This window comes from Hevea brasiliensis, chromosome 9 (assembly GCF_030052815.1).
Source record: "Hevea brasiliensis isolate MT/VB/25A 57/8 chromosome 9, ASM3005281v1, whole genome shotgun sequence".
Classification (NCBI taxonomy): domain Eukaryota; kingdom Viridiplantae; phylum Streptophyta; class Magnoliopsida; order Malpighiales; family Euphorbiaceae; genus Hevea; species Hevea brasiliensis.
In genome coordinates, this window is record NC_079501.1 from 28,976,733 (window position 1) to 29,048,821 (window position 72,089).

General features: G+C 32.0%; 5 protein-coding genes and 1 long non-coding RNA gene across 8 annotated transcripts; 4 read left to right on the top strand and 2 right to left on the bottom strand.

Annotated features, from left to right (window-relative positions):
* The first annotated feature begins 2,053 nt into the window (after positions 1 to 2,053).
* Positions 2,054 to 30,378, top strand: LOC110654774 (uncharacterized). 2 transcript variants are annotated; one of them, XM_058153649.1, is made up of 15 exons: positions 2,054 to 2,507; positions 3,632 to 4,037; positions 4,154 to 4,276; positions 22,836 to 23,406; positions 23,907 to 23,947; positions 24,035 to 24,103; positions 24,186 to 24,286; positions 24,438 to 24,516; positions 24,638 to 24,736; positions 24,822 to 24,890; positions 25,072 to 25,121; positions 25,469 to 25,550; positions 25,672 to 25,766; positions 25,873 to 26,212; positions 30,364 to 30,378. In XM_058153649.1, exons 1-14 carry the CDS (start codon positions 2,197 to 2,199, stop codon positions 25,967 to 25,969), a joined length of 2,193 nt encoding a protein of 730 aa, XP_058009632.1. In that variant the 5' UTR covers positions 2,054 to 2,196; the 3' UTR covers positions 25,970 to 26,212; positions 30,364 to 30,378. The 2 variants fall into 2 exon arrangements, with proteins under 2 accessions (XP_058009632.1, XP_058009631.1); XM_058153648.1 differs by having other exon boundaries at positions 2,056 to 2,507; positions 25,672 to 25,970; positions 26,079 to 26,212.
* LOC131183240 (uncharacterized) lies at positions 8,213 to 10,147 on the bottom strand. The gene is made up of 3 exons (XR_009151364.1): positions 9,717 to 10,147; positions 8,918 to 8,974; positions 8,213 to 8,342 (listed from the first exon to the last, which is right to left on the bottom strand). It is a non-coding gene; the product is annotated as an uncharacterized LOC131183240 (long non-coding RNA).
* Positions 27,354 to 31,933, top strand: LOC110654748 (protein IQ-DOMAIN 22). Its single transcript, XM_021810854.2, has 5 exons — positions 27,354 to 27,409; positions 28,162 to 28,747; positions 30,364 to 30,567; positions 31,032 to 31,109; positions 31,193 to 31,933. Exons 1-5 carry the CDS (start codon positions 27,354 to 27,356, stop codon positions 31,931 to 31,933), a joined length of 1,665 nt encoding a protein of 554 aa, XP_021666546.2.
* A 2,555-nt stretch (positions 31,934 to 34,488) lies between these two features.
* Positions 34,489 to 37,930, bottom strand: LOC110654773 (RHOMBOID-like protein 2). 2 transcript variants are annotated; one of them, XM_021810870.2, is made up of 5 exons: positions 37,025 to 37,930; positions 35,870 to 36,033; positions 35,270 to 35,433; positions 34,915 to 35,165; positions 34,489 to 34,777 (listed from the first exon to the last, which is right to left on the bottom strand). In XM_021810870.2, exons 1-5 carry the CDS (start codon positions 37,294 to 37,296, stop codon positions 34,666 to 34,668), a joined length of 963 nt encoding a protein of 320 aa, XP_021666562.2. In that variant the 5' UTR covers positions 37,297 to 37,930; the 3' UTR covers positions 34,489 to 34,665. The 2 variants fall into 2 exon arrangements, with proteins under 2 accessions (XP_021666562.2, XP_058009633.1); XM_058153650.1 differs by lacking the exon at positions 34,489 to 34,777 and having other exon boundaries at positions 34,921 to 35,113.
* A 12,716-nt stretch (positions 37,931 to 50,646) lies between these two features.
* LOC110664504 (60S ribosomal protein L24) lies at positions 50,647 to 52,404 on the top strand. Its single transcript, XM_021824223.2, has 5 exons — positions 50,647 to 50,806; positions 51,409 to 51,484; positions 51,610 to 51,711; positions 51,789 to 51,937; positions 52,060 to 52,404. The coding sequence occupies exons 1-5, from the start codon at positions 50,796 to 50,798 to the stop codon at positions 52,214 to 52,216; spliced, it is 495 nt and encodes a 164-aa protein (XP_021679915.1). The 5' UTR covers positions 50,647 to 50,795; the 3' UTR covers positions 52,217 to 52,404.
* Positions 52,405 to 68,271: 15,867 nt separating this feature from the next.
* LOC110648487 (pentatricopeptide repeat-containing protein At4g18840) lies at positions 68,272 to 70,237 on the top strand. The gene has a single exon (XM_021802737.2). It carries the CDS (start codon positions 68,327 to 68,329, stop codon positions 70,079 to 70,081), a length of 1,755 nt encoding a protein of 584 aa, XP_021658429.2. The 5' UTR covers positions 68,272 to 68,326; the 3' UTR covers positions 70,082 to 70,237.
* Positions 70,238 to 72,089: the final 1,852 nt, after the last annotated feature.

Here is a 72,089-nt window from a genome sequence, read left to right on the forward strand (position 1 = left end):
TTTAATTATAAATTAATTTTTTATTTATATAATTTTTATTTATTTGTCTATATATAATATGTTATATGAGACATTTAATATATATCAAGTACTCTCCTCTCACCAAATTCACTTAAATGCTCTCAATTTTTTTTATTTATATTATTTATTTTTTTTTCAAAAATTAATACTTATCATTTCTCAAAATTTATTTATTTAAATATATTTAATTAATATTTATTTAATTATTAATTTTTTTTAAAATTTCTTATTTAATATTTCTTAAGCTTTTGAATATTTTATTTCAGTATAATTATATCTCGAATGTAATTATAACTAATATTTTGATTATCCATATTTTATTATCATTAATTATGAATAAAATTATTTTAAATTTTAATTAAATATCTATATTTTTATGCATTAATTATCTTTCAACTATATTTTTATATAGAAGTAAAATTTTAAAAATAAATTGCTAACATGATTACATAAAAAATTTAACTACAAATAAAAATTATTAAAAATAATTAAAGTTACAATATTAAAATTATAAAATTTATACTTTAAAAAATAATATATATTTTTAATATATATTATATTAATAGAAAATGACGACATTTTAAAATTTTAATTTTTATGAAATGTATTTATTTTATATTATAAATTTATGTAAAGTGATAACTATTTTTGTCAAAAAATTATTTTATGAAAAATATATTAGATTAATAAGAAAAATTTACACTTAGATATAATATTTTTTAAAAATAATAAAAAAAAATTATATTTAGATATAATATTTTTAAAAAATAATATAATAGAATGTTATTTTTAATTAATAATAATGTTATATATTTTCATTATTATTAAAACAAAATAATTTAATTTATTATTAGTAATTTAATTTTTTTATTATATTAATAATAAAAAAATATTATATTTATATATTTTTAAAATAATATTATTTTCTCATTAATTTAATATATTTTCTATAATTTATAAAAAAATAAATATCGATTTACATAGATTATCAGATAAAATATAAAAGTTTATGAAATTTAAATTAGTTTTTGAATAAAGTACTTTTATTATATTTTCAACAAAATAATTATGAAAACTACTATATATATATATATATATATATATATATAAAGAATTAAATAGATGTTTTAATTAATTACATCATAAATTATTCAAAATTTATTATTATAATAAGTAAAAATTTATTCAAAGTGAAATTTTAATTTAAAAATAATTTAATATTAATAATTTTTCTTATTTAAAATATAATTAAAAAATTAAATTAAAAAATAAATTAATTATAAATTAATTATACATATAATAAATATTATGCTAATGTCATAATATGGACGAGGAAGAATTATTTTGAATATATTCAATAATTTTTTCTATTGAAATAGGGGTTGGTGGGCATGGAGGAAACGCAAACACAACTATAGGATAAGGCGCAGAGGATAAAATCAATTGATTTTAACAAAGGCATGTTTACAAGTTGGAAAAACGATTGAAAGCAAAGTTGAGTGCAAGCAACCTAACCCTATCTCAATCTCTATCCCTAGTCCTATTTTTGGCTTTTCAAGCCCATCGCCCGCAATTGCGTTGGCATTTTCGACATTTCATTTTGTAATTCAGCTTACGATTACCGATCAATTGCGAATTGCCAATGTTTATGAAAATTTATTTAATTCAACAATGTAATGGTCAATTATTAATAATTAGTACCTAAAGAGCCAAATATTAATAATTAAAATTGTTAATTTTTTAAAAATTTAAATTAATATAAATAATAAATTATCAGTAAATATTTAATATGAATGATTTGCTATTCTTATTCTATAAGTGAAATTAATCAACATAAAGTGGCCCAAACCATGTGACAGTTTAGCATCAACATCACGCAGGAGCAAGGCCAGGCGGTGCCCTGGGAGAGGAATAATATAATAGTGGCTTAACCAAACAAAGACCTGCGTTCTCTTTCCCCATTCGCTTCTCTGCATTCCCACTGCTTGCATCTGTCCACACCCGATAGCTCCCTCTTGCCGGCAAATAATACGTGGCAAACACGTTTTTGTCCGAAGATTCCAATATAAAATAAACCCATAATGAACCAAATATGGCGACCACCTTCGTAATAAACTATTCTCTTACCCAAACACCACCACCACCACCATTTTATGCGCATCTCCGTCCACTCAAATGGCGGGAGACCAGTCAGGGTCCAGTCTCTACAGAGTCTTGGCGGATCGGTGTCTGAGTCTGGAGGCCAGTCATGCAGAGTTGGAGGAGGAACTGAGCGAGATGGTGGAGCAGAAGAAGAAAAAGAAGATGATAAGAAATGATAATAGTGAGATGATAGTGATGCCAGATTCTGATGAGGTGACGTCAGATTCCGGTTGGGGATGTATTCCAGGGTACTTTACAGCTGGGGGTCCTTACAAGAGGGTGCTAGAATCCATTGGACATGCTGTTCATGTATGCAGCGCTGCCTCTGGAGAGATCATATATTGGTAAGTAATTATGCATCTCTAGCTACTTCTTATTTCATTGATTAGTTTGTTTCTTTGTGGTTTCTTGATTGGCCAAGCTTGATTTATACTAGTTTGAGTTGATTTTCTTTCCTTTCTTACATATATAAGTTGAAATGTTACGATGGCTGTAAGGGACGGAATTTTATATAAAGAGATCATAGCCATATTGGTTTTCTTTCACGGTTGATTTCTAAAATGAATAATTTGAAACGAACAGTCGTTCGTGTTCATTTATAATGCTAGTACTTACAATTTTTTACTTTTTTTTTACAGAAATTTAAATTCACTTCCATTTTAGATACATATATGTATGTTGCCGCTTATAAAAATAAAAAAAAGAATTCAACAGTGTTTGGTGAACTGTTGAGATGTGCTTTTATGAGATAAACCGATAATTGAACTTTTATTATACACATGCTTTTGTGAGAGGAAATGTTAAGTGTATACAGAGGAGGATAGCTACCACATGTATGTGGCTATTGGCTGTGGTACGGATGAATATTCTGAAATATGATTTGGCTACTACTCTACTGGCCTCATCAATCTTTAGATGATTGAAAAAGTTTTGGAAGGTTTGGTAATTTCCTATCCACTTACGGTGATTGTTCGAAGATGTTTGATGGAAGGTCACATTGAAGGTTTCTTGCAATGTCTTGTTTCCGTTTTGTTCTTGGGTTATTGAAGAAATGCTAACATAAAAAATGTGCATATCTCTGTTGGAGGGTGTGTACGAATATTGCATCCTTCAGCATTTGCAATAGGTTGAATTTTATTAATTGATGCTCAAATAGCAAATTGAACCATCGCATCCAAATAGCATAATTGGTAGCCACATATCTTCTCTAACTAATAAGGTGGTCTTCTGTTCAAATCCTTACTGCTCCCCAAGTAAAATTTAGAAAAGCACACACATAGGCACAGAGGAAACAGTTCTACTTTACTTGGTAATCCTATGATTTTGATGGTGCATGACTACTAGTTGACACAAGTCAATGTTAGTTTGATGATGATATTGCCAATTTATTAGCTTATTATGTACACTTTCTTTAGCTTTGTGATTCTCAGATATATTTACTCTTAGCTGAAGTATAATTTTCAATCAGGAATCATTCTGCTGAACATCTTTATGGATGGAAGGACTATGAAGTCCTTGGACGGAGTGTTGCTGAACTCCTTGTAGATGAAGAATACTATGCACCTCTCAACAAAATTGTAGGAAGATTGAGTTTTGGGCAATCCTGGTCAGGTCAGTTTCCTTTTAAGAAGAAGAATGGAGATATATTTATGGCAATCGTCACAAAGAGCCCATTGTATGAGGATGGTAAGCTTGCTGGTATTATCACTGTTTCAAGTGATGCAGCAACATTCAATAGTACTGCAAATTCAGAGAACCTGAGAACACATCAAGATCGTGCTAGAGTACCAAGGATAAATTTAAAAAAGATTCAGTGGCGTCCTCGCCCACTAATTGCTCCGGTGCCACAAATTGCATCGTCAGTTTCCAATCTGGTGCTTATGTATTACATTATTCAAGATTTTTTCCTACTTTTTCCCTTGCTTTTTGTTTTTCTATTTATTTTAATATTCTAAGAGCTTCTGTGAACTTGGATTGTTTAATCAATCAGGCCTCAAGACTTAAGCTGCAGAAACGTGATGATGACACATGTGATGGTCATGAGAATTTCAGGGACAAAGAACATGATGCTACAAAAGCCAAGGGTGTTAAGTCAGCCTTACCTGGTGCACTAGTACGTTTCAATTCCTTATTTTCAATTTGCCTAATTTAATTTATAATAATTATAATTCACCTTCGTTTCTTAAATGATTCATCATCTACTTACCATAACAATACTGTAATGATAACAACTGTGTTTTAATATTAAATTAATTGAAATGGATTATATAAATACTTTTCGCCATCCAACCTATTTAAAATCAATTTCACATCAATATCAAAATATTGTAAATCTTTCGATACTGCATCCCTTCACATCATTTTTGGTCTCGCCTTTTTCTTCTCACTCATTTCATCGCCAACATGATACACTTTTGTTCTAAAGCATTCTTAATATACATTAGATATGACTAAAACATGTTAATCGGCCCTTTTTCATTTTATCCCCAATATGTGCTACTTGTGCTTTTTAATGTATGTGGGTCATTGCTAATCTTATCCATTATCGAAATACCAAATATTTATCTTAACATTCATATTTCTATCACACTCATCTTATGTATATATCACATAGCACACCTGTTGCAATCCTCCATTTTTTCAAAATCTTGTTTTGATTGTGTAATTTACATCCTAATTTATTACTCCATTCTTATGGATGATAGAACCTAAATACTTAAATTGATTACATTTTGACACTAAAACTCCATCTAATTGAAACTTCCCTCCATTTCTGAAAAAAAAATGCACCATAACTAGCCTTAGGGTGCTAGGTTAACAATTTTAAATTTTATAACCCTAGGTTTCATGCAATATGTATAAACACTTTATACTATTGCAAAACACATAGTTTTGGTCATAAACAATTGCTAACAAGTCTAATTAGCCATTAGGAAATAAAACCCCTAAATTCCTACAAGTTAGGGTTTAGGGAAATTCTTACCCCAACAGGAGCAGAATCAAATTCTAACCACCTAATTCGGAGAGTGAAAACTATCAAGTGCTAGCCCTCTAGCTTGTCCACACAAGCTCGTTGATCAAAGCTTCCTTGGATCAAGCAAAATCCCTCTTAGGATCTCCAATTGCTTCGGCAAAAATAGGAAGGAGATGAGGAGAAGAATTTCTTGATCTTATATATGTGGAAGTGGAGAGAAACATTTTTTCTATGATTAATTCAAGTATATTAACACTTAATACCGATTAATTAGTATTCTAAATACTAATTAATTAATTAATTAATTAACCATTAATTTATTAGAAATTTTCCTCCTGTATTTGACTATCAGAACTCGATCTCACGAGCTAGACCAACACTAGGACCTGGGCTGGCAGAAAGCCTCTGAGGTCCGCAGTAAGCCTTACTATTTTCCAAATCCATAATCAGGGCCAAAATCTGAGGCCCAATATGTAAATAAAATCAAAATAAAATATTATACTTTTATTCAGGCCAAATCAACCTGATAACCATCAGATACTTAAGTTAGGGAAGCCTAGCTCAACTCTGATACCACCATTTACAAACAATTTGAATATCATAGAAATTTTGCATTTATTAAAAACACCAAAACTTAAATTTACATAGCACCTAACAAGATTATTACTACTGTTAACACATATGGAGTTCTAGGTTACAATTTTGAAAAATAATAATACAGATAAATAACTGCTAATAAACCAGCGAGGAAGGAAACAGGTTATTTTGAAAAAGAACTCCTATAGTCTGAAAAAATAGGGCGAACAAGAGTAAGCGTTTGACTCATAGAGTAAGATATTAATTTTACATATAATTTTTATAACTATCTAAGTCTAGTGCATCCCTAAGAATGAAATGCAACATCTTCACACAATTCAAATAAGTCAAGTCATAATCACACCAAAGGCAATCTGGAGTAATTACACACCCGTGTGTCAAATTCATACTCATACATATATATGAGAGCTTATTCCCTATACAGCTCTCTTAGTTCTAACCTTTGCCAGCGAGATCAACTCAAAGCCGGACTTTCTCTTAGTATCCAAATGCGAGGGCCAACAAGATCAACTCAAGCCGTGCCTACCCCGACTTATCCATAATAAGGATCGGGTCCTAGGAAGTTAATCTTCAACCGCGACTACCTATCCTGCTCATATCCATATACATACAACATGCACACCAACTCATACACGTGGCTCCAGATCGCCATAAAGCATCAACCAAAGTAATATCATCAAATACGAATACAATACAAGGCATGTCTAGCTAATAACTATATACATATATCTATAAGTAATGCATGAACATGTCTTGAATATATAATAATATTGAAATTATAAGTAAAATCAATATCTACTCACAAATTTGATCGACTGATTGCAGCTGGTCTGGCTGGAAGAAAAAGATGGCCGGCACCAACCACCTATACATATATATTGACCTCTATGAAAAAAAAACTAACAAAATTAAATAATTGATTTAAATCATAAAATCAAAATAATTTCTAAGATCTTGTCGAAATTTTAGCAGAGTTTTCTCTATACCTAAGACTTACCCAACCTATAAAGTAGTTCAAATAACACTTCTAATGTCACAAATCTCAAGCCCTCACATATTAGCAACATCACATGGCCCCTCTTAGGCCCTCCAAACCAGACCAAACTCACACAATCATAAAATTTGATTATAAGGCTTAAAACTGAAATTTTTCAAAAACCATCCAAACTAGGTTTAAAAATTTTATAAACTCACCCTACGGTCCTTAACAATATTATAAGGCTATTGCAAAGGGAATCACAATTTTTTGATGACCCACAAATATTTTATGAATTTTATTCTAAACCCGATATTAGACAAAAATTGAGCAACTTGGAATTCAGATTTACCTATGCCAAATCTGATACCTAGAACGTGTCTGAAACATTTGAAAATACTAGAATTGACTATAATATTAGCCACATTCTGAGACGGGCCGCCGGGCAGCCGGATCTGACCGAAAACTTGGCCTCGGGCGCCCGTAAGCTATCATCGATCCGATCATACCTAAATTAAGCTAAAAAATTATTAATAATTATCATAAAATTATTTTTAATTTTTGGGAATTGAAAAAAAGTCTAAAAATCTTACCAAGCGATCTAGACAGTTTGATGATCTCCTTTTTCAAACAGTGTCTGATCGGAGTGGGGCTGGTCTCATTTCGAAGATTTTATCACTCTGAGTCCATTGGAGGTCTCGGATTTCTGATCCAATGGTCGGATCACCAGAAATCTGAACGGAAAGCTTGAAAATGACCCATTTTCTCTCTCCTCGATTCTCTCTCCTTCGGCCACCATTGGAGCTGCTGCTGGTCAAAAAATGGAGCCCATGGGTTTCAATGTATCTGTTAGGTTATCTTCACCTTTGTACTACTCAGAATTGGTCTATCGACTACCCTGATTAGCACTTCCATTACCATTCGAATTTCTCTCTTGTTACATCTGAAACCAACTATCCAAATTTTTATTTCTATATTTTCTTTTATCTGCTGATATTCTATAATTTATTTTCGTCGACTTGCAGTCATTGTCCTTTTCTCTGCTTAACTCCAAACCATCCTCTAATACCTCAAGGAGGGAATCTACAGGATCTCCTTTTTCCCTTACTACTTCAAAGCTTTGCATCTATCATGATCTGATCTCTTATGATCCTTACATCGAAAATTGTACTCTTCCTAAAGGGGTATGTCACGACCCAACCTATGGGCTGGACCGGCACTAGGACCTGGGCCAGCCTAAAGCCCCCGAGGCCCGTAGTAAGCCTAACTATCCCTCAAATCCATAACCAGGCCCATAATTTAGGCCCAATATTCATATAAAATAATCTAAATCAGACTGTTATAATTTCATTTCAGGCCGACTTAGCTCAAAAATTTTCAGAAAACTAAAATTAGGGGAGCCCAGCTCAACCCTGTTACCTCATTTACAAACTGTTTAAATACCATACAAATTTTCATTTATAAATCTCAAAATTTTAAATTAACACAATTTCTAACAAGGCCCACACTATTACTAACACATGTGGAGTTCTAGATTTTAAATTTAGAAAAGATAGAAAAACAATTAAATAATCGACGTTAAACCTGCGAGGAAGAAAACAGGTTGCTCTGTAAAATAACTCCTCCTTTGGCCTGCAAAAAATATTGAACAGGAGTGAGCGTTCGACTCAGAGAGAAAAATATCAATTTTAACCATAATCTCTATAACTATCTAAAGCTAATGCACCCTGTGGAGTGAAATGCAGCATCAACAATAAATTCACATCATAACAGCATAAAGGTAATTTGGAGCACTCACACACCCAATAATATCAATCATAATATATGGGAGCTGATCCCCTATACAGCTCTCTTAAATCCAACCTGGTGCCAGCGAAGAACTCAAGCCGGACTTTCACTTAATAAACCAAATTGGGGTCCCAACGAAGAACTCAAGCAGCGACTACCCCGAAGGACCGGGTCCCAACGAAGATCTCAAGCCGTGTCTACTCGTCCTATCCATAGTCCACACCACATCACACGCACGCCAACGCACGCACACTGCTCCAAATTACCACAACAACATCCATGGCACTTTAACAGTTATGAATGCAACATAAAACGTGCCTAGAGTTTAACTACATAGATACATACATATAAGTGATGCATGGACATGCTTGAACATATAATAATAGTCAAATTACAATTAAAATTAATATTTTACTCACAGTACACCGATGACTATTGTGGCTGCTGGATGCAGAAAAATAGCTGACATCGATCACCTAATAATTAAATTATAAATTTGTTAGTATTAAGTTAAGATAAAACTCTAAAGAGGCAATAGACAGCCTAATTCATGCCGAAAATCCGGCAGAGTTTCCCCTATACCTGGGACCTACCCAACCTGCAAAAAGGCTCAAATAACACTTCTAAATTCTCAATTTCCACAATCACATCTCATCAATATCACATGGCCCTCCTGGGCCCTCCAAATTAGACAATACTCAAAATCTTAAAAATTACGTTTTAGTCCCTATAATTGATATTTTTCAAAAATCCCCTCAAACAAGCTTTAAAAATTCTAAAATTTTGTTCCGCGGTCCTTAATAATATTATAAGGCTATTGCAAAATGAATTGAAATTTTCTAATCACCCATGAATATTTTATTCAAGAATTTTACTCGATTCCATAAGTTTCTAACCTCTAACGTATTCTTAATTCAACCCAATTAAATATTCACATATTTAAACCTCCATCCTCAAGCTTCAACCAATTATATAAAATTTAATTGTCTTAATTTCAAATAATCTTATATGCCCATATGCTAAAAATCTAACTAAAATCCATCTATATTTTTCAAAAATATTCTACAATCACTCAAAAATTCCACAAACACCATAAAATATCTCCAAATAATTTTACTTTCATCATATATTTTTCTTAGAATTTTTCTCCAATTTTTCCTGTTTAAGAAACACTGTATTTATGCTCCACAGACCGAGAAATAATAGAAATTGTCTTACCCGAAGTTTATCTGTGTCTCAAAAATTTCAAAAATTTACGAGGAAGCCTCTGGAAGTTGAATTATCTCCATAGCCCACCGGAGCCATCGCCGGATCCACCGCGCACGGTGGCCGGCCGCCGGCGACATTTGCCAGATCTGATCATACCACCATGTTCCTCTCCTCTTCCTCAGTCCATAGGTGGTCTCGGATCGTCGATCCAACGGTCGGATCGTCGTAGATCTGACGAAAAAGCTTGAAAAACTCGAAACTTCTCTCCTCCATATCTCACTCATCCGACCTCCATTTGCTGCAAAATTGGTATCAAAAGAAAGCTCTCGGAACAAGCTTTCCAACGCCACCTAAATCGCCTCGATCGGATGTCGGATGAAGCCGGAATCGCGCCGGAAAGCCGCTGCCCACTGTGCACGCATTTTCTCTCTCTCCTCCCTCTCTTGCCGCCATTTCTGGTGGCTCTTGCCATCGCCGGAAGGTCGCCGGCCAGGTGGGGAGCTGCTCGGGAGGTCGCCGGCCGGTCACCGAAAAAAGAAAGAAGAAGAAGAGAGGGAAGTAGAGGGAGAGAAGAGAAAATGGGGGGGGGGGGGGAGGGGGGGTTTCCTCCTCCTGATTTTTGAACCATTTTTTTTTTTTTTAAATGTTGGCAGTGACAGTGGAAACCCACTGTCACACGCCAACAGTCAAATCAAAATTTTTTTTTTCTTAGTTGTTACATTCTTCCCCCCTTAAGAAAAATTCGTCCTCGAATTTTCGAATAAACAAGTGATAAGGAAAAGAAGATTATTAGAACAAGTGCAATCATTACTCCTCTAGCTATGCAGAGATTGGTAAAAAATTTATTTTTCAAACTCTTCGTATATTATATATGATATTTTACCGCTCTCTAATTCTACTATAGTATCCTATTTGTCATCATCTCTTTCTAGAGATGCTCTTATCTCTTGGCTATTCACTGACCATTCTTCTGACATCTCAGGTATTCATTATAACTCTATTACTCTCGACTTGATCTCTGATAACTTTAATTAACTTTGGCGCTTACCTCACTTTTATTATGCCCTAACGTGTCTCTTAGTGACTTCAGTCCTCATCCCTTTGTTTCAATAATCTCTGTTTCCCCAAAACATGACTTATGTTCCTTATCTTAAGGCATCCTATGAGTAGCTTTCCTGTAGCACCTAATTTAGGCATCTTGTTTGAAATCTTCACTCTTCTTATGACCTTAGTGGTCAATACCTATAAATCTCCTCACTCCCATGATACTTCAAATTTTTAATCTCTTTTGTGTCATTACTAAGGTACTTAGACCAACCTCTATCCATCTTATGTAACTAGTCAGGTAGAGTCTCCTCCAAGGGCCAAGTGTATCATTTATCAACATTGGAAAGTAAATTGGGTCTCTCCTTCTAGGTAACAAAAGTGTTCATATTCCCTGACAACTCAATCCATGCGACTTTATCAATTCTCACTCCTCCTCTGGAATGAGAATATCTAGACTTTTTCCTAAAGCTTTTTAGTATGTGGCCTACTTCTGACATATTGGCACTTAGATCGAGGCTCTCCTACTCCTTTAATCTATCATCTCATAATATCTTGTTTTAAACATCTCTTAGTGTGTTCCTAGCATACCTATTCCTTCTTATCCTCATCATTATAACTGGCTCTATCGAGCTTTCTTCCTATCCTTTACATCTTATCCACTTCCCTTTTTTTTATTTCTTATATTATTGATATCTTTTCAACCTGCTGTACTTATTCCTTAATTTTAGTCCTATCTCACCCTTACACCTTTTCCTTCAAAGATTTCTATCCCATCATCAACTTTAACTTTATTTTTATTTCTTAGTCTTATCTTGATTACTAGTTCCATTACTTCGAGAATTCTAACCTTACGACTTACTCCTATCAGCACATTCTTCACCTTATGTAACACTTATAATTACCCATAGAAATTTCTTTTTGTATCTCCTTTTTCCCAACTTACCTATCAGAACATTATCATTCCCTACCAGCCCTAGTAGGAAATTACTCATCCTGCATGGATAGGAGCCCCCGAAACTATAAGTTCCATCTGAACTAACACAGCTGTGGGAAATGTGTGCCATGCCTTAATTCTAGACAAAATACTTCATGTGTTCATTCTCATATCAGGAAATTGTGTATGGATCGGTGCCTACCAAACTCTTAAATAACTAGGTTTCCTTGACTCAGTTTCTGTTCCTTATATAACCCTCTAGAACCAATAGCACAAACTAAACTTGAAAAGAAAGAAAAATATCCTCTTATACTCAACTACTCACGATTGTCCATATAATAACATTTAACCTATGTTTCTTAGTCTTTCTCTTCAAATTTCATCATCTCCTAGCACAATTGTGCTCTACCTATAAGGTATCATCTGCATGAACCCTTTACCGCACCATTGTCCTTCCTGACATAATATTTTATAATTTATTAACTTTACGTATACTCGACCTATGATTCATATCTATCATCGTTTATATTGTGCCCTTAACTTTTGTTGATTCCTGAAAGATTTCTCTTACTAATAGATTCTTCTAACACTAATTCCACCCTTAGCTATGGTCATTAATTTAATCCTTGAACTTTCTAGTGATTTATAACCACCCATACTTGTCACTTCTCATTCTACCCCTACTGTTGTCCTGTCGTTATTGCTTCACTGCAAAGTGATTCTGTTGGTCACATTAAAAATGTTTGCCTATCATTCATAACGAACCTCTAACTACCTTCTCACTATCTCAAAGGTCTAACCTAAAGCCTATGTGTCATTGTCTATCATTCTTTTCCTCTCATAATACCTATTTGATCCCTTAGATTGACTTTTATTCAACTTACTACTTACTAAATCTTTTGTCTCTGCCTAATTAGATAATCCGCAATACCACTGCACACCTTCTAGGTTTTGCTTATTATTATTGTATTCCTCGCCTAATCTTTTTGATACTGTTAACAAATTAAAAGAATCTTGCTCCATTGCTATCCACTTCACTTTAGAAATAGAGAATAGATAGAGTATGATCCAATCATGAAACTCCAAGCTCTATAATTTAGCTCCTGGCACTACCTCAACTACATCATGCTATGAGTATCACATTACTAGATTCCACACCTCCATCACTATTCTCACTAATATGGTCCCATTTTGGGTTCTCCATCCTTGTCATTCACTTTGTCAATAATAACACTTAGCCTACCTTATATCTTAACTTTGTTCCTTTTATTATGCGCCCTTCAGGTTGTCCTTCCATTTATTTCCTTTGTCTTACCCAAAATAGAACTTAATTATTCTATCCCTGCTTCCATTCTTCTTCCTAACATGACAGCTATACCTGCTAACAATATCTTTCAGAGTCTCTACCACGTTATCACATATCTGTGCTATTCAGATTTGGTCCTTTGACCACTCTAGCTAGTACTTCTACTGGCATTTAGATTATATTGCATCTGGCACCAATTGTCCAAGCCTTCATTCTGCACTTTCTCTATCCATTGGCCTTCTACAATTTATCTTCGCTAATTTATTACTCTTAACACTATTATAATTAGATTATACTATTGTTTTGAAAAATATGAAGTTAGAAAGGAATTCAGGAAATTGCAATCACACCTTTATCGTATGATTTCTATTCTTATCCTTTAGCTTACATAATACCCTTACTACCTTGAGAACTGATTCTGCAATAAATTTATTTATTTGTTATTATTATTATTATTATTATTATTATTATTATTATTATTATTATTATTTTCCATGTTTACTCAATTAGCCAAAACTTAAGATTCCAGGCACCCAAACCTGTCATCCAATTCAAAGGATTTACATCCATCGTGATCTGATTATATATGATTTCTATAATGGAACTTGTATCCTCCGTAGGATACCCGAGCCAACTACTCTCTACCACACTCTACAGTCCCATCTGGGACACTATTCCATAAGTCATCGTTATCAATAATAACCTTCAATCCCTTCTGAAAAGATAGGACTATACCCTAACTTACTGCAACAAAGGTACTACATTTACCACCTTGCCCAAACCATGTCAAATTAATGACTCTCCTATCATATCATAGCTCTGTGAATCATCAATTCATAGTTTTGACCTTCCCTAGGTAGTAAGGTTATACTTTACACCTTGCTAATACTCACAAGATATTCTATTCTCACTAAGCTCTAAGCAAAACGTCTGTCGTTTTGCAAAAATCATCCAAAATTCCATACCGAAGACTAGATGGTCTCACTCTATAGGTGTCACATTTACTTTGCAACTAGTCCGAAACCTCTGGTCTGATGGCAACTCTTACTGTAACTCTAGCTCATGCTAGGGTAACTGAGTCACTGACTCTAGTTATCACCCCACTTTGACCTTTCAATATTCTAACTCTAGACCCCTAACTAGGAGTTCCCAACTCCTCTGCAGATATAGAACTCTGTTCTAGCATAACTGTACCAAAATAGAAGCCATCCGTAAACACCCTCATTATGGAGCACCACGGGGATGCACGTAGCTCTAGACAATAATCTCATGTCGGTACTGTAATCTGCAGCTTACAGAGCAGACATCGAGAACATTGTATAGTTATTACGATACGTCCTGACAGACTAGGTCTCCCAATTTCTTATCTCTCTTGAATCTTATATTATCAAAAACTTATTCTGACTAGGTCATCTACTGATGATTGCCAGTAGTGGTATCCTCATCCTTATCTAGGCCAACTGTACTTTCAAGACTCACTTTTATGTACTCGTGCCTTGCACGAAATGGGCACACCATTTAAACCCATACTGACAAAAATATAGTATTTATTGGAGTACATATCCTCATGATAGATCTCAACATGTCTGCTAACTCTATTTCACCTTTTTATGTACTCCACGAAAATCAAGACACTAACTGAGGCACTTTTATAGTTCCCGAGGTATAACGCAGAATCTAGAAACAAGGAATTACAGAAAAAGACGAAACAGAATCCTATACTCCGCATGTAACATCCTAACAAGACTCCTTTTACACTCCTAATTATATTATTTCCCATGAATCTAGAGCCTAAGCTCTGATACCAACTTTGTCACGACCCAACCTATGGGCCGGACCTGCACTAGGACCTGGGCCAGCCTAAAGCCCCCGAGGCCCGTAGTAAGCCTAACTATCCCTCAAATCCATAACCAGGCCCATAATTTAGGCCCAATATGCATATAAAATAATCTAAATCAGACTGTTATAATTTCATTTCAGGCCAACTTAGCCCAGAAATTTTCAGAAAACTAAAATTAGGGGAGCCCAGCTCAACCCTGTTACCTCATTTACAAACTGTTTAAATACCATACAAATCTTCATTTATAAATCTCAAAATTTTAAATTAACACAATTTCTAACAAGGCCCACACTATTACTAACACATGCGGAGTTCTAGATTTTAAATTTAGAAAAGATAGTAAAACAATTAAATAATCGATGTTAAACCTGCAAGAAAGAAAACAGGTTGCTCTGTAAAATAACTCCTTTGGCCTGGAAAAAATATTGAACAGGAGTGAGCCTTCGACTCAGAGAGTAAAATATCAATTTTAACCATAATCTCTATAACTATCTAAAGCTAATGCACCCTGTGGAGTGAAATGCAGCATCAGCAATAAATTCACATCATAACAGCAAAAAGGTAATTTGGAGCACTCACACACCCAGTAATATCAATCATAATATATGAGAGCTAATCCCCTATACAGCTCTCTTAAATCCAACCTGGTGCCAGCGAAGAACTCAAGCCGTGACTACCCCGAAGGACCGGGTCCCAGCGAAGATCTCAAGCCGTGTCTACCCGTCCTATCCATAGTCCACACCACATCACACGCACGCCAACGCACGCACACTGCTCCAAATTACCACAACAACATCCATGGCACTTTAACAGTTATGAATTCAACATAAAACGTGCCTAGAGTTTAACTACATAGATACATACATATAAGTGATGCATGGACATGCTTGAATATATAATAATAGTCAAATTACAATTAAAATTAATATTTTACTCATAGTATACCGATGACTATTGTGGCTGTTGGATGCAGGAAAATAGCTGACCTCGATCACCTAATAATTAAATTATAAATTTATTAGTATTAAGTTAAGATAAAACTCTAAAGAGGCAATAGACAGCCTAATTCATGTCGAAAATCCGGCAGAGTTTCCCCTATACCTGGGACCTACCCAACCTGCAAAAAGGCTCAAATTACACTTCTAAATTCTCAATTTCCACAATCACATCTAATCAATATCACATGGCCCCTCCTGGGCCCTCCAAATCAGACAATACTCAAAATCTTAAAAATTACGTTTTAGTCCCTATAATTGATATTTTTCAAAAATCCCCTCAAACAAGTTCTAAAAATTCTAAAATTTTGTCCCGCGGTCCTTAATAATATTATAAGGCTATTGCAAAATGAATTGAAATTTTCTAATCACCCATGAATATTTTATTCAAGAATTTTACTCGATTCCATAAGTTTCCAATCTCTAACATATTCTTAATTCAACCCAATTAAATATTCATATATTTAAACCTCCATCCTCAAGCTTCAACCAATTATATAAAATTTAATTGTCTTAATTTCAAATAATCTTATATGCCCATATGCTAAAAATCTAACTAAAATCCATCTATATTTTTTAAAAATATTCTACAATCACTCAAAAATTCCACAAATACCATAGAATATCTCCAAATAATTTTACTTTCATCATATATTTTTCTTAAAATTTTTCTCCAATTTTTCCTGTTTAAGAAACACTGTATTTATGCTCCACAGACCAAGAAATAATAGAAATTGTCTTACCCGAAGTTTATCTGTGTCTCAAAAATTCCAAAAATTTACGAGGAAGCCTCTGGAAGTTGAATCATCTCCATAGCCCACCGGAGCCACCGCCGGAACCACAGCGCACGGTGGCCGACCGCTGGTCGCCGGTGACATTTGTCGGATCTGATCATACCACCATGTTCCTCTCCTCTTCCTCAGTCCATAGGTGGTCTTGGATCGTTGATCCAATGGTCGGATCGTCATAGATCTGACGAAAAAGCTTGAAAAATCCGAAACTTCTCTCCTCCATATCTCACTCATCCGACCTCCATTTGCTGCAAAATTGGTATCAAAAGAAAGCTCTCAGAACAAGCTTTCCAACACCACCTAAATCGCCTCGATCGGACGTCAGATGAAGCTGGAATCGCGCCGGAAAGCCGCTGCCCACTGTGCGCGCATTTTCTCTCTCTCCTCCCTCTTGCCGCAGTTTCTGGTGGCTCTTACCGTCGCCGGAGGGTCGCCGGCCAGGTGGGGAGCTGCTTGGGAGGTCGCCGGCCAGTCACCGGAAAAAGAAAGAAGAAGAAGAGAGGGAAGGAGAGGGAGATAAGAGAAAATGGGGGGGGGGGGGTTTCCTCCTCCCGATTTTTGAACCTTTTTTTTTTTTTAAAATGTTGGCAGTGACGGTGGAAACCCACTGTCACACGCCAACAGTCAAATCAATTTTTTTTTCTTGGTTGTTACAGGGTACATGAGCCACTATTTTCTATCACACTGTAGTCCTATTTAGGACATCATTCCACAGATCATTATATTAGTGGTACTCTTCTGTCTCTCCTGAGAGGATATTACCATTACTATACAAAGCTATGTACTCTCTTTTTATATTGTAAACTTTCCTAGAATGCCACTTCACAGGCTATGAATATTATTCATAACCTCCAATCTCCTTTAGGGAGTAGAGCCATACTTACGCTCCACTGTCACACGAAGGAGATGCTATCTTCATTAAATGATAGGCAATACGTCCACCATAATGCCGACACAGCTAATGATCTCATACCGGAGACCAAATGATCCCACCAAGTAGGTGTCATCTTTACACTGTAACCATACTAAAAACCTCTAGTATTGTGCCGCTTATGCTCTAACTCTGCGCTCAAAGTAGGATAACTGAGTCACTAACTCTAGTTATCACCCAACTGTGACCTTTGATGTTCAATCTCTAGGGGTTTAAAACAAGGAGTTTTCCTAACTCCTCTATAGAAATAGAACTCTGTCTTGATATAACTGTACCAAAATAAAGGTTGTTTACAAACACTCTAATCATGGTGCATCACGAGGGAAGCACGTAGCTCTACCCAATAATCCTATGTTGGTACTGTAATCTGCAACTTACAGTACAAACATCGAGAACATTGTATAGTTACTACGGTACATCCGAACAGACTAGTTTCTCAACCCCTTATCTCTCTCCAATCCACTGATATCGTAAACTTACTCTAACTGGACTATCCACTAAGGACTGCCAACAGTGGTATCCTCACTCCCATTTAGGGCAGCTATATTGTCATAACTCACCTTTATGTCCTCGTGCCTTGCACTAGATAGGCATACCATTTAGCCCCACTATGATAGAAACACAATATTTCTTTGGAATATGTATCTTCATAGCAGACCTCAACATACCTGCTAACTTTATTTCACATCTCTACATATTTCATGAAAACCAAGGCACTAATTGAAGCACTCTTATATTACCTGAGAAATAACGCAGAATCTAGAATAAAAAAATTATAGAATAAGACAAAACAGGATCCTATACTCTGTATGCGACCTCCTAAAAGACTCCTTTCACATTCTCAACTATTCTCTTTCCCAAGAATCTAGAGCCTAAGCTCTGATACCATTATTGTCCTGCCCTAAATTATGGGCTAGATCGGTACTAGGACTTGGATCAGCATAATGCTCCCAAAGCCTGTAATAAGCCTAACTATTCATTAGCTCAACCTTGAAGCCCATATACAAGCCCAATTTCAAGAAATTAACTGGACAGAGCCTGATCATATCCAAGACCATCCAACGGGGAGTTTTTGGCTCACCCAACCTGTGATCACAATATACATATATATGGGGAGCTCAACTCTCCCTCACAAACATCAATAACTCAATATAAGATCAAATGGGAGTCCAACTCCCTCATCCAACATGGTCATCCATCCACTCATTCCACATACATAAAGTAATAAGTTTATAATCCTAAAATAATTAATCTTATAATCCCAAGCTAAGTAAAATGATTTTACACATGAAGAGATCTAGAATTCAAATTTAACAATACAAAATATGAAAATAACAGCTAGTAGACCTGCGAGGTAGGAAGTAAGTTAAATACAAGAATAAGCTCTCTTGTAATCTATAAAATTAGGTGAACAAGAGTGAGCGTTCGACTCATAGAGTAAGATATTAATTTTACTTACAATTTCTATAACTATCTATGTCTAGTACATCATAAGATTGAAATGCATCGTCTTCACATATTTCAAACAAATTAAGTCACAATCATATCAAAGGCAATATGGAGTACTCATACACCCGTGTGTCACATCCATACTCACACATATATATATATATATATATGGGAGTTGATCCCCTATACAGCTCTTTTAGTTTCCAACCTTTGCCAGCGAGATCAATTCAAAGCTGGACTTTCTCTTAATATCCAAATGCGGGAGCCAGTGAGATCAACTCAAAGCCGTGCCTACCCTGACTTATCCATAACAATGATCGGGTCTCAGTGAGTTAAACTCCAGCCACGTTTACCCATTCTACCCCTATCCATATACACACCACATACACACCCACTCACCCACACAGCTCCAGATTGTCATAAAATAACAATCACAATAATATCATCAAGAACAAATGTAATATAAAGCATGCCTAATATTTACTACATACATATATGTACAAGTGATGCATGAACATACTTTGAATATAATAATATTGAAATTATAAATAAAATTAATATCTACTCACAACTTAACCAAAGGTCACTGCGGCGGCTGGGCGGAGGAGGAAGGCTGGCCCGGCTCATCTAAACATTATATCAAAAATTTTATCAATATTTATTCAAACAAAACTTCAAAAATTCAAAGGATAAATCCTAAGTTTTGTCAAAAATCCGACAGAGTTTCCCCTATACCTAGGATCTACTCAACTTGCAACATGATCCAATTAACACTTCTAATACACAAATCCCACATCCATATGTCATCATCATTATATGGCCTCTCCTGGGCCCTCCAAGATAGTCAATACTCACAATTTTGAAAAAATTATATTTTAGTCCCTATAACTTTAATTTTATCATAAATCATACAAACGAGCTCTAAAATTTTGTCCCGCAGTCCTTAACAATATTATGAAGCTAATACAAAAGGATTTATAATTTTCTAGCTACCAACGAATATTTTATAGATTTTTATTCTAAATTTGACACTAGGTAATTGAAGAATCTTAGGGTTCGGGCTTACCTATGCCAATTCTGACGGTTGAAACACGTTTGGGGCATCTGAAAATGATGAGATAGACTATAACTTTGACTCGAATTGAAAGTTGTTCTAGCAACCTGTCTGTCCAGTCCGAAAATGCAGACCCGAGCAACGATCGAATTTCTGTGAAATGAAAGTACCTACGCGAAGCCCATAACACCAGAGGTTTGAATAAAATTGTTATAAAATTAAATAAGCTCATTTGGAGCTCGAAAAAATACTGCCAAGTTCGAGGGATCCATTGAAATTTTGGTGTTAGACAAGTTTGAAATTTATATGGTTGCGAAGCTCTTGTCTAGTTGAGCACGCCGGTATTCTTGGAATTTTCGTGTGGTTTCCGGTTTGGGAGAAATTTAACCCAAAAATCAAAATGGGCTCAAATTTTCTGGACAAAAATTGGACAATCCATTCGATGAAAATTTGTATTCTTAGTATCAATGGAAAGCTCTCAAGATGTAGATGAGTTTTGGAATAAGACCCCATTCGATTGATGGCGGGATCAGTCGAATTTTGGTCAAAAAGTTGAAAAGGCGTGCGCGCGTAAGGGAGGTTTCAAGCTCAATTTTTTGGCTATTGGAGTGGTGGCTTGCAGCGGGGAGAGCTGTTGGAGGTGCGCCGGTGAGCTAGGGAGGGAGGGGCGATGGTTGGTCAACGAGGAGAGGAGAGAGAAAATGAGAGAGGGAGAGGGAATGTCCGGCGCACACGAGGAGGAAGAAAGAAGAAGGAAAATGGGCTGGTTCAATTCAATCGGTCTGATCCGATTAGGTTTGATTCAATCGATTCAATTTAAGATACCTGAAGTTAAATTTTTACTTTGCCCTGGGATAAAAAATGAGGCCCAAAAATTCTGAAAAAATTTCAAAAAACTCAAAATAAATTTTGGCGTCCAAATATATTTTTATTTTTGCCATGTGGTCTTTAAATTAATTTTTATAAATCAATGAAATTTATTAGTTTAAGAAAATCGAACCTGATATTTAAAATTTAGAAAAATTCCAAATAATTCCCATAATTTTAATACAATAAAATATTAATATTTACATATAAAATAATTAATTAAAAATTAGATGTTACAACATGAGACTCACCTTTCCATCACATTAGTAACTTATACTAATCCATGGACACAAACTATAGTGAAAATCAATCTGGATAAATCATACCCAATGAGATATCCTTGATTGTGAATTGAATTTATAATATTTATGCTAGAATGTTCTGTTACTCATATTCTTAACAACTTAAGAATATAACATCTAGGGTGGCAATTCAAGTTGATGGGTCATGTTCATGTCGTGTCGACATGAAACACGAATACGATTAAGGTCGACACGAACACGATACGATTAATAAATTGTGTCAAAAATTTAAACACGAACATGACCCTTCTATTATACGGGTTACACGACATGACACAAATAATATTAAATTGTATTATTTGTATTTAACACGACACGACCCATTTAATACAAAATAACCCATTTAACAAGCTACATAAGTGGATTCATGGGTCATAGTGAGTCAAATGGGTTAGTGGGTCACGGGTCAACACGTGACACAAATATTAAATCGTGTCATAAACGTGTCAAGTCAGGTTAGAGGGTTAATTTGTGACACGACACGATTATAACCGTGTCATAAATGGGTCAACAAGAATTCAACACGAACACAAATAAGCCTAACCCAAACTCTATATTTTCGTGTCATGTTCGTATCGTGTTCGCAGATCGTGTTCAAAATTGCCACCCCTAAGAATATCTAACAAGATATTAAAAGATTTTTTCAATTAAATTCAATCCATTCAAATTTAAAAGAAACAAATAATTGCCATTAAATGGAAATAAATATTTACACGATACAATACAATGATATGCTCTAGGGCATACTATTAATAATTTCTTCTATAAGAGGTAAACTCATAATGTATATATTCTGTTTTACTTCCATTTAGCCTAAAACCCTTGCTCTCACTCTCAAGATTCTTTCTCCTACTTTTGTTTAACTACTTCACTAGTTTCATCCATTAAGATAATATCGTCCGTAAATAATATGTACAATAATATGTATTAGACATTCCTAATGTAAACCCACTGTTATGGTGAATTCATTCATATCCCTTCCCTTCCCATTGTTTCTACACTTGTAACGGCACCTAATAGCTAATACATGTCCTTATTAATGACATTTATATATTTGATATGGACTTCCTTTTTCTCTAGCACTCACCCACTAAAAAAGTTCCGTTGATACTCTATCATATGTCTTTTTTAAATAAATTCATAAATTTTCTTAACAAAAAGATAAGCTGTTTTTTAAATCTATTAGGCATGATACTTTAATAGTGCCGTTAAATCTGCATTCAATCAGTCTTTTCCACATTCTGATTAAAATCATGTTTTTGCCATATAATTTTGTATACAATCATGAAGTAGGTAATTTTAAGATAATTCGTATGTAGTTGACAATGAGTTGATACATATAAGGTTGAACATAAATTTGGGGAGGCTGATTATGAGCCTACATGCACATACAATTTATTGATTGACAGTCACACACACTATCTAGATAAATTAAAATCACATTTAAATCATTTTCTTTACTAAAAAAGAAAGAGTTGAAATGTCTATGCTATTTGGTTTGCAACAATTGCAATTGGATGGCTTTACTATATATTTCACTGCAGTCCGCACACGTTGCCTCAATATTCATAATAAGCAAGTTTTCTGAACTATTTGGTTGAAATGGTTATAGGCAGCTACGGTGTTATCAAAGCTGCACATTGGAGGAATTGGTAGCACTGGAAAAGAAGATGTCATTGGTCAACAAAATGGCATGAGTGTAACTGCAGATAGCTATAAATCAACAAAAGAAACTAATAATCCTAGAGCTTCAGAGCCATCAAGTTCTCACCACTGCACCACTGATACTGGGTGTGAGGGACGAATTCCACACAAAAGAAATTCGTTACATGCAGATTCGAAAGTCAATTCAAGCAGAAACCCCAAAGCCTCTGAAGAGAGTTGTCAAGCCTATTTAATAGAGTGCAATCAATGTCTTGGGTTAGCTAAACCAGGAGATCAATTGCCCAGATTAGGTTGCCAAGAGGATGAGAATGAGTTGGAGCCTGAAACAGCAAACTTGGAAACTGCAGAGACAGAAGACAAAGCACAAGGACAGCCAGATGGGACTCGATTTCCAAGTGCAGGGGAGAGCTCTGGCAGAGTAGGAAGTTCACCAAGCAGAGGGGATAAAGAGTCAAATTCTGTGGTAGATTGTGAGATTCAATGGGAAGACCTACAGCTGGGGGAGGAGATTGGGCAAGGTAAATGTCAATTAAGAGTTCCAAACTAATGGTAATGTGCTCGTGGCCCACTGTACGAAAATAGGCACTGAATATTTTTAAACTTTCACAGGCATAAGCTGTCTGTATCATGCTTAAAAATGTCATGTTTATAAATGCATATAATAGTGAGGAAATAAAATATAGATAAGATGAAATTTGGCAATCCTATATGAGATGGCATGAAAAATTCTAATTTTTCTACCAGATTCAGAATGCATATACAAATGATAGTGAGAACATATTTGATCTTTTTTAGAAAAATTTTCTCAGTTTGCGGATGCAGAGGTTTTGCTAATATAATCGAAAGTGCTAAAACATGCTGGCTGGTCTAATTTGCATCATTCGTGTAATATAATTTATTAATATATGATGATTGCAGAATACCATAGCATTCTAGTTCTAGCAAGAAGATCACATGTAAAATTTTTAGAAGTAGGGAGTGAATTCTTCTAATTTTTTTCTTCCTTTTTGTCCTATAGGTTCATATGCTGTTGTCTATCGTGGAATTTGGAATGGATCGGTAAATTGCTAACTTGACTAATTCTATGAAGTTCTTATTCCGATTTTTGAAGTAGTGTTGACCCATATTTGTTTGTGTGTTCATCAGGACGTTGCAGTTAAGCTTTACTTTGGCAATCAATACAAAGAAGAAACTTTGCTAGATTACCAAAAAGAGGTGCTTAAGACTCACCGCTTTTAGTTTTTTATAATTCTTGTTTGAAGATGTGGCACCTGATTGCAGAATCTCATTTTTATAGATTGATATAATGAAGAGACTTAGACATCCGAATGTGTTGCTATTCATGGGAGCAGTATATTCACAAGAACGACTTGCTATTGTAACAGAATTCTTGCCCAGGTAATGACGGCATTGTCATCTGATGACTAAATAGTAGTGAAGGACACCAAGACATTTGATGTCAGGTTCAATTGTATGGCAACTGTTTCTTGTTACTTGATGCTACTTGCTTTGGGATCAAATTTGTCATTGATTCTATTTCTAATGGTAGGGGGAGCCTTTTCAAAGCACTTCACAAAAACAATCAGGCATTGGACATTAGACGACGTCTTAGGATGGCCCTTGATGTTGTATGTTCTCTGTATTTCCCTCGATCTTTCCAAGAGTGTTTTTGTTGTTTAAAGCACAATGGCGGATTGTCGAGTTAGTTGATTGCCAAACAAAGACTCACACTTTCTAGTTTTACTGCAGGCTAGAGGTATGAATTATTTGCATCACAGAAATCCACCAATAGTTCATAGAGACCTGAAATCTTCAAATCTTCTAGTTGATAAAAACTGGACTGTCAAGGTAAAATATGACAATCAATCCCTTCAAATCGTTCAAGCAATATAGTATTTAGCTGTTGCTTAGAAAGTCATCTAATATCTCTCAGGTTGGAGACTTTGGCCTGTCAAGGTGGAAGAATGCAACCTTCATAACCGCAAAATCTGGAAGAGGAACTGTAAACATTTTCCTTCTTCCTTCCTACATAAATGAAGAAATTTCTTTAGTTGTCTAGTTATATATCTCTCCAATATAACATGCTCTGGTGTTGTAAGATTTTGCTGTATTTGTTTGCCTATACACTAGTTGCGGGATTGCTTGCTATTACTAAAACCCTTTCTCTTGTTTTCTTCATGCAGCCTCAGTGGATGGCCCCTGAAGTCCTCCGAAACGAACCATCAAATGAAAAGTAATTGCAGGATACTGAACTTTGTTATCACTTAAGCACTTTATTCTATTATGGAGTTTAGTTAAATGGAAAGATGTATTGCTTCATGATCCAAATTGTATAAAAAAAACAAGGCCTATCCTCTCTTTACTTAACCATCGATCTTATAAAAATTTCAGCATCCTTAGCTCATGGAAGATTGTTGAACTAGAGCTATCATCTCCATGGTCTATAGTTCTAAAATCAATACATCTTCATTAGGTCTCATTCAATAGCCCAAAGCAAAGAAAGTCCCTTCTGTCTCTATCTTTCTTCATTGTATTTTCACCAATTCTGTTGTGATTGTGACATTCCTTGCATCTTAATAGGTCTGATGTGTTTAGCTACGGGGTCATCCTGTGGGAACTAATGACTGTATCCATTCCATGGGTCAATCTGAACGCCATGCAGGTCTATCTTCCTTTAACTTATCTCTAGTACATATGCACACACATGTTATGGATGGATCTAATTTGCCTCTTCAATAAATTCTTGTAAAGTTTCACTAAAGTGAGTTTCTTCCATTTAACAGGTAGTTGGAGTTGTAGGCTTCATGGACAGAAGATTGGAATTACCAGAAGGCATAGATCCCAAGTTAGCATCCATTGTTCGTGACTGTTGGCAAAGGTGCTTCTAAATTACACGATTTCTTATTTTTCTTGTTAGTTTTTTTGAAATGGGAAACCTATGAATTGATAGAAACTAAATGTTTTATTTTGATTAAAACAAGCAGCGATCCAGAACAACGTCCATCATTTGAAGACATAATTCATCGGATGACAAGCATAGTACAAAGAGTTGCTCCATCTCCTGTTCAGAAGGCTTTATAGAGTTGGAATTGCAATCTACCTCTTAGATATAAAGAGAAAAATACAAGTAAAAAATATCTGGATATAGATTTGCGAAAGTAACGGTTGTTCTAAATTTCTTTTTTGACAGAAAAGGGAAAGTAGCAGCAAAATGAGATTGGCTGCTAACAGCAGGTAGCTGCTCCATTCTCATCACAATGGAATTTTACTCCTGGGATTTGAAGATATGTGGTTGTCATCCCATTTCATGCAAGGCAGAATCAGGTATAAGTTAGGAAACTGGTATTTATGTGATTACATAATCTATCTAGGCATTCCAACACCAATTCACCAGGTGATTTGCAAAATTTTCTATGAAAATTATGACCATTATTTAAGACAACAAGATCTTATACATCAGTGTGTGTACTAGAAAAATTGCTTTAATGTGCATCGTCAATATGCACTTAGCAACTTTGATTACTAGTCCAATAGCTTATGTTTAGGGAAATGGAGTTTAGCAACTGTGCTAGTGACTTCCCTATTGCTTTGCCTAAACGAACAATTACTAAATGTTACTTTAGACATACCTTTGATTGATGGTAAGTTCTAAATATGGGTATGCCATTATCTTCTTATCTTTACAACTTTAGCATTAAACAATCATTATGTTTTTGATATTTTGAAAAGCCTATATATGGTTAGCTTAGTTCTTTTGTTGATAGGATGAAGTGTAGCTTTGGCAGATAATAAACCCGTGAACAAATTTAATACAGATTATAATTAATAAAGAAGAGATTATTAAATTATTTTATAATTTTTAATTATAAACATAATAATATATTTAATTCTTGATTATATTTATATTTAGTAAAAAAAACTATATAATTAAAAGGTATATTATATATTGTATATTAACATCTAATTTTAAAATTTAAATATTAATTTAGGTATAATTTTTATATAAATTTATTAAAAAATTAAAATTTAAATAAAAAATGAATTAAATTTAAATTAAAATATTGAAAATAAATTAAATTATGAATTAAAATATTAAAAAAATTAAATTTTTACACGTACCGAACTTGTATTCCACCTCCGTCCTCCACAAATGGAATTTTCTTTCAGCAATCTCCCAAGTCCCTGCACCATTCAACCAATCTTTGATTCTGTACGGTACTTACAAGCAGCAGATTATTTTGACCAATCCACACCCGTGACCCAAAAAAGCACTCTTTTTACTATTATTATTATTATTAATTATTATTTTTCTCATTTTATACATGGTTTAAGTAAGTTGACCAGGTCTCTTCCACATACTCTCGTCAACCTTCATGAAATGGCAGAAATCTGACGGTAGAGGGTAGCTTAGCCTACATTGCATGTCTAGTTTAGATTAGAATGAGTTGACACAACATGACAGGCTATGGAATTTGTAGAACTGGAAGATTTCTGGGAGATCCCTAGATACGTTATCAGAAGGTGGGTTACCAATATTTTTCAGTGTTGAACTGGGATTCTCTTGTTTCGTTTGGTTGGGGCATTTCCCGGCCCGTGAACCCCCAAAACATAATCATTTCAGTTCGTCTCCATTTGGTTTCTAGGAAGAAGCTATCATCAGGGGAAAACTTACTCCACCATAATTGCTTTGCTGCAAATCTTTCCGTATCCGCTGGATTAACCCATTTTGTTTGTTCTCTTTGTTAATCTTTCATTCATAAAATATATATATATATATATATATATATATATATATATATATATATATTTATTCATTTTTGTACGTTATATTTTATAAATATCAAAAAAATATAATTACAGTTTTATAAAAAAATTTTACCTATAAATATAAAATAATTTAATAGAATTATTTAAATTTAAATACTTCTATATACAATCTAAAAATATTATTAAAATATATAAATATAAAATTTGATGTTAAATAATTAAACTTAATTAACTGAAATTATTTATGTATATTATAAATTTATATTTAATTAATTTCAATATTTTTATCATATTTAAAATTTTTAATAATTAAATAATTGAATTGTCAACTCGTCAATACTATCTTTCCGCTAGGTCAACAGGTCAATCCCCTCCACGAGTCAATGAATACCAGCGACTGAAGTAAACGCGCTACATAGCGAATGGGTAATATTCCAAAGAACACATACTCTATTAAATTTTCACCTTCACAGTCTGGACCGTATAGTTTCCTTATTTATATGCAGAACGCTCTTTTCTCACTCACCGACTCACGGTTCCCACTACGCACCTTCACGTTCCCTTATTCCTGTCACTCTTTTATCCCTCTCTCCTCTGTGCGAATGCATCCTATCTCAAACGCCTCCAAGCCCCTGCAGTTTCACTATTGCTGACCCAAGCCAAATGGGTAAAGCCTCCAAGTGGTTCCGGGCCGTTCTCGGCCTTAAAAAACCCGTCACGCCTTCGTCAGAACGGCAGCAGCAAACCACGGGTCGTTTGAAGGAGAAACGGAGATGGAGCTTTGTGAAATCATACAGCGAGAAAGATCACCAGCAGCACGGAGTTTTGGATGGCCAGGAGGGTTCCGTAACAGTTCAGAGTTCGTCGGCGTACGAGGAGGAACCTAACAGGCACGCTATCGCAGTAGCAGCTGCCACGGCTGCAGTTGCGGAAGCTGCCGTCGCAGCGGCTCATGCGGCTGCAGAGGTTGTGAGATTGACAAGTAGCGGAAGGTGCGCTAACAATCCACCAGTAACGTACGTTAGTGGGAGCCATGCGTGGCGTGAGGATTGGGCTGCCGTTAAGATACAAGCGGCATTCCGTGGCTACTTGGTTAGTTCCTTGTCTATACCATTGGCTATATTCTTTATTCCACTATATATTTTTTTAACTGGCGATTTCGATTTCGTTTAATTTGCTGGATTACCACTCTGCTAGTGCGACACATTGTTTAAGCTTGGATATGGCTGAAGCAATGGCACGTGCCTCTTTGTCTTCTTGTTCTTCTTTTAAAACGCTGAAGTTACAGCTCCATTTTATCATTTCTTGAATAGAAATTGACGTGGGGTTCGTTCTTTCTTATGTCATTTGGTTCCTGCAAGATTCGAGGATATTTTCTCGAATCTATGACTGTTCCTCCGAAACCATCTTACAAACGGTGTCGTATTTGCCTTTTGTACTCTGTCCATGTGCAAACGCTATTCTCTTTTTCCATTTGTGTCATCTCTGAGTTGTTCAATGTGACGTTTTGCTCAAAACGTCCATTGTTAGACATCATAGTGAGTCATGAGTCCTCTGCCTCTCTCTCTTTCTCATGAAAATACCATTTTCTTTTTCCTCTTATAAATCCCATAATTGAATCCTACTGCTACATCTCAGGAGCTGTCACTACTATGCATCTAAGGTGCGCATTGTGCACCAGCCTGTGTGGACCCAGAAGAAAAGGATTTTCTTTTCCCCCTCCCTCGCTTCGCTTTCTATTCCTGGTCGTGTTGGCCTTTTCAACATTTAATAGACAGAATTTTTTGCCCTGTACTTTGGGGTTACAGCTTAAGAAGTTTGCTGGTCAATTATTTTTCAATTGGCTGCCATTTATAGGGCTATTTAGGTAATTTTGTTAGTCACAAGTCATCTAATTTTTGCAGGTAATTAATGGGGTGGGGGCAATGTCGGTGAGTTTTTGTTGAATAATCGTCATTTAATAGTTTATTCATGCTGAAATTATATACACCTACGGCTGATGCACAGGTTCTTAATTTGGAATAAATGCCCATTTCTTTCATTCATTAAATTTGTCTGCATGATCATGACATATTAACCACAACCCACCCATGACTAAGAATCCCTGTAGGCCTGTACATTGAAAAAATGCCATGTAATTTAATCATGCTTAAGGTTCTCAGGTTTTCTGATTAGGTAAATTTTTTGGAGTATTGTTGGGCTTTATCTATGTTTGTAAATGGTAGGATTTTTTAGCTTCCTGGGTCTGTAAATGAAGCTGCGAGGGCGGTGGGTCCAAATCAAGAAAAAGTGGAGTATGTTCACATTATATTATAGTCAGAGGCTCGTGCATAGCGTTCTTTCTTCTTTACCCACTGTAGGGCGGCTAGTGAGATGTCCCCATCTTCTTGATGTTTAGTGTCTCTTTCATTTGAGACTTTAGAAAGAAGGAAAGATGAATTCTTTCTTTCTTTTTTCTTTATCTTGTAAATTTTCATGTTCAGTGGCGCCATAATTTTAAAATTTCGTTTAAATTCAAGTTCTTATAGCAAAAGCAGTGTTGTACCAAAAACTAATAAACAAAACAAATTCAGTTTATGCCTTATAATTAGATGTTCAACCTTCAAAATTCCAATTAATTTTTAAATTGAGGGCATATTGTAGTAATGCTATCTTTGTCAATCTCTAAATATAATTATTGATTAGTATTTTTCATGAACATTTTGAAGGCAAGAAGGGCATTGCGAGCATTGAAAGCATTAGTAAGGCTTCAGGCATTGGTAAGAGGTCACATTGAGAGGAAGCGAACTGCTGCATGGCTTCATCGTATGCAAGCATTACTGAGAGCCCAGGCACGAGCACGTGCAGGACGGATACAGGTCTCTGAATCTTCACATTCAAGTTGCAAGTCTTCTCACTTCCACCACCCTGCTGTAAGTAAAATTTAATTTTCCCTCCAATATTTAAATTCTTTTTTCTGGGAACATTTTGAGAAGCGAACAAGTACTTTATGGGTGGTGCATTGTGGGCTCCTTTTCCTTAATGCTCGAGATAACCTCCTCTTTTATTTGGCTCTAGACAGCTTCTGAATACGTGCATTAATTCATTGGTTTTGAACACAGATAGTAGTTCTTACACATCAATTTGCCAGTATGTTGTTATTCATTAAACTGGAACTTCAATTATAGCTCTACTGTGCATTAAAAGAACTAGATGGACGTCATCATATATGTTTTCTAAAGGGGACAATTGGTTGCTTGGATGTAATTTAATCAATTTTGAGTTGAGAGTTGCATTTACTTTGGAATTCTTTTCTTGAAGATAAATTGGATCCATGGTTGAGCAACTTCAGTTAATACGTGTTAGTGATCATGTTTAAACTATAAACCATTTGCAGGGTCCGCCCACCCCTGAAAAATTTGAACATGCAATACGAGCTAGGAGTGGAAAATATGAGCAGTCATCAATTCTCAAGGTATCCTTGGTTTTCTTTGACTGGCTATTTAGAGAATTTAAATGTGATAATTCATGCCTGATGCACCTCTTTCAAATATGCAGAGGACTGGATCAAAATCTAATGGCAGGGCAATTATTGATGAAGACAAACCACACTTATCCTTTAATTGGTCAGGACGTCGGATGGATGAAAGATCATGGGAGCAAAGAGTTCCTTTGACAAGAACAAGCACTATAGATGATGAGAAGAGTGACAAGATCCTTGAAGTTGATACAGGAAAAACCTACTTCACTCCTAAACACAGAAACCTTTTCCACTCCTCTTATCTTGCCTTGGCATCAGATCAATATAGTCGTAGCTTCACAACTTCGAAGGACTCCACAAACCATCAAGCAGTTCCAAGTCCATCATCTGGTGAAGTCCAGTCTTTAAGTCCTTTGAAATTTCCACGTGCGGATGAGGAAGCTTTTCGCACTGCTCAAAATAGCCCACAGTTCTACTCCACATCATCAAGAGGGGGTGGTGGTAGAAGAAGTCCCTTCACTCCCAGTAAGAGCGATGGCTCAGCAAGCTTTCTAAGCGGCTACTCGGACTACTACCCAAATTACATGTCTTACACTGAATCATCAAGGGCTAAAGTAAGATCTCTTAGTGCTCCAAAGCAAAGGCCTCAATATGAGAGATCAACTTCAACAAAAAGGTACACAATTCATGGCTTTGGTGAGCCAAGATCGAGCAGTGCACAGAGGGCTTCCGCCTTGCGTGCAAGCTTTACTAGCAAAGCTTATCCGGGATCCGGTCGCTTGGACAGACTAGGAATGCCTGTTGGGCAGAGATACTAATGCATAATTCCAATGGTGGTTCTAGTTTTTGGTCTAACCGATGTGGACTTGGATAACACTTGATATGTAGTTTGTGTTAAGATGTGTTTAACTTGTAGCTTTGAAAGCTGACCAAACACTTGGAATCTAATGGGATCTTATATTTAACTGTATGTAATCTTCCTATGTCATTGGGACTCGACGAGGACTGAAGACAACTAATTCCTAGAACCAAATCCCATTTGATTCAACGGAAATTTCTTACCTATATTAAGGAGTATAAATATTTAATTAATAGAAAATCATCTACATGTATTTTTAAATGAGACTTAATAATGATTTTAATTAAAATAACAATTATTGACTGGTTGAGTGTATACACTCAGGTATAAGTTAAAATTACTCTACTTCAAAATGTAATCTTGATGAAATCATCTCCCATTTCCAAAACAAAGTTATTACTTATAATGCTCTACGGATGAACTTATTTTGGATTTTGGTAATTCAGAAGGCTTTTCTAGCTATCGTGTTTTGTCTTCTCTTAAAAGAGTAGATATGGAGTTTACAAGATAGAAAATCCGAATCACAATTCATCAATGCTTCAAGGTGAGAGCGTAAAACTACGTATTCCCTCTTAGTGTTGTTCACACATTGCTAATGGAGTATATCCACTTTCTAGGTTTGATTGAGTTGTTATAATTCTGTGTATATTTCTTATTTTCTTTACTATTTCTAATTCAGATTCTGCTCTCTTTTTTTTTTATTTAATGGAAGCTCAATGTACTGAGTAATAACTAATAAATTGCACAATGGGATGGAGATCCCTTTTTAACCGTAAAAGTGAATTATCTTAAAATTGATAGATGGGGATAGAAGTGAACATTATTCAGTTCAAATCGAATAAATCGAACTGAATTGCCTTAATTCGATAATTCAGTTTGATTTTTAAGATAATTTGATTCAGTTTTTAAAATAATTTTGTTCGGTTTGATTTTATATTATAAAAATTTCAATTATTATGGTTCGGTTCAGTTTTGAAAAGAAAAAAATTGGTTAAACCGAACCGAACCAAATAGTTTTATTGATTTTTGAATTAATTTATTTTTATAGGGAATTTATGAATTATATGTAATTATATATATAAATTATTTAATTTCATTGATTAATAGTTGTTAGGTTCAAACCAAAGTTAAAATCAGATCAAATTACTTGAAAATAAAGTCTAAATTAAAAATTAATCAAAAATAAAATCGATTAGTTTGAACCGAATCGAACCGAAATAGAGCGATTTGGTTTGATTCAATTTTTCATCCATTTTGATTTGGTACGATTTCTAAAATATGTAATTTGATTTTTATAATTTGATTCAATTCGGTTTGGTTTGAACCAAATGTTCACTCCTAGATTAGGAGACTCAAACTCAAAATCTCCTCACTTTCTAAACCTTAGGCTGCATTTGAATTAAAGTGAGGGAAGAATAATTAATAGAAGGATAAGAAAGAGTAAAATAGGAGAAGAGTAAAAAAAAGTTATAATAATAATATAAAAAAAGTAATATTTAGAAAGAGGTGAATTAATAGAAATATAGTGAAAAGTAATGTATATTATTTATGTTTGGAAAAAGATGAAGATAAATTAAAGACGTGCAAGAAATAAAATAATCATAACTCTCGCTTTTCCCTCTTTACACCCTGCTTCAGATTTGGAAACTAAGATAGGGTATGGTATAAATGAATTTCACAAAATTTTATGAAATTCATTTGTAAATATAAAATTTTAGTATTTGATTTAAATGAAAATTCATTTAGAATTTTTAATAATTAATTCTATAAAATTTATTATAACTAAACTAAATTCCATCAAAATTGATAAAATTTACAAATAAATTTTAAACTTAGAATCATATATATTTTAAGTGATAAAATTATTTTCTTATTATATATCATTTTATTTTATTTTGTTTATTTCACATACAAAATTTATTTTATTTAAAATGAATTCCATATTTAACACAACTTATACTAAATAAAGAAATTCATTTATAAATGGATTCTATCATGATAGGGTTCAAAAAAAATTAAGATTTGATAAATAAGAGAAGATAACACTTAGCTTACTTACCCAGGTAGAAACAATGGTTCTGGTTTATGGGCGGAGCGAAATTAAAATCGGATTAAATGGAGTCATTTTTTGCACTATTTCAGTTTGATTTCAGATCCATTTGAAGACAATTTTAATTTGTTTTGATTCTTTTTTAGAATTAGTAAAATTAATTTTTAAAATTTTAATTAATTAATTATTTCACAAAAATTAAGTAGTAAGCGTGAAATAAAATATTAAATAAAAATACTTGCATAAAATTAGGACAATTAATTAAGTTATTGTTGCTCTGCATCCATGTCAATTGATTTTTTTTAATTACGTTAATTTTATATATTTATATTTCAAATTTCTCGATCTTGAAGAATGAAATTTCCCACAAAAAAGTTAAATTTTTTAATTTGTATTGCAACATGCAGATTAAGAGGTGTTGTGGTGTGGTTCATTTTATCTTTGAGTTGCTTATTCCGCATAGATTTGTATAATAGGAAACCAACATTACATAATACAACTCATTTTTCATGTACAAATAGTCTGAAAGCATCCCAAACAAATGAACAAATAATAAATAAAAATCAAAGAAAAGAATAAAAGGAAAAGAAAGAAAGAAAAAGAAAAAAGAATCCATTAACAAGGTTCCTACAAATTATCAATCAGTTATCACATTTCCACTTTGAGGTAGGCACACAACTTAGATAATGGCACCAGCTGCAATGATCATTCCCATTCACTCCTCTGAACAGCATTACCAAACCCACAGTGAATCTGCAACATAGCAGCAAACAAGAATTTACTTATCTTCCTTTCAAGTCACTGAACCAATTGCAAAAGTTCTCGATGCATTAATAGATCAGTACTCATTTTGATGTTAAGAAAACTTGGGATTTCAGAATACAACTTACCCAACAATAAGTAAAACCACGGCAACCAGTAATAACACATACTGATAAGCCGTGTGCCTAGACTTTACACGAGTATCAGCGGGAAGATGCCGGCTTTCATGCCACCCAAACTGTGGACGAAGTAGTATAACGAAGCCCAGGAGAAAACCAGTCAAGAAACCTCCAATGTGTGCAAAGTTGTCAACATGTGGAAGAATTCCTACAGCCAAGTTAATGGCGATAATGATCACAAGAGTCATTAGAGCTGCAATCTACATGAGCAAGAGAAGATAAGAGTTACACATAAGTAAAACCTAACGTGTGTGCATAAAAGTTTTATATGTATGCAAGGGAAACCAAAGATTAGAAAGCAGACCTTGTTAGCATAGATAGTCCAGTTAGTAAGAAGCTCTGATAACATTGCTCCAAGAAGGCCAAACAAGGCACCAGAGGCACCAACAGAGATATTTCGCTGAATAAAGAGTGAAGAGAGTATGCTTCCCCCAAATCCTGATAATAGGTAGATTATCCCAACTCGCACTGCAAGATTATAGTCCAAACACACGTCAGATAGGCAAAATTTCACAAGTCATAACAATAGAATTTGAATGCACAAACCCATCTGCCAAATAACGCCATTCTAGGCAGGCTCATTTGATTTTCAAATAATAGAAAAGGCAAAAATGAAAAATTTCATGATTTCAACCATTAACAGCCCAAAATGACACAGCACATCATTTGCGCCTCTTCTGTAATTTGCATGTAAAAGCAGGGAAAATACACCAAAGCATAACAGAGATATTTTCTTTGGAAAGACATTAAGCAAAATAAAACCTAATAGCCAAATCTTCCCTCTGTTTCCTAGACATTTTTTCTTAAAAAAAGAAAAAAAAACAAGGGAAATATAATTTCAATGTGTAAAATTTCCCTTTGTATTAGATGCATAAATTAGAACATGAAAGGGAAGAACATATACCAAATCCAAATTGCTGTTCAAGGCGAATCCCAATAAAGATCAAGCTCAGCATATTTGCTAGCAGATGTATAACTCCTGCATGCAACCACATACTAGTGATGAGTCTCCATCCTTGATGCTCATGCACTACCTTGTTCCACTCCAGGGCTCCCATTTTTTCCAATCTGCACAACATGAATCGTATTAAGCTTAAAACTCAAAATTCTTGCTATTGTAGAACCAATAAAGATTAGGAGAACGAGAAAGTAGAAACATAATTCTAGATATTAGAAGAATACATCGTTCACAAGTGAATTGCAGCATCACGAGCAGAACAATATAATGTTAGTAATGATTATGAATATAATGTTAGTAATGCTTATGAAAGTGCATATTTGTAATAGAAATGTAGAGTTACACAAAAGAAAAATATGAAAATGTAAGGTAGTATTGTCAATCATTATGTGTACTAACAGTACTCAAACATGATTTCAGGATTATTTACAATGTTCTGCAGCAGTCATGCACTTCCTATATTATGCAATATAACAAGAAGGATCCGCACTGTGCTAGAAGATTACATATCATACATAACAACAAGGATCCAACATAACTCCACACCGAGTTTCTTTCACATACTATCACATAATCGACCATGAGGTGACCACAATACCCCAGTCAAAGGCTCTTAGGAAGATTACATCCTTGTAGAATTTATGATAAGCCAACACATCCATTTTACCAATTCAAACATGTTAGAAGTAATCCTATATCCTTCTACTAACAAGTTTTAGAGGTGCGAGAAGTAACCTCATGTTCGCTGGAACAATCTATGACCCCAATCAGCTTTGATCCTTGAATAATGGTAACCAAAAGAATACTAATAGCAAACCATAAACAATCCATAACACAAACTTCAAATAGAAAAACCCATCTACCAAAATATCACGATTAATACCAGCAAGCATCATAATCGGGTCTTAGATTATCAATTCGCAAAGGGAAAAGAAGGAGTCAAAGCACAAAAGAGAGAAACCCAGTATCCCAACAACTAAAAAAAAAAAAAAAAAAAAACTCAAGCAGAAGAATCCAAATCAAGAAACCAATCCAAAACACACATCACATCACCAATAAAATCCAGAAATGAGAAAATAAGCAAAAACAAAAGAAACTCACGTGGAAGAAGATGGACCAAAAAGAGGATTCTCTTTCAAAGGCTGAAACGATAGCCTGCCAAGGAACTTGGCAACACACTTACCATAAAAATCCAGATTGTTTTTGGGACAATTATTGACATACATGACCACAATGAACACAGCAATATTAGCGACAACAAATATAGGAATCAACCATGATGTCCATAGCTTATCCGAGGTTTCCACGTAGTGGACGTTTGCGGTGTTGTATCCTCTGTTCTTTGTCCCTCTCTCTGGATCCCCACTTGCCATTCTCTCTAGATACAAAAACAAACTGAAAATTTGTGAAGCTTCACGGATTGAAAAGAGTTTTTAAACCTGTGGGAGTTGGAGGGAGAGAGAGAGAAGTGGCTTGTAAGGAAACTGATTAAGGAAATCAGCGATGGCAAGAAGATCAAGTTTCTGTGATTGATTTCGTTGTGGGTCTTTTTCTTTCCTCCCTTTTTTTTATTTTTTCAAGGATAGTATTCAACCGATGCAGAGTTGCAATGACTTGAAGCAGCGTAATCCATTTGAGTGTAATCTCATCTACCTGTCACTCCGTGGATGCTCTACGTGAGCTTGTGTCAGCCTTTGGTGACTTTGCCAGAGTGCCAGGAGCCACACATCTAAAGAGTAAAGGTGGAAGGTTGCAATTACTTGCATACCCTTTTCTTTTTCTATATTAAAATTATTTAATTTAATTCTATATTTGTTTTAATGTATTAAGTATACCTAACACTCAGCTCATCTATTTAGAAGAAAATAATTTATTTGGGTTTGCTATTGATAGAGGCTTTTATGACTTCTTTGAAGAGGCCAAGGTAGATGACTGAGTTCGTAACTAAAAAAAATTTATAGCTTAGCTATTATATAGGACTTAATCAATGGATTTGACATAACTTCTACTTTTATAAATGCCTGTGCTCTAATAATGGCAATTTGGGTACCAAGTTGAAAGAATATATATATATATATATATATATATATACATATGATAGAAATTTGAGACCAATAGTTTTTCTATTTGCCAAAGACTCCGTGAGTTTTTACTTTTTAGAGCCAATGGGCTTAATTGGTCGGCTGTTAATGGTGGATACTATGCAAGGCATGGCAAGTAGCTGATATTCGTTTTATATAGTGGATGTATTAAATGATTATAAGTGATGATATAATTTATTTTATATGTTTTTAATAAAAAAATAAAAAATATAAATAAAAAGATATTTAAATTTTTTTATATATTTTTAGAAAATATATTTATAATAATTAAAATTAATTTTAACAAATAATAATTATAAGTGTTAATAAATTAAGAAAGTGATTTATAAAAAGTTATTTTTTTTAATTTTTAAAAATTATGGGGTATTTTTATTTAAATTAATAATTATATTATTATTTTTATTTTTAATAATTAATTTAATAATTATTTTTTATAAATTTTTTTATTTTAAATTATTATATAAATAAATAATTAATAATAGTTTATATTTAATAATTAATTAATTAATAACTAATAAAATAATTGATAATTATTAAAGTAATTAATAATTATTAAAGTAGTTAAAATTATAACAGAGTCATAAAAATTCTGTGACCCGGATTCTCATAAATTTTCACTTTTTTTTTTGTATTTATGATTATGAGTATTTTTAATTAATTTTATATATTAAAATTATATTTTTTAATTATATTTAAATTTATTAATTTTTTATTGCTCAATTTTAAATAAAATTGAATTTAACAGTATCAAAATATTTATAACATCATTTATATTGTGCATATAATTAAAATAATAAATATATAAATTTTAATATATATTAAATTTAAAAATTACTAGACTCGTTTTTATATTATATCAAATTTTATAGTAACTATACTTAAATTTTATTTTTAAAGTATAATTCTAGAAAATTTTATTTTTAATGTGAAAATTTTAGAAAAAAAGGATTTATAATTCCATTAATTACCTGCAAAGTCGTCTGAATTTACACCATATGTAGTTCGGATATTTGCTTGACTTACTTTGAATTACTCGTATCAGTCACAAGAAAATAAGAATTTTTATATACTCAACGGTTCTAATATTGAGTATTATTCGATTTAAATTAAATAAATTTAATTTAATTATTTTAATTTTATAATTTAATTTAATTTTTAAAATAATTTGATACAACTTGATTTTATATTTTAAGAATTTTAATTATTTTAATTTAATTTAATTTTAAAGATAAAAAAATTAATTGAACCAAATCGAACTGAATTACGTTATTGATTTTTAAATTGATTTACTTTTATAATGAATTTATGAATTATATTTAATTTTACATATAAATATTATTTAATTTCATTAATTAATAGTTATTAGGTTCAAATTAAGATCAAAATCAAATCAAATAACTTGAAAATCAAGTCTAAATTAAAAAATCAATCCAAACTAAAAAAATTGATTAGTTCAAACCAAACTAAATTGAAATAAAGCAGTTTAGTTCAGTTCAATTTTTCATTCATTTCGATCAATTCAATTTCTAAAACATTATAATTTGATTAATTTAATTTTGATGATTTAATTTAATTTAGTTCATTTTGAATCCAATACTCAGCCCTACTAATATCTATAGCACTCGTATAATTTGGACTCAAGTTACATTATAATAACCACTTCTATCCCTAATAGGAGTCAAATTCAAAGCCTATATAAAAAGCTAAACAAGGATTCCACACTGAGTCAAGTATTGGAGAGGTAACTCACTAATCCAAGACCTGCAAAAATGAAGAACAATATCAATGATGTAATTTTTTAAAATTTATTTGATTTTTTTAATCAAAATTCAAATTTGATATTTCACATGAATTTAATGATTGCACATGTGACTAAATGTTGTTTAAGGAATCATTAACCTATTAGCAAATGTGAGGACTAGATGTAGCAGTTAGATTGTTCATCACTAGGCTGCCATCAATGGCGCAAAAATTGTCTTCCTTTGGCACGACTTGAAGAAGCTTGGTGTGGCTAGCGTGGTAAACAAAGCCTTTGCAGAGATCAAAGTTTATTTATTGAATACAACCATTGTATATAAAATAAATATACTCTAGTTATTAATTATAACGAGATCTATTATAATAAATAATTATAAAATATATAATAATATTTTAAAATTTAATAAAAATTAATGATTTCGATTTATTTACTTTAGAGAAAATAAAGAGAGTAGAGCAATTGAGATCAAAAGAAGAAATAAGAATAGGTTTACAATTTAATAACATGTGTCCTTTATGCTATATTTAGATAGAGAGAAAATAAAAATAGAAAAAAAATTTGAAAGGAAAATAATTTTATTTTTTTATTATTTTATGTTTAAATTGGTAAAAAATAAAGAGAAAATAAAATTTTAAGAAGAAAATAAATTTTTTTTGTCCACTTTTACATACTCTCTAAAAAAATTAAGAGAAAAATATAAAAAATTATAAATATATCTATATATTTTATAATTTTTTATTCTTTAATTTAGAGATAAAATTATAATTTTTTTATTTATAAAATAATTTTCTCTTCAATATTTTTTTATTTCTATTTAAATATAAACAAAAAATTATATTTTCTCCTCATCGTTATTATTATCTTCTTTATTTTTATCTCATTATGTTTCTTCCTCCTCCATTCAAACACAACCTTAGGGTCGAGATGTCTTTATCGTCTTGCCCGAATGCTTCCTTATATGCTCTTACCGGAGAATAATCTATGTCGGTGGAGGAATCCAGCAAACTTGACCTCGAGAAGCTCGAAGTTTTTCTCAAAGAGGAATGCTACTGTCTCTCTAACAGTGAAAGAGGACGTCCAAAGTCGTCATCAACAGCCATCATGGCAGTCAGCAGAGCATTGATGTCAATGCTCAAGATAATGTTAAATAACCAGTTAATCTTCCGTTTTTATGTGGACAGGAACTGTATGGGCTTAGGCGACCAAGAAAGTAAAGGAGTTGGGATAGCCAGCTGCTAGTTTTGAAATGTCGCCTATTGGGCTAGAACGATCACTTGGTGAGGTTGATGAAGTGGGGTTAAAGGGGAGTGAATAATAGAGACAGGAAATGTGAATAGCTAGAAAATATGAGATAAGTTGATGACTAATATCACAAGGTATTAATTTCATTAATTTGCCCATAAAAAATTTCCTTTAAATTAGGAAATAATAATTTTATCAAATTTAATATTTAAATTAATTTTACTGCGGATTATAAGAATAGATTAAATATTGAAGCAAAAAAATTTAATTTCTATGGTATAAAAATTTTTCTCTATTTATTTTATCCCTACAAAGTCAAAATATTTAATTACTATATATTATAATAATTAAAATATTAATTAAATTAAAATTATTTCTACACACTTAAACTCTTACCACCTAAATTTAGCTTTTTCTATAACATTTTCAACTCTTAAACTCCCAAAAAGCGAAATCAAATTCTCTAAAAGTTTATCTGCTAATTGACTACTAAATTGCTGAAAGAAGCAGAGAGAACCGTAGAAGGCAAAGAGGTGAAAAATCAAGTAGCTCTCCACTTATCTCATATCTAATAAAAAAACCATATGTTAATTTTTTTTATTAGGAAAATCTTTCAAAACTAATATCAGTTTCTATTTTTTAGTCCCAATATTTAATGTATTCTGCAAGATTTGTAGTAGCTTACATGAACTTTCTTGTGATTTTATTTCTCTGTCCGTTGTGAAGATGAGAATATCCCTATCTTCTTCGTGATAGGATAAGAGTTTGAGAAATTTCAAGAGTCATATATTGTTCTATAGTTACGGATAGTTGATAATTTTAATAAACTGCTAAGTTTATTTGACAATGAGATTTATATATAGAAATTTGAACAATTCAAGTAATTCTTGAACAATGTGAGATCCAAGTTAATATTTCTCATTTAAATTATCTAATTACATGATCATAAATTTATCCGAGTTTTTAAAATAAAATAACATCCCAACATTTATTACTCGTCTTTTTATGATTCTACAAAATGTTTTCCACAAGACTAATTCACTTTATTATAATATTATTAGATAATGAAATAGCAACAAATAAGCTTGATGCTAATGTCATATATAAACGTAAAGGAGATAATTTTAGGAATCAGAATATTTGAAGGACATAATGGTCATTTTATAAGGGAGCAAAGAGAGAGGCCAAGAGTTGATTGACTAGAGAACGCAGATGGAAAGGAAAGCGTGTGCAAAGCGTAAACCGAGTAGATCGCTCGCATTCCGTGAGTTAGGTGGAAACCCATGCTTAGAAGCTACTCTTTCTCTCTCTTTCTCTGCCACATGGTTTTCAGTCGCCTAATCAAATATTTTCTGACAGCGATATCATGTCAAAACATTTTGTTCGTTTGGACATTCCTCCTGCTTTTTTATTTATCTTTTGTCAAATTCAAGGATTTAATAGCAAATAATTTCATTGCTAGGATTTAATAGCAAAAATTTGTAAAAACCTACGACTTCCCCATTGGCCGGAACAGAGCCGGGGCCTACTAAAACCCTAGAATCGCTTAATGAATGCCCAAGATTCGGCCAAGGCCAGGTTGGGCCTTGTACATAACTTGGTCCAGCCCAGTGACTTTTTAAAAACAATAATTCTTTTTTTTTTAATTGCATTTTAATGAACTCGCAATTATTTTTAAAAATTCTACAAAATAAATATTAAATAATAATAAAAATATTTTTTAATCTATTTCAATATTAAACAATAATTATATATTCAACTAAAAAAATGTAATCACTTCTTAAAAAATCATCAATAAATTATATGTTTTAAAATAAAATTTTACGTCAAATTATTATCACATTAACTCATTGCTGTAATGTTATTTATAAAAACACTTAAAATTACTTGTAATTAATTTAACTGCGTTGCACATTTGTATTTACCCGTTTTATGTTCTCGTGCTTTATTTATATATATATTTATTGTTTTTTTGTATTATATACATAATATTTTATTTTTAATAGTCAATTAAATTTAATTATTTATTGTCATAATACAGAATTATCATGACACAATACTTTTAATATTTAAATTTTTCTTAATTTATTTTTACTATAGAGTACACTATAGTCAATTTTTTTATTTTTGAGAAATTTAGTGTCACGACCCAATTTATGGGTCGGACCGGCACTAGGACTTGGGCTAGCCTAAAGCCCCCGAGGCCCGTAGTAAGCTTAACTATTCATTAACCCAACTCTAAGGCCCATTTGGGCCCAATATCAAGAAATCAACCGGACGGAGTCCGGCCATAAAATAGACCTTTCAACGGGGAGTTTTTGACTCACCCGACCTGTAAACAAAATATATCATCAATTGGGGAGCTCAGCTCACCCTTCACATACTCATATCAACATAAAGATAAATGGGAGCTCAGCTCCCTCATCCAGTCCATCAAACATGCATATAGTAATTTTACAGGTCCACATAACAATTTATATTACATACCCGAATCAATTAAATATTTCTAATACATGCGAAAATTTCTAGAAGTTTATAGAATTACACAAACATGAGAAAACGACCTGCGATGGAGAAAAGCAGGTTAACTTCAAAAATATCCTCCTGTGGCCTGGAAAAATATTGAACAGGAGTGAGCGTTCGACTCAGAGAGTAAAATATCAATTTTAACCATAATCTCTATAACTATCTAAAACTAATACACCCTGTGGAGTGAAATGCAGCATCAGCAATAAATTCACATCATAACAGCAAAAAGGTAATTTGGAGCACTCACACACCAAATAATATCAATCATAATATATGGGAGCTGATCCCCTATACAGCTCTCTTAAATCCAACCTGGTGCCAGCGAAGAACTCAAGCAGGACTTTCGCTTAATAAACCAAATCGGGGTCCCAGCGAAGAACTTAAGCCGTGACTACCCCCGAAGGATCGGGTCCCAGCGAAGAACTCAAGCCGTGACTACCCGTCCTATCCATAGTCCACACCACATCACACGCACGCCAACGCATGCACACTGCTCCAAATTACCACAACAACATACATGGCACTTTCACAGTTATGAATGCAACATAAATCGTGCTTAGAATTTATCTACATAGATATATGCATATAAGTGATGCATGGGCATGCTTAAACATATAATAATATCGAAATTACAATTAAAATTAATATTTTACTCACAGACTTGACAACGGTCACTGTGGCGGCTGGGCGGAGGAAGAAGACTGTCCAGGCTCACCTGACAATTACATTACAATTATTTAATACAATTGACTCAATACAAATCATGAAAAGACCAAATACGTTCTAAGTCGTGCCGAAAATCCGGCAGAGTCTCCCCTATACCTAGGACCTACCCAACCTGCACAATGGCTCAAAACACACTTCTATATTCACAATCCATATATCCACAACTCAATCACATCACACAGCCCCTCCTGGGCCCATCAAATCAGTCATCCATCACAATATGTAAAATTTCAATTTAGTCCTTATAATTGATCATTTTTGCAAAAACTATCCAATTAAGCTCTAAAAATTCTAAAACTTTGCGCCGCGGTCGTTAGCAATATTACTAGGCTATTGCAAAAAGAATCATAATTTTCTGAGCTACCACGAATATTTTATGGATTTTTAATCATATTTAAGCACTAGAAAATTATGAAAAAACAAGGTTCGGGTTTACCTTTGCCGATTCTGACTCCGGGGACGCGCTCGGGACGTCTGACAATGCGGGGGTAGCCAAAAGCTCGGTCCAATTCGGAGACTTTTCCTGTAACGGGTCTGTCTGGCCGGAAATTCACAGACCCAGACAACTATCGAATTTCCGCGAGTTGAGGATACCTACACGAAGCCCACAACACGGGGGTTAGTACATAAATTTTTTCAGAATTTTCTAAGCTCATTTAATGCTCGGAAAAACACTGCGAAGTTCCGTAGGACCCATTGAAAAACGGTGTCGAAAAATTTTAAAGTTTATATCCACGCGAAGCTCTCGACCAGTGGAGCGCTCTGGTACTCTCGATTTTCTCGTGGAGTTCATGGTTTGCAAAAAATCTAGCCCGAAAATCAAAATGGGCTAAAACTTCTTGGGCAAAAATTGGACAAACCGCTCGATGGATTTCAGTGTTCTTGGTGTCTATGGAAAGTTCTCGACGAGTAGATGAGTTTAAACACAAGACCCGGTCCGATTGGTGGCCGGATCGGCCGAATTTTGGCCGGGAAGTCGAAAAGTCGCACACAGAAGGAGCGTTACAGAGTTTTCCGGCCGCCGGGCCGTGGGGAGGGGTGGGCGCGCGCCGAGGTGGCGAGGAGGCGTGGCGCGGCAAGGGGAGGAGGGAGGAGAGAGAAAAAGGGAGAGAAGGGGAGGGAGGTCGGGACGCGCGCGGAGAGGAGGAAGAAAAAGAAGAAGCCGGTCCGATTCGACAGGTTCGATTAGTCGGTTCGATTTAGGATACAAAATTTTAAATTTTTACTCTGCCTTGGAACCGAAAACGAGGTCCAAAAATTTCAAAAAAATTCTAGAAAACTCAGAAAAATTTGTAGACTCCAAATATATTTTTAGTTTTGCCACGTGGTCTTTAAATAAATTTTTAAAAATCATCAAAGTTTATATTTTCGGAAAATCAAACCCGATTTTTAAAATCCGAAAAATCTCAAATAATTTCTTAAAATTTAAATAAAATTAAAATATCAATAATACTCATAAAATAATAAAATTTAAAATTTTGGGGTGTTACATTTAGCTTTATTTTAAATATTTATTATTTTTTGTGAGTAATGAAAATTAAAATAAATTAACAGTCAAAATTATAGCTAGAAGAAAAATCAATAATCAAAACTATATCACGTTAACTGATTTAAATCAATTTTGATGGTATGTTGAAAAAAAAAAAAGACCTTTAAAAACCATGCTAAAATCTAGCTATAATTATAAAAATTTGAAAAAAAAAATTTAAATTAAGCCTTTAGATTACATATTATCATTTACTATTAATAAAATTATTTATAAGTTATAATTTTTTCTTTATAAGTATTTTTTGAAATAAGATTTATAATAAGACTAGGATTTTAAAGTGTTAATTATTATTTATTATAAATTAAAAAATTATAAAATAATTTGATCATTTTGTAAATTCTTCTTTTCATATTTTTATATTTATTAATTAATTATTAGAAAAGAATAAACACTATATAAGTAAAAAGTTAGGCTTATGGTTGAATGAATTTTTATTATTTATTAATTTATATATATAATTCTATGTAATGTAAATTAAAAATTTAAAAATTGAAGTAATTAAAAAAAAGCATATATGATAAATATATTGATGAAAAGTTAAATTATATTATTTAAAAATATATTATTATAATTATATATCATATATTAATTTTATTTTTTAATATAACTCTAAATACTCATATATTTACATAATTAAATAAGATTAAAAAAGAAAAAAATTAAAACTTTTATGTTAATTATCAATTATATAAAAAACTTTCTAAATGTTTTCAGTTTTAATAATAAATTTAATTAGAAACAATCAACTCTTCGATAGGCAAAAATAGTCTATTTTTTCATTTATTATCAATTTTAGCTACTACTTTTAGCTTTATTAATATATTCAATAATTTTAATATTTTTATTAGTTTTAACAAACTTTATATTGATAAAAAATAATAAAATAATAATATATCTAATATAATTATTTGAATTTTTTTATTTTTCTTTCTTTCTTTTTTACTTATACTTTTAATTTGCATCTTTACTATCTGTTTTTTTTATAATTAAGGTAAACAAAAAATTAAAAATTAAAAATAGAATATGAACAAATAATAAAACTAAAATAAATGTAATTATAATTTTTAAAATGATAGATAAATTAATTAAAATAATATTTTTTTTCAATTTGAAAAAAAAAAAAAAATTGGCTAATATTAATAATGAATGCTAATATGTGAATTGCTTTTATTAATTAGGTAATCCAATTATGCTAATCGTTAAAATTGAAATTAATATCAAAATTTAAGATTAAATTGATAAAAAATTTTGACTAAAATTGAATAAATTTATAAAGATTTTGATTTTTTTTAGTCATTTAGCTGTTAACTAATAATATAAAATTTATATAAATAGATAAAATTTTGAAATGAATAAATATTTAAATTTGATATTATAATTTTTTTATTATATTTTAAAATAAAAATAAAATTTATTTTTTATTTTATACAATTAATTATCCAAATAAAATCTAAATAATTTTTATGAATAGCATTTTTTTTAATTTTTAATATTTTTATAAATTATAATATTTTATTGATGTAAAAATAAAATTAATTTAAAAATATGACTAATTAATAAAAAAAATTCTAAAAACTTTTTCAATTTTATTAAAAATTTTGGTTGATTTATTAAAATTGACAAACTTAGTGTTAGTTTTATTCTTTTTATCTAAATTAGTCAAAATTTAAAATACAATTATAATAATTTCATTAAAGTTTTCAATAAAAATTATTTTTAAATTTATTATATTGAATGTTAATTTGGGAATATAAAATTATTTATTTTATTCCTGATTAAAATGAAATAAAAAATTTTGTTTATATATAAAAATAAATTTAAGTTTGATTAAAGCTTTATTTTTATCAATATAAATAATTAAAAAAAGCTATAAATTTATGATCAATAATATGATTCATCGAATTTGATTAAAAATTCAATTTTCTGATTTTAATATATAGTTAAGGCTCAATTTTTATTCAATGAAATATATATATATATATTAATTTTATTAAAATAACTTAAATAGTTTTCAATGAATTAATAATACTTATATGATTATAATTATAAAATTACTATATTAAGAATTCTAATATGTTTTTAGTATAAGTAGAATTATTATTAAATTTTAATTTATATCAGTTATTGTAAAATTTTGTCACTAAAAGTTATTAGTGGCAATATAAAATATTATGGAATTAGCTTCATAAAAGATTTAGCGATAAATTTTTTATCGCTAAAAGATTAACTATAATAATATTTAGACGGCACTAATTACTAAAATTATTAGCGATGCATATTTTTGTTCACTAAATAGTATTAGCGATATACATATGTTGTAGTTTTTAACATGCATTATTATTTATTTATTGCTGTAAATATATTTTTTTATATTTTATAAATAATAGATAGATTAATAATATTCTTTTTACTTTTTATTTTAGTTAATTACTTCTTATAAGATTTTATATTTAATTGAAGCTAAATACAAATAAGATTAAAAATTTTAAATTTATATGAACTATAAAATTAAAAATTTTAAATTATATAAAATTTAAAATTAATTTAAATAGTAAAAACATAATTGTAATTAATTTAAAAAATGAAAGGCAATTTACACAAAGCTAATGCTCCCTCTTACATATATTTATATATAATATAGATTATTTGATTGATATACTTATACTTTCATTATCTTACATCTATAATAATATTTTCCTAATTTAAAAAAATATATATGCTCTTATAATAATTTTTAGGATTATTTCCAAAAAATGTACCATATAATTTAATGTATGTTCATTTAAAGAATAAAATTAATTGAAATCATAAAAATTGAAAATCTATTTTTAAACTATTGGATAAATCGATTGAAATCACTAAAATTAAAATTATTGAAATGTTAAAATAAATTTAATTTAAAAAAAAATATTTTTTTTTTTATAATTATATATGTTTAATTTAATATTATTACAATGAAATTATTAATTTTCTACGAGGAATGTCAAAATAAAGACAATTTCTTATGACTATATATTTTTTTTTTGTTTTTCATTTATAATCAAATATTTTAATTAAAATTTATTTAATGAATTTCAATAATTTTTTAAAATTTTACTATAAACTGATGTGAGAATAATTATTGTTATTAAAATTTATATTGTAATATTGCAGAAAAAAACTTTATAACATAATTTTTAGTATTTGTCAAAGTGATAATCTAAATTTTTCTTATTTGAGTTACTAAAATATTTTAAATTTTATTTTTCTATTAATTTAATTAATAATATATATACTTTGACAAAATATAACTGAAAATTTTTATATATAGATTATTTTTGAACCATCATTTACAGGTTCTATTTTTTAGTCTGACTGAGTAATTATTTAATAAAAATAATAAAAATTAAATAGATTTTATGACTGATGTAATATTATTTTTATTAATCAAAATATGCAATTAAAAAATTAAAAAAAAATCATTTACATAGAAATTGATTAGTGATATGTTAAAATAATTGATTAAGATTTGATAAATATATGCTACATACTAACTTATTTCCACTCTCTCTAATTTTTTTTTATAAAAATTTTATCATATTGAATTTTTTTATCATCAATATTTACATGATTTTTTTAAAAATTATTTTATCAATTTTTTATGATATAAATTTATAAGAAGCAATACTTATGAACCGTCAAAATCAAAAATTTTATATTGTAAATATCTAACTAACTTATCATATATACATGATATATTCATTTTATTCACCTATATATTATAAGAAACCTTCTAGTTTAATAAACAAATTAATTGATGAGATATTGAAAAAAATTAATTGGAGACATAGGATTAAAGCCGAACAGTTAAAGTGGAGATGTGCCGCGGTGAGTTTTATGTGATCGCAAGATTCCCAATAAGTTGAAAGGAAAATTTTACTGTACAACCATACGACCGGCTATATTATATGGTAGTGAGTGTTGGGTACTGAAAGAATCGTATGCGTCTAAGATAAGAGTTACAGAGATGATAATATTAAGGTGAATGAGTAGTCATACTATACTAGATAAAGTCCTTAATGAGAGTATTAGAGAAAAGGTAGGAGTGGTACCAATTGAAGATAAGTTGAGAGAAGGGAGATTGAGGTAGTTTGGTCATGTGAAACGTAGACAACGGAGGCTCCAGTTGGACAAGTAGAGCACATTAGATTAGAGGATAGAAAGAAAAAAAAAAGGATAGACCTAAATTGATTTGAAGGAAAGTAGTACAACACGACCTAGAAGCATTACACATTTCTAAGGATTTAACAAAAAATCGTTTGGAGTGGAGAAAGCGAATTCATATAATCGACCCTAAATTTTTAGGATAAAGGCTTAGTTGAGTTGAGTATAATATTTTAATATTAGAATTTATGAATAAAAAATTTAAAAATTATCAAGATTTTAATATATTGTTAAATTGCAGAAGTCATAGGATAAAGTATTTGAATTAAAATTCTACACTTAAATTTGGTTAAAAAAATTTATTTTATAATTATTTTATTATAAAAAGCTATTTAAATTTAAATTTTATATTTTAGATATTTTTTAATTTTATAAATAATATAAATAATTAAGAGTATTTTTATCTTTTCAAAAGTTCGCTCCTCATTCGTGCATTTATATATATTATGATATAGATTATAGATAGATTATAAATATGCTAATATTATTTTAAATTACATTTTTTTGTTTATTTATAATTTTGTTTATTAATTAATATGATTGTTAGATTATAGGTTATGTGGATTTCAATTGGGGATGAAGCTCTATTAATACAAGAGTCATGGAGGCTTGGACTGCGGGCTTGGACAAGAGCCCATAGCCATGTTAATACAAGCTATATTAAGGATACCATTCATTTCTCCAGTACGTTTTTAAGTTGAAAGATTGGAGGTTTAGGGTTTCCGGGACTTGAGCATCAGACGCTATCATCCAACTTTTGCCATGGTTCTCAAGTAAGCTTCTCTCTCTGTGAATAGAACCAATTTTTCTCTCTATTGGGCAAAGCGTTAACTTTTTAGATCTGAGGTTGAATCCTGAATCTTTGGTGTTCATCTCTCCAATTAATTTAGAATGTTGAACGTCAATGAGTTTCACATTCTTTTTTAGTAATTATTCTGCCTTTTTCTTTTCTTGAACTTCATATCCTGGTTGGATTTCGGGAACCCCAAAATCATGTATATCACCGACACAATTAAAAGAAATTATCGTTTTCCAGAAATGAACTGTAATTTTCTGTCAATTGAAGCAGTGTAGCTTTTTTGTGCGCAAAAATTGTTGGGCCTATGTTAATGACTTAATGTGAAGAAGCTTTGTGCAAATGTTATTATTTATTCTTTATTGTAGGGTGCAATACTAGTTTGTTGCTGAATTATACTTGCTTACCCATTGGGGCACCTCAATTTCAATCTGTGCCCTGTTGTCCTGTATCTGTGGATTGTTGCACTGTGGGTTTGGTTTCATTGCATTCTGTACTAGGGCATTGTTAGATTTCGTTTTATGCTTTTGTTTTCAAGTTTTTTTGTTTGTGATTTTGTACTTGGTTTTGGGATATTAGGACTGAGCTTTGCCGCTTCAGCGGTGCGAAGATTTACCCTGGTAAGGGTATCAGATTTGTTCGATCTGATTCTCAGGTGATTTTTCCCCCTCTTAAGTATTGTTATCTGTCAGTGTATTAAGAAACCCAAGAAAGCTTTACGTTTTTTTTCATCTCTTGAAAATGACCTAAATAGTACTTTTTTTTTTTTTATTGATGAAGGTTTTCCTCTTTGCCAATTCAAAATGTAAGAGGTACTTCCACAACCGTCTAAAGCCTTCAAAGCTTACATGGACAGCTATGTACAGGAAACAACACAAGAAGGTATTTTTTTTGTAATGTGAATTCCCTCTTCCCCTGTCTTTTTATGATGTTAAATTGTTATCATTTTGCTTTTATAGGACATTGCTGCTGAGGCTGTTAAGAAGAAGCGCCGGACCACCAAGAAACCATACTCTAGGTCTATAGTTGGTGCCACCTTGGAGGTCATACAGAAGAGGAGGACTGAGAAGCCAGAGGTCCGAGATGCTGCTCGTGAGGCTGCTTTACGGTATGCTAACTCCCCATAGCTTATGATGAGTGAAGCATGGCAGGTTTTATTTACTCTTAGCTTGATAAGATGTCCGATGTGAAGTTCCTTGTGCTTTACATATTAGTTTTCTTTATTTTCAGTGAAATCAAGGAGAGGATCAAGAAAACAAAGGATGAAAAAAAGGCAAAGAAAGCTGAGTTGATGGCCAAAACACAGAAAACACAGGCCAAGGGAAATGTACCCAAGGGTGCTGCACCAAAGGGCCCCAAACTTGGTGGTGGCGGTGGCAAACGATGATCTTCTCGTATCTGTTCATTTCATATCTATTAAGTAGCACGGTTGGAATTTTTGTTTTTCCATAATTTCATCAGGATACTAAATTGGTTTTGTTATCCTTCAAGATTTTCCTTGCATTCATTTAGTGGGGTTCTTTTACTTGAAAGGTTTTCTAAGGCACTAATATCATATTCATTTGTTCTGCTCAAGTAATTAGTTTTCAGCCCTTGGTGATTTGATATTACTTCACGTCTTCACCCCATTATAGGGTATAGTCGATGCACAGGGATAGGGAAAATAGATAGAAAAATATGATGATTTTATTTTCACCCTTTTTTTGGCTCGCTCATTTGGGTAAAACATGTAATTTGGTTTTATCAAACATGGATTGGAGTTCACTCTAAATTCATCAAATGGGCCAATCTTTTCTACTGAACTGCTGCCAGGGAGCAGAAGCTAAAGGCTTTTCTCTCTCAAGTATTTTAGACAGATTTTCTCTCCTTCAAGTAGTTTTCTTAGGGCTCATCCCTAGCTTTCATGCTGGTTCCTTGCGGCTTTTCCTACCTCTACCAAGGGAGGGGAAGCTACTTACGCCCACCTAGTGGTGGGTTTCCTTTCCTCACCACCGAGTAAGCTGTAAACTGTCACGGGCTTTAATATGGTACTTGCCAAAAAAATATTCGCGTTGCTTGGGGGACATAGAAAATAAGTAAAATAGAAAATTTTATTTTTTATTAATTTTGTTTGTAATTTTTTTTTATGTATTTTGTATACATGCAACATTAAATTTTTAGAATAAGAGTACTATGAAACAATGCAGGAAAAAAACTAATTAATGAACGCATAAATATTTTATATTTTATACGTTAATTTGAGATATCTATTTTCTAATAGCTGTATATAATTAAAATATAATAAAAATGTAAAAAAATAATATAATAAACATAGATAATATTAGTAAATAAATATCACATAGCAAACAATAGTATTTAAAACTTTTGGGAATTACTTAAAAAGTTTATCAATAATATTAATGATTACACTTATATATATATATATATATATATATTGAGCATCTAAATTTTTTTCCCTTAATTTTAGGTCAAAGCATATTATTAATTTTAAAGTTTAGAAATTGTCAACTAAAAAGGATGGTTAGTAGAATTCAAATTGTCGACCTAATAAAGTGCTGAATAGGTGCGTCAATTAAGCCCATTAATTTTTCTTAAGTATTATTAGTTTTTATTAAAATTTTTTTAAATATATATATTTTTTTAATGAGCTCACTAAATTTTATTAAATGCTTCTATTAATTTTTTTTTCCTAGAGTCTTTATAAAATTTGATATGTGAGAATACCTAATTTTGATTTAGAGTATATTAAAGTTTTATAACTATTTAATTATTTATTGAAGAAATAACTTAAAAATGTTTTAATGAAATTATTACATTAACAATTGTCTAATTATAGTATATGAGTTAAAGTAATATATATATATATAAACATTTTCTTTATCAAGATTTTATTATTATTTTTAAAACATATTTGTATATAGATATTTATTTATTTTTTATTCATCCTTACCTTGAACAACTTCTAATAAAGAATTGAAAATTTTTATTTACCTTTGAATGTTTAAGAAGAAAATTAATATATATTTACAACAAAATGCATTGTATTAAATAAATAAGTAAATATTAAATATAATATTTAAAGTATATATTAATTGTTGTTATTATCTGACAATATATAAGAAAAGAAAGTTTTGATTATAAATTATCAATGCATCAACATAAAATCTAAATGGCACAATTTTTCATTAAATAACTCATTATTTCTTAAAAGAGATAATTTTTAAAATATACTGTAGCACCCTAAATGTTTAAATAATTATTTTGTGTAGTCACTTGAATATTGTCTGGTTTGGCAGGCTCAGGAGGGGCCGTATGATATTGCTATTATGGGCCTGAGGCCCTGTGTGCTGCGTTTTGTTAAATTTTCATGCAGGAGATTAGGTCTACTTACAAGGGAAACTCTGTCGAAATTTCGGCAATACCTTAGGATTTATTCTTGCTTTTAAAGATTAAATTAATTGGTTAATTCTGCCAGTTAATTGATAGAGGTCAATGTATATGTATAGGTGAACGGTGCCAGCCAATCTTCTTCTATCCAGTCAAACAGTTGTAGTCTAGTCATCCTCTTTGTGAGGAGATATTTATTTTATTTACAATTTCAATATTATTATACTTCTGGTATGCTTATGTATTACTTATATATATATATAGTTAAATATTAGGCATGCCCGTATTGCATTTGTATTTGATGAATACTGCTTTAGTTGCTGTATTTTGATAATCTAGAGCTCTGTGTGTGTTTGTTAGCGTGCTTGTGGCATGGTGTGATGGATATGGGTAGGACGGGCAAATCGGCTTGAGCTAGTTTCGCTTGGGGCCCTGTCCTTTTTATAAAAGTTAGGGTGAGTACGGCTTTGAGTTGATCTCGCTGACCTCTGCATATGGATTATTAAGTGAAAGTCAAGCTCTAGTTGATCTTGCTGGCAGGCCTTGGATTAAGAGAGCTGGGTAGGGGAATCAGCTCCCCATATATGTATGTATGAGTATGGATTTGACACAGGTGCGTGAGTACTCCAGATTATCTTTAATGTGACTTAATATGATTTGTATGACTTGTATGAAGATGATGCATTTCATTTCTAAGGATGCATTAGAACTAGATAGTTATAGAATTTGTATGTAAAATAAAAATTTACTCTCTGAGTCGAATGCTCATTCCTATTCACTATTTTTCCAAGTTACAGGAGAGCTTTTTCCTTGTGATTAACCTACTTTAATTCTTTGCAGGTCTACTTGCTATTATTTTTATGTTTTGTACTGTCAAATATAAAAATTCTAGATCTTCGCATGTATAGAAATATATCATTTAGTTTGGGACTGTAATATTTATCAATTTGAAATTGTAATCTATAAACTTTAGGTATGTATAATTGTGCAGTTGAATACTTATGATGGATGAGGGAGCTAAGTTTCCATTGATTTTATTTTGGATTATGGATGATTGATTGGTGAGCTGAGCTCCCTAAATGTATTTTTATTGAGATTACAGGTCGGATGAGTTAACAATTCTACGTTGGATAGTCCATTTTATGGCCGGATTCTATTTGGTTGATTTCTTGAAATTGGGCTCAATATGGGCTTATTGATGGGTTCGAGTTTAGTTGGGCTTACTACTGGCTTTGGAGGCTTTATGCTGACCCAAGTCTTAGTGACGGTCCGACCTATAATTTGAGTTGTGACAATATTGGTATCATAGCTTAGGCTTTAGATTTATGGGAAAGAGTATAATTGGGAGTGTAAAGGGAGTCTTGTTAGGAGGTCACATGCGGAGTATAGGATCTTGTTTCGTCTTCTTCGATAATTCATTATTTTTAGATTTTGCGTTATTCCTTGGGTAGTATAAGAGTACTTCAGTTTAGTGTCTCGATTTCTATGGAGTACATGGTGATGTAAACTAGTGTTAGCAGATGTGTTAAGGTCTGCTATGGGGATACATACTCCAAGAAATTGTGTTTTTGTTAGTATAGGGCTAATTGGCATGCTTATCTAATGCAAGCCGCGAGGACATAAAGGTGATTTTTGACAGTATAGTTGCTTTAGATGGGAGTGAGGGTACCACTTTTGGTAGTCATCAGTGGATAGCCCTGTCATAGTAAGTTTATGATATTAGTGGATTCAAGAGAGATAAGAGATTAGGGAACCTGGTTTTTTTGGATGTACTATAGTAACTATACAATGTTCTTGATGTTTGTGCTGCAAGCTGTAGATTACAGTATCGACATGGGATTACTGTGTAGAGCTGCGTGCTTCCCTGTGGTGCTCCAGGATGAGGGTGTTTACTGATAGTGTCCATTTTAGTACAGTTATGCTAGAACAGAGTTCTATTTTTACAGAAGAGTTGGAAACTCTTAGTTAAGGTTTAGGACCCTTGAGACGGGATATTAAAGGTTGCAGTTGATTGATAATTGGAGTCAGTGACTCAATTATCCTAACTTGAGCGCAAAGTTATAGCATAAGTGACACGAGACTAGAGGTTATGAATAATATTTGTAGCCTGTAAAGTGACATTCTAGGAAAGTTTATAATATAAAAAGAAAGCAGATAGCCTTGTATAGTTATAATAATGCAGTAGAGATAATACCTCTCTTATAGTCAGTTATGCTATAGAGTATGGTAATGTCTTCTCAGGAGAGATAAAAGAGTTCCAGTAGTATAATGATCTGTGGAATGATGTCCTAAATGGGACTGTAGTGTAATAGGAAATAGTGGCTCAGGTACCCCCCCCCCCCCCTCCCTCCCTTAGAAAGAGTATAATTTTCATTGTAAGGATCATAAGAAATCAGATCATGATGGGTGCAGAGCTTTGGAGTAGTAAGGGAAAAAGGAGATCCTATAGATTCTCTCCTTGAGGTATTAGAGGGTAGTTTGTAGCTAAGCAGAGAAAAGGACAATGACTGCAAGTCAATGAGAATAAGTCATAGAATGTCAGTAGATAAAAGGAATTATAAAAATGAAAATTTGGATAGTTGTTTTCATATATAATAGGAGAGAAATTCGAATGGCAGTGGAAGTACTAATCGGAGTGGTCGAAAGATCAATTCTGAGTAGTACAAAGGTGAAGATGACCTAGTAGAGACACTAAAAAGTACAGTTATCTAGCATAGCTATTAGGTTAAGAAGAAGAATGGAACTAGGGAATAAAGTAATTAAGGTTCTATTTTGGGTAAGATAAAAGAGATGAATTAAAGAGCAAACTGAATAGCCAAGATTGGGAAGAGTAGAGTCAAGATATAGAGGAGGCAAAGTGCAGTTCTAGGAAAGTTAACAAGATAAAAAAAAAAAAAAAAGGATAGAGAGCTTAGAAAAGGATGACATTAAGGAAGACATTTGTCAAGGTATAGGACCTAGAAGTGTAGAGTTCAGAGCAGGTCATAGTTGATACAGTGTTAGGAGCTAGAACATGAAGCTCAGAGTTGAAGGATCCGGAATGAATTTTGTCTATTTTCTGTCCCCAAGGTAGAATAAGAGGTAATGGAATAAGAACCTTTTGAGTGTTAATGGTATGAGGGAAGCTAGGTGAGGTAGGTAACCAAAGTAGATAGTAACCTGATGGTGTGCAACGGTAACTCGAACAGTCTTAGCAAACAAACAAGTGAAGTCAGTAGTTAGTAAGTTGAATAAAACTCAGCCTAATGGATTTGAATATGCCTGATGGGAGAAAAAAAATGAGAGATAATGGCACAAAGGTTTAACATTAGAATTTAGGATGGTGAGACCTAGAGTCTGTAATTGGAGTTAGATAAATATTTTCGGTGTAACCAACAGGATAATTATGTAAGAAAACATGAATAATAGTATGATAATATGTAGCAAAATACTAGTAAAAGTCAAGATAGGACAAGATAGGTATAAATGTAATTATAAGATATTGAGAAGTACATGGATTAGATGAGTGATTGTTGATAAGATTGGAGTAGATCTAAAAGAATCTATCAGTGCTTTATCTTCCAGAATATAACCAAGTATAAGGAGCACTGGGCAAATAATTATAAGTATGGAGAGTAAATATAGAGTAAAAAGGAAATTGTGAATTCTAAGATGATATGTCAGGTAGGACAACAGTACAACAAAGGGTAGATACAACTGATATCTTATAATAAAGCACAATAATTACAAAGAAATGATGGAATTGAAAAAGGAGACTAAGAGGTATGAGCTAAACATTGTTTATCAAACACTAGTGTATTATAAATTGTAAGAGAAGATCTCTCCTTCTTTTCAAATTAGCTCATGTTTTGATTCTAGGAAATGGTGTTAAGAAGGGAAGCTGTGTTAAGGTGATCAATCAATTGAGAATTTGATGGGCATTAGTACGTACACAGCCTCCTGAGGCAAAAATGATGGTAAGTGCATATATAATGTCAAGAATGAAAGAGGATCAAGAGATATGGCTATATCAAGGAGAATGAATACGTGACATATCTTGTCTGGGATTGTGGTACAACACACATTTTTTATTGCCATGTTAGTATAGGTGGGACCTATAGGTTCAAGGATATCTATCTAACCATTAACGGCAATTCCCTATAAAGAATAGTACATAATGAAAATGTTTTGATGGACATGTTAAGGAGATACAGGAAGAATCATCCATGGTGGATTGCATAAGTTCCATAATATGAGTTGTAGGCTAGTGCTATAGTATGATACTATATGTTGTATGTGCTAGTAAAAACCAATCGCAGAGTTAGAATTTTGAAAGTAATGGAATTAGCAAATCAAGTTAGAATTATGAATAAATAAAAAGGTTAAAGTTAACATTGATGGGATGAATATCTTCAAAGGAAAAGGCATAAGGTGAGGAAAGACAAAAGGAATGGTATGAGAGGAACACTAAGGGATGTTTAGAACGAGTTATGGTAAATTGGAAGGTTGACGGAGCGGTGGAGCCTTGATTTAAGTGCCAGTGTGTCAGGAAGTAAGTCAGATAGTAAGAAGTCTTAAGCAGAAGCCAAGAAACTCCTTTTTTAGGAAATGAGTAGGATATGATAAGTGGTGTTGACTGGGTGGCTTGAGAATACTTAAACTTTTATCAAGTCAAGAGAGAAACCCAGTTCAATTTCTGATGTCGATAGATGGTGTAAAGAATGTTTGATAATTGGATGGTATTTAGTGTGCTACAGCAAGGGCATATACAAGTAAAGTGCTATCAATCATCTATGCAGACTTTGAGGGAACATCAGTTGTATGCTAAGTTTTTAAAGTGTGAGTTCTAATTGGAGAGTATTTCATTATTGGGACATGTGGCCTCTAGTGAAGGTATTCAGGTGGATCCCAAGAAAATTAAAGGAGTAACTGATTAGCTTAAGTCTACCAACATTTACTGAGGTACGGAGTTTTCTAAGCATAATAGGCTATTACAGGTGTTTTGTGCAGAATTTTTTCAGAATAGTAGCTCCTCTGACCTGGTTGACTAGAAAGAATGTCCCGTTTGTCTAGTCAGACAAGTGTGAGGAGAACTTTCAAAAGCCTAAGGAATGTTTAACTATAGCTCCAGTGTTGACCTTTCCGGTGAGTGGAAAAGGGTATATAGTGTATTGTGATACTTCCAGAGTTGGGTTGGGGTGTATTTTAATGTAGCTTGGTAAAGTAGTGGCAGCTTCAAAGTAATTAAAGAGGCACGAGCAAAATTGTCCTACTCATAATTTGGAGATGGCAGCTGTAGTTTTTACATTAAAGATCTGGAGACACTATCTGTATAGCGAAGTGTGTGAGATATACACTGACTACAAGAGCTTGAAGTATATTTTCCAGCAAAGAGACTTAAATTTGAGGCAAAGGAGATGGATGGATCTTCTGAAGGATTATGACTACACCATCCAATACCATCCTGGGAAGGCGAATGTGGTGGCAGATGCTTTGAGCAGAAAATTTTCTGGCAGCTTGGCGCACATATCTAATGAAAGGAGGCCATTAATTTAGGAGTTGCATGGGTTGATGGATCAGGGACTAATTTTGGATATATCTGATGAGAGTGCACTGTTGGCACATTTCAGAGTGAGGCCAGACTTATGGGACAGAATTAGAGTTTTCCAACACAAAGACCCGCGACTAATGAGAATTGTAGAAAGGGTACAGCAAGGAGAGGATTGTGAATTTGGGTTTGGTGCAGATGGCGCTCTTATGCAAAGCTTCTGTAACACCCCAAAATTTTAAATTTTATTATTTTATGAGCATTTTTGGTATTTTAATTTTATTTAAATTTTAGGATTTTTTTGAGATTTTTCGGATTTTAAAAATCGGGTTCGATTTTCTGAAAATATAAACTTTGATAATTTTTAAAAATTAATTTAAAGACCACGTGGCAAAACTAAAAATATATTTGGAATCTACGAATTTTTCTGAGTTTTCTGAAATTTTTTCGGAATTTTTGGACCTCGTTTTCGGTCTCGAGGCAGAGTAAAAATTCAAAAATTTTGTATCCTGAATCAGACCGGGCGAATCGAATCGGACCGGATCGGACCGGTCGAATCGGACCGGCCTTTTCTTTTTATTCTTCCCTTCCCCGCGCGCGTTCGACCTCCTCCCATTCTCTCTCTCTTTTCACTCTCCTCCCTCCTCCCCTTGCCGCGCCGCCACCTCCCCTGCCTTCCCACCTCGCCGGCGCGCCGCCTCAGCCCTCCCCATGATCGGCGCTGCTGGAGCCGAAGCGGCTCCAGTGACCATGCAGCGTGCGACCGTTCACCTTCCGGGCCAAAATCCGGTCGATCCGGCCACCAATCTGATCGGGTCTTGTGTCTAAACTCATCTACTCGTCGAGAGCTTTCCATAGACACCAAGAACACCGAAATCCATCTAGCGATTTGTCCAATTTTTGCCCGGGAATTTTAGCCCATTTTGAATTTCGGGCTAGATTTCTAGCAAACCGTGAATCCAATGAGAAAACCGAGAGTACCAGAGCGCTCCACTCGTCGAGAGCTTTGCGGCGACATAAATTTCGAATTTTTTTGACACCGTTTTTTGGTGGGTCCCATGAAACTTTGCAGTGTCTTTTCGAGCATTAAATGAGTTTAGAAAATTCTGAAAAATTTATGTACTAACCCCCGTGTCATGGGCTTCATGTAGGTATCTTCAATTTGCGAAAATTCGACAGTTGCCCGGGTCTGTGAATTTCCGGCCAGACAGACCCGTTACCGAAAAAGTCTCCGAATTGGACCGATGTTTTGGCTACCCCCCCATTGTCAGACGTCCCGAGCGCGTTCCCGAAGTCGGAATCGGCAAAGGTAAACCCGAACCTTGCATTTTCATAATTTTCTAGTGCTTAAATAGGATTAAAAATTCATAAAATATTCGTGGTAGCTCAGAAAATTATGATTCCTTTTGCAATAGCCTAGTAATATTGCTAAGGACCGCGGGGCAAAGTTTTAAAATTTTTAGAGCTTGTTTGGGTAATTTTTGCAAAAATGATCAATTATAAGGACTAAATTGAAATTTTACGTATTGTGATGGATGATTGATTTGATGGGCCCAGGAGGGGCTGTGTGATGTGATTGAGTTGTGGATATATGGATTGTGAATATAGAAGTGTGTTTTGAGCCATTTTGCAGGTTGGGTAGGTCCTAGGTATAGAGGAGACTCTGTCGGATTTTCGGCATGACATATGACATATTTGGTCTTTTCTTGATTGTATTGAGTCATTTGTATTAAATAATTGTAATGTAATTGTCAGGTGAGCCGGGACAGCCTTCTTCCTCCGCCCAGCCGCCACATTAACCGTTATCAAGTCTGTGAGTAAAATATTAATTTTAATTGTAATTTCACTATTATTATATGTTCAAGCATGCCCATGCATCACTTATATGCATATATCTATGTAGATAAACTTTAGGCACGATTTATGTGGCATTCATAACTGTGAAAGTGCCATGTATGTTGCTGTGATAATTTGGAGCAGTGTGCGTGCGTTGGCGTGCGTGTGATGTGGTGTGGACTATGGATAGGACGGGTAGTCACGGCTTGAGATCTTCGCTGGGACCCGATCCTTCGGGTGGTAGTCACGGCTTGAGTTCTTCGCTGGGACCCCCGATTTGGTTTATTAAGCGAAAGTCCGGCTTGAGTTCTTCGCTGGCAATAGGTTGGATTTAAGAGAGCTGTATAGGGGATCAGCTCCCATATATTATGATTGATATCACTGGGTGTGTGAGTGCTCCAAATTACCTTTATGATGTTATGATGTGAAAACGTTGTTGATGTTGCATTTCACTCTACAGGGTGCATTAGTTTTAGATAGTTATAGAGATTATGGTTAAAATTGATATTTTACTCTCTGAGTCGAACGCTCACTCCTGTTCAATATTTTTTCAAGCCACAGGAGGATATTTTTGAGATTAACTTGCTTTCTTCCTCGCAGGTCGATTATTAACGTTTGTATAAACTTGTTAAATCTTAGAATTTCCGCATATGTTAGAAATGTTTATTTAATATGGGTCTGTAAACTAAATTATTATTTTGGACCTGTAAACTTAATAATCTATGCATGTTTGATGGATTGGATGAGGGAGCAGAGCTCCCATTTATTTTTATGCTAATGAGTATGTGGAGGGTGAGCTGAGCTCCCCAATTGAGTATTTATTGTGTTTACAGGTCGGGTGAGTAAAAAACTCCCCGTTGAAAGGTCCATTTTATGGCCGGACTCTGTCCGGTTGATTTCTTGAAATTGGGCCCAAATGGGCCTTAGAGTTGGGTTAAGTGAATAGTTAGGCTTACTACGGGCCTCGGGGGCTTTAGGCTGGCCCGGGTCCTAGTGCCGGTCCGGCCCATAGGTTGGGTCATGACAGCTTCAGGATATGTGTGCCAGATGTGGACAACCTCAAGAATGAGATCATACAAGAGGCACACTACATACCCTACAGTGTTCACTCAGGACTCACCAAGATGTATCATGATGTGAAAGAAAGGTATTGGTGAAATGGCATGAAGAGAGACATAGTAGATTTTATATCCAAGTGCTTAACTTGTCAGGAGGTAAAGTTTGAACATAAAAGGCTGTCAGAGAAGTTGCAAGAGATTCCCATTCCAGAGTGAAAGTGGGAAATGATTACTATAGACTGCATAATTGAGTTGCCTTGTACCACATAAGGACATGATTCTATATGGGTAATTGTGGATCGTCTAACTAAGTTGGCTCACTTCTTACCTGTGCGAACCACCTATTCTATTGCCCAATACACTAGGCTCTATATTCGTGAAATAGTCAGATTACATGGAGTTCCTGCATCCATAATATCTGATAGGGGGCTTGAGTTCACTTCTCGATTCTGGAGGAAGCTATAAGAGGCACTTGGCACACAGTTAAATTTTAGTATAATCTTTCACTCTAAGACAGATAGGCAGTCTAAAAGAACCATTTAGACAATGGAAGACATACTTTACATGTGTGTCTTAGATTTTGGAGGTTAATGGGATGATCAGTTGCCATTAGTGGAGTTTGCGTACAATAACAGTTATCATTCTAGTATTGGAATGGCACCTTATGAGGCACTATATGGCAGGAGGTATAGGTCCCCTCTGTGTTGGATAGAAGTTGGAGAAGCGAGAGTACATGACTGAGATTTGGTGCAATACACTTTACAGATGGTTCTTTTGATCAAAGAGCGTTTAAAGATAGCTTTTAGCAGACAGAAGAGTTATGCAGATCCAAGGAGAAAAGATGTAGAATTTATAGTGAGTGATTATGTGTTCTTAAAGGTCTCTCCTACGAAAAGGGTTAAGGGATTTGGAAAGAAAGGCAAGTTGGCACCCCGTTACATAGATAGAACCTTTTGAGATCACGGACAGAGTGGGAGCAGTTGCTTATCGGTTAGAGTTGCCATTTAAGCCTTTCTCATGTCCACCTAGTATTTCAAATTTCTATGCTTAGGAAGTATGTTCTCGACCCTTCTCATGTGCGGCAACTAGACACAGTGGAGTTAGATGAGAATTTGACTTTTAAGGAGCAGCTAGTAGCTATAGTGGACTATCAGTTGAGGCTGTCTCGATCAATGTAGATCCTCATAATTAAAGTTCTATGGAAGAGTCAATCTATAAAGAAATGCACCTGGGAGTTAGAGCGGGGTATGCATAGCAAGTACTCATATTTATTTAATATGTAGGTCTTTATTATTATTGTACTTTGTGCAAAATTTAAGGATAAATTTTCTGTAAGGGGGAAAGAATGTAATACTCTAAATATTTAAATAATTATTTTGTGCAGTCACTTAAGTATTGTCTGGTTTGGCAGGCCTAGGAGGGGTCATATGATGTTGCTATTATGGGCCTGAGGCCCTGTGTACTGCATTTTCTTGAATTTTCATGCAGGGGGTTAAGTCTACTTACAAGAAAAACTCTGTCGAAATTTCAGCAATACCTTAGAATTTATTCTTACTTTTATAGATTAAATTAATTGGTTAATTCTGTCAGTTAATTGATAGAAGTCAATGTATATGTATAGGTGAACGGTGCTGGCCAATCTTCTTCTATCCAGTCAAACTAGTTGTAGTTAGGTCATCCTCTTATGAGTAGATATTTATTTTATTTGCAATTTCAATATTATTATACTTCTGCCATGCTCATGCATTACTTTTATACATACATACATACATACATACATACATACATATATATATATATATATATATATATATATATATATATATATATATATATATATATATATATGTATGTAGATATTTATTTTATTTGCAATTTCAATATTATTATACTTCTGCCATGCTCATGCATTACTTTTATACACATATATATATATATATATATATATGCATTACTTTTATACATATATATATATATATATATATATATATGCATTACTTTTATATATATATATATATATATATATGTATAAAAGTAATGCATATATATATATATGTATAAAAGTAATGCATATATATATATATATATATATATATATATAAAAGTAATGCATATATATATATATGTATATATATATGCATTTAAATATTAGGCATGCCCCGTATTGCATTTATATTTGATGAATACTGCTTTATTTGCTGTATTTTGATAATTTGGAGCGCTGTGTGTGTGTGTGTGTGTTGGCTTGCTTGTGGTGTGGTGTGATGGATATGGGTAGGACGGGCAAATCGGCTTGAGCTAGTCTCGCTTGGGCTTCGGTCTTTTTTAAGGAAGTCGGCGTGAGTACGGCTTTGAGTTGACCTCGCTGACTCCTTCATATGGATTATTAAGCGAAATTCTTGCTCGAGTTAATCTCGCTGGCAGGTCTTGGATTAAGAGAGCTGGGTAGATAAATCAGCTCTCCATATATGTATGTGAGTATGAATTTGACACGGTGCGTAAGTGCTCCAGATTATCTTTAATGTGACTTAATATGATTTGTATGACTTGTATGAAGATGATGCATTTCATTTCTAAAGATGCATTAGAACTAGATAGTTATAGAAATTGTATATAAAATAAATATTTACTCTCTGAGTCGAACGCTCACTCCTGTTCACTATTTTTCCAGGTTACAGAAGAGCTTTTTTCTTGTGATTAACCTACTTTCATTCTTCACAGGTCTACTTGCTATTATTTTTATGTTTTGTACTGCTAAATATAAAAATTCTACGTCTTCGTATGCGTAGAAACATATCATTTAGTTTGGGATTGTAATATTTATCAATTTGAGATTGTAATCTATAAACTTTAGGTATGTTTAATTGTGTGGTTGGATACTTATGATAGATGAGGGAGCTGAGCTTCCATTGATTTTATTTTGGATTATGGATGATTGATAGGTGAGCTGAGCTTCCCAAATGTATTTTTATTGAGATTACAGGTCGGGTGAGTTAATAATTTCCCATTGGATAGTCCATTTTATGGCCGGATTCTGTTTGATTGATTTTTTGAAATTGGGCTCAATATGGGCTTACTGCAGGCTTTGGGGATCTTATGTTAATTTAAGTCCTAGTGTTGGTCTGACCCATAATTTAGGTCGTGATATATACTTAATATACTTTGTAATTTGGGGTATTTATATTCAATATATAATTTTTTTTTATCATTAAATTAGCATTTTGTCATTTATTTTGTCGATTAGTAACAAATTTTCATTAAATATTTATTTTAAAATTTAACTTATGATTTTAGTTTTTCATATTTAAAACTCAAATATAAGTAGGGAAATTAAATAATGGTGATAGACCTAAATTTATATATCTATATAAAGCAGAAAGGTATTTCAAAGGCAATGTCACGTGGCACTTTTCTTAAAGAATTTGTCACTAATACTATTCATTAATAACTCTTTTTTATACTCTTTTATACTAATTATTATTTCATTTTTTTATTTTTTTTTTCAATTATCATTATTATTTATAATATCATTAATTTAAATTATTATTTTATTTAAAATTTAATTTTTAAAAATTAAGATCTTTTTGTGATTAAATATAATATTTAAAAATTATTTATATTATTTTTTTATAAATTTATTTACACAAAAATATTATTTACTACATGTCACTCCAATAATAATAATAATAATAATAATAATAATAATAATAATAGGTCACCAATGGCCTTTAATTTAATGAAAATTGATAATTAATTTGTAATTTTATAATAAACTATTATATAATTTAATTAACCTTAAATTATTTATATCTTTAATAAATATTTTTATTATATTATTATATTTCTTATTATTTTTATTATGAAATATTTGTTAAGAAATTTGAGAGATAAAAAGTGTAGTGAACATAAAAAGTTATAAAAATAAAATATAAAAATTTAACTTATTTATAATTAATATGTATTATTTTTTATATTAATAATTTAATATTTTTTATTTCACTTTTCTAAGACTAATCAATTATTATTATTATTATTATTATTATTATTATTATTATTATTATTATTATGGCCAACATATGGCCATTGAATTGAAATATCTAAATAAATGGGAAATATTTACTGTCGTAAAAATTTAATTTAAATACTTTTATTACCATTTTTCAATCAAATAATATTTTATTACAAAATTAAATTTTTATTTAAATAGTTTTATTTATTTGTCTATATATAATATATCATATGAGAAATTTGATACAATCAACTATTCTCCTATCACCAAGTATTTTCATTTTATCTAAGTGCTTTCGAATCTTTTTTGATTTATTATATTTTTTTATTATTTCTTTTAAAGTTATTATTTATTATTTTTAAAATTTATTTATTTAAAGATATCTAATTAATATTTATTTAATTACTAATTTTTTATAAATTTCTTATTTAATATTTTATACAATTTTTAATATTTTATTTCATTATAATTATATATCGAATACAATTATAACTAATATTTTGATTATTCATATTTTATTATCATTAATTTTTAATAGAATTATTTTTAAATTTTAATTAAATATCTAAATTTTTATGCATAAATTATCTCTCAATTATATTTTAATACAAAGGTAAAATTTTAAAGATAAATTAAAAATATGATTACATCGAAAATTTAGATATAAGTAAAGATGATTAATAAAATTAAAGTTATAATATTAAAATTATTGGATCTATCTATTGAAAAAAAGTTTGTATTTTTAACATTTATTATATTAATAACAAATCATGATATTTTAAATTTTAAATTTAATTTTTATAAAATGTATTTATTTTATATCATAAATAAATGTAAAGCGATAAATATTTTTGTGAAAGAATTATTTTATAAAAAAGTATATTAGATTAAAAAAAATTACACTTTATAAAAATTTAATGATATAATATTTTTAAAAAATAATATAATAAAATATTATTTTTAATTAATAATAATTTTATATATTTTTAATATTATTGAAATTAAATAATTTAATTTGTTATTAATAATTTAATATATATTTTTTATTATATTCATAAAAAATATTATATATATATGTATTTTTTAAATAATATTATTTTTCATTAATCTAATATATTTTTTATAATTTATAAAAAAAATTAAATATCAATTTCGAGATAAAATGTAAAAATTTTATGAAATTTAAATTATTTTTTAAATAAAATAATTTTATTATATTTTAAACAAAATAATTATAAAAATTATTATTGACATATGTATAAAAAGAATTAAATAAATATTTTAATAATTAGACCATAAATTAATTTAAATTTTATTATTATAATAAATAAAAATTTATTCAAAATAAATTAAATTAAAAAAATTTAATTAAAATTAATTTAACAATAATAATTTATGTTATTTAAAATATAATAAAAAATTAAATAAAAAAATAAAAAATATAAATTATTCATACATAACGTTATCCTAGTTGATAATATTAGTGGAATACTAAAACTCAAGTTTTATCCTTGTTTATCTTCAACGCCACATTAGCAAGAACGCACACCTCACATTCATTAGATATGATATGAGGGAAAAAAACATTAAAAAAAATATCCTTTTAAAAGTGGTATAAATAATCCATACGAGTATGGCTTGAACAAGCGGACAGACCGCCAATGGCCATTTGAAACTGTCATGTCCGTCCTTTCGCCGTCTCTCTTACCCACAAAACCCGCCAAAAACGGCAACCGTTTCAGCTTAGCCCCTCCCCAACCGTGCCTCTTTCTATTAGAAATATGCAAGTATACCTCTGAGTTCAAGCAAGTCCAAGCCAAGCTCACCAAGCTCGGCCTGATTAGCCACCCACTAGCCCTCACCAGGCTTTTGTGCTATTCCTCAATCTCTCGCTATGCTGACATTCACTATGCTCAATCAATCTTTAATCTTGACAAAAACCCAAATACATTTGCATATAATGTGCTGATTAGAGGCTATGCTCGGAGTGAAAAGCCCGAAATGGCCATTTCTTTGTTTTATAGTATGCTTTGTAATGTCAATTCTGTGCCAAATCAATTTACTTTTCCTTTTGTTTTGAAATCATGTTCTCAAGTTAAAGCCATTCAGGAGGGTAAACAGGTTCATGGGCTGGTTGTCAAACACGGTTTGAGCCAAGATCTTTTTGTACAAAACAGTTTGATCACCTTCTACGCGGCTTGTGGGGTAATTGGTTCTGCTTGCAAAGTGTTTGATAAAATAGATGGCCCGGATGTTGTTTCATGGAATTCGGTAATTGGGGGTTTGGTGGACTCAGGTTTTGTTGAGGAGGCAAGGTGGACGTTTGATAGAATGCCAGAGAGGAGTTTGGTTACTTGGAATTGTTTGATTGATGGGTATATTAAGATAGGGCTGCTTAAGGAGGCTAGAAAATTGTTTGATCAAATGGAAGGGAGGGATTCGGTTTCTTGGAATACTATGATTGGTGGGTATGTTGGCTCTGGTCTAATGGGAGATGCTGAAGTATTGTTCGGTGAGATGCCACTGGAGATCAAGGATTTGATCACTTTTAACTTGATGATTGATGGGTATGCAAGAGATCGTAGATACAGCGAGGTACTGGAGGTACTTGAAGATGTGAAGGAGGCAAAAGCAAAAATGAGTGAGTTTACAATAGTAAGCGTGCTTACTGCTTGTTCCCATTTGGCGGAATTGGATCAAGGTGAATGGATTCAAACTTACATAAAGGAAAATCGGATTGAAGTGGATGCTGTCCTGGGAACTGCTTTGGTTAATATGTTTGCAAAATGTGGAAACATGGGGAGGGCTCTTTCTGTGTTTGAAAGTATGGAGGAGAGGAATGTTGAGGCATGGAATTCAATAATTCACAATCTTGGTGTTCATGGTTATGGCGAAGAAGCATTAGCAATGTTTTCAGACATGTTGAGGACCAATATTCCACCAGATGAAATAACGTTTCTTTGTTTATTAAGTGCATGTCGCCATTCCGGGCTTGTTGCTGAAGGGAAAAAATATTTTCAACTAATGAGCGAAAAATATGGCCTGGCACCAAAGATCGAGCACTATGGTTGCATGGTAGACCTTCTCTGCCGTGCAGATCTTTTGGAAGAAGCAAGATGCTTGATTGAAACTTCGCAGATGATGTCCAGTGTTCCCATGTGGGGTGCTCTTCTGGGAGCCTCATACAGGCTTGGGAATCTGGTGATGGGAGAGTATGCTGCAAAACATCTCATAGAATTGAACCCCTTTGATGGGAGCTGTTACATAGTTCTATCCAACATGTACTCGGCTGCTGGCTTTTATGAGAAAGCCATAGAGGTTAGGAAAATGATGAGGGACCAAGGACTAGATAAAGTCCCCGGCACCAGTTCTATAGAAATAGACGGTGTAGTTCACGAATTTAGAGTCGGCTCCAATTGTCCTGAAATAAGTTAGCTGTGTACTTGGACCTTCTGCATAGACCCTGGTCAGGCTTTATCATATTTGACAAAACCAAATTACATGTTTTGCTAAAATGAGTAGCCACAGAAAATGTAAAAATGAAATTTACATAAGAGAATATATAAATTAATAAAAAAAAAATGTAATCAAATTTATGTATTTATGAAAAATTTAAATTTATAAAATTACATTTTAATTATAAAATTAATGAATCTTTTCTTCTATTCATCACTCGCATATTAATAATTTCTTATTCAATTGATTTTTTCACTTTCTTTAATGTGACGTTTACAATCATTTTATTAAAAAAATTCTTATAAAACATATTAATAATTTTTAATTGTTACGTTTGCAATCATTTTATTAAAAAAAATTCTTATAAAACATATTAATAAATTTTAATTTACAAAGAAATTTTTTTCATGTTAACTTGACTAATATAATCTCAATGCACAAAAATTTCATTAGTTTTAGATTATTAAAAAGGTTAAAATATAAATAAATTAAACTTATTTTTTTTAAATAAAAGAACAAATTTTATATGATTCTAATATCATGAGCCAATTTATCTATAATATTCTTTTATTATTTTGACCTTTAAATAACCTTTTCATTTTATTTTAATCATATTTAAAATAATATATGAAAAGTTGTTATAAAAACCTATTCATATAATAACTTTTTAACTTTAAGTTAATAATTAAATTATTAATTATAACATATAACCTTTCATAAACTACAATCTCTAAATAAATATTTTTATTTCTAAAATTAATAAAATTAATATTAAAATAAATGTTAATTTATTTAATTATATTTAATATTATAAATAAATAAATAAATTATAAATTATTTAATGAACGTGCATTCAAAGAGTAGTTATATTAAAAGTATTAATATAAAAAAATTTGTCTTAACTTATAAATTATTTATAAACTCTAAAAATAAATTAAAATATTTATTTATAATAATTTTTAGACGTATAAACTACAAGAAATAAGTTAGAGGACTCATCATTTCATTTTGATGCTCATAACCCTATATTTATAAGTTAGTTTGACTAAGTATTTTAAAGTATTATTGTCATTTAATTTTTAAAATTTATTATAAATCTCATTTAATATCCATTTTAATAACAAATACATTTATAAATTATTTTTTTACCCAGTACATTAATTATTTATCAATTACTTATAATCATTTAAATCAAATATGTATCTTCTTAAAATTTTAAATATTTATAAATTTAAATTAATTTATAAATTTAAATTAACTTATAAATTAATTTTCATAAATTAAGTTAAACACTCTCATATGTGCAAGAGATGTAATTGAAAGAATACCACTACCAGCATCAATGAATCCAAGCATAATTTGAAGATTTTTCTATAATATAAAATCAAACTTAAGTGCTGTATAGCAATTGCTAAGGAAACAATTTCTAAGATAAATTAGAATCTTATAACAAAATTTGCAAAATTATACAAAAATCTAATAGAGACCCAAATAAATAATTCACATTTCACAAATCACAACAACACTATGAGAGGATTTTCTAAAAAAAAAAAAAAAAAAAAAACTAAATACAAACAAATGAATAACTTTATCACGTCCACAAAATCATAATCGTCGTCTCAGAGTCTCATAATTGTGCGTGCAAGTCTTAATTTTAATTTAGTTTAATTTAAAAAGTCTTAAAATTAGATAAAATATTTTTTTATTTAATTGGTTTGATTAGTTTAATTTTAAACAAAATTAATAAATTAAATAAAAAATTGAAATTTTAAAATATAATAATTGAACCAATTAAATAAAAAAATTAAATTAAATCAATTTTATTTAATTTTGTCAAAAAGAATTTCTAATCTGTGCTACTAATCTAGGATATTACTTTTTTTTTTTCAATGAAAGAATAAAATTGAGACTCCATTTATTTCAAAAAAAAAAATTAATATATAAAAATATATTTTTAATTATTTTTTATTATTTGATATGACATTAA

Coding starts and splice junctions, on each gene's coding strand:
- LOC110654774 (XM_058153649.1), top strand. CDS start 2,197: ATGGCGGGAGACCAGTCAGGGTCCAGTCTCTACAGAGTCTTGGCGGAT. Junction 24,737..24,821: donor ATAAAAACTGGACTGTCAAG/GTAAAATATGAC, acceptor AATATCTCTCAG/GTTGGAGACTTTGGCCTGTC. Junction 25,767..25,872: donor GTTCGTGACTGTTGGCAAAG/GTGCTTCTAAAT, acceptor TAAAACAAGCAG/CGATCCAGAACAACGTCCAT.
- LOC110654748 (XM_021810854.2), top strand. CDS start 27,354: ATGGAATTTGTAGAACTGGAAGATTTCTGGGAGATCCCTAGATACGTT. Junction 27,410..28,161: donor CCTAGATACGTTATCAGAAG/GTGGGTTACCAA, acceptor ATTTATATGCAG/AACGCTCTTTTCTCACTCAC. Junction 31,110..31,192: donor AGCAGTCATCAATTCTCAAG/GTATCCTTGGTT, acceptor TCAAATATGCAG/AGGACTGGATCAAAATCTAA.
- LOC110654773 (XM_021810870.2), bottom strand. CDS start 37,296: ATGGCAAGTGGGGATCCAGAGAGAGGGACAAAGAACAGAGGATACAAC. Junction 35,434..35,869: donor TGAACAGCAATTTGGATTTG/GTATATGTTCTT, acceptor ATAATCTTGCAG/TGCGAGTTGGGATAATCTAC. Junction 35,166..35,269: donor GGACTATCTATGCTAACAAG/GTCTGCTTTCTA, acceptor TTGCTCATGTAG/ATTGCAGCTCTAATGACTCT.
- LOC110664504 (XM_021824223.2), top strand. Junction 51,712..51,788: donor ACAGGAAACAACACAAGAAG/GTATTTTTTTTG, acceptor TTGCTTTTATAG/GACATTGCTGCTGAGGCTGT. Junction 51,938..52,059: donor GCTCGTGAGGCTGCTTTACG/GTATGCTAACTC, acceptor CTTTATTTTCAG/TGAAATCAAGGAGAGGATCA.
- LOC110648487 (XM_021802737.2), top strand. CDS start 68,327: ATGTCCGTCCTTTCGCCGTCTCTCTTACCCACAAAACCCGCCAAAAAC.